Source organism: Nicotiana attenuata, unplaced genomic scaffold, assembly GCF_001879085.1.
Source record: "Nicotiana attenuata strain UT unplaced genomic scaffold, NIATTr2, whole genome shotgun sequence".
NCBI lineage: Eukaryota > Viridiplantae > Streptophyta > Magnoliopsida > Solanales > Solanaceae > Nicotiana > Nicotiana attenuata.
In genome coordinates, this window is record NW_017670363.1 from 222,333 (window position 1) to 294,421 (window position 72,089).

General features: G+C 40.3%; 1 protein-coding gene across 1 annotated transcript; it reads left to right on the forward strand.

Moving 5' to 3' along the window:
* The first annotated feature begins 50,126 nt into the window (after positions 1–50,126).
* LOC109238376 (ankyrin repeat domain-containing protein 24-like) lies at positions 50,127–50,717 on the forward strand. The gene is made up of 2 exons (XM_019404808.1): positions 50,127–50,183; positions 50,292–50,717. The coding sequence occupies exons 1-2, from the start codon at positions 50,127–50,129 to the stop codon at positions 50,715–50,717; spliced, it is 483 nt and encodes a 160-aa protein (XP_019260353.1).
* Positions 50,718–72,089: the final 21,372 nt, after the last annotated feature.

Here is a 72,089-nt window from a genome sequence, read left to right on the forward strand (position 1 = left end):
TAAATTGGCCCAGAAATCGAAAGGGAGCTTAGGGGACCTTATTGCTGGATTCGAATTAAATAACCCACATTAGGTTCAAATTTAGGCGGGCCCAGATGGCTTTATTTTCTAATTTGGGCCTATCTACCTTTAAAACTAACAAGAATTAAGCATCAGTTTTCTGCCTAATCAAAATAAAATCATAGATTTAGAAATCAAATTGCCATTCCATTTAAAAATTGAATACATGATTTGCAACACAAGAGAAGCACATACTTGAGTCATGATTTATAGATAAAAGGCAAACGTCTGAACTTGGGTTCAGGACCCAGGCCCAATGGCCCAGGTTCAGACTTGTTTCGCAGGCCAAGTCTGATTGGGCCTCGTATTCAAACCCCTTTTACCTTTGCGAATTGGGGCCCTCAAACCAGCCCATTTTACTACTACAATTACGAATACCATTGTTGGTTATTCATACAAAACTGAAGTTTTACTTACTACAGCACTTCATACAAGATCAAAATTTCAAAGAAAATCTATGAGTATTACATGATACCCTATTAAATACATATATTGCTATCTGATTACTAATCTGCCAGAGAACTTGTTTCATTGATGAACCAAGACAGGCTGCCTCCCTTGGACAATTGTTTATCCATCAAAGCTGGGCCTCTCACATAAAACAAACTAAATTTCAGTAAATTCAAACAATGGAAATTCTTAAAACAAAAACTTTTAACCTTAAAACCCACTGATTTGAGTCAACTAGTGACTCAAATCTTTAGGAGTTGGTTAGTAGTCTGCAAATAGAGCCTCAAATTACCTCTAGACACCATATCAATCAGAAGGAGGACAGTAACTGCAATGAGTTAAAACACAATACTACTGGAACTTTCAATTCTTAGCCCTTTAACCCGATGGTTTGGCTAACTAGTAACCAAACCCACAGATTACAGCTCATAGATAACCATTAAAATTTCAGGTGACATCAAGTAAACAAGTTGTAAATTTAACTGAAAGAAAAGGAAAGGGAAGGACATGACTTCAAGCATCCAAAATTAACATGATTCAAGCAGAATGCTTAGCTGGAAAACATCTTTGGACAAGGTCATTTTTTAGAGCAATGACTGCTACACACTCATATACCAACTCAACTTGCTTATATCACATTCATTCAAATTTCATACTCACAGAATAGCAAACCACAAGGATACCACCATTGTATTCAGAATACTAATCGTGAAAAAGGACAACTATACATCACAAATAACTTGCAATTTTGATTCTCATACCATTCTAACAAAGCTCATTACATGAAAGAGAGTTAAGTTCAAATACCTTGAAACAAACAGCAATAAGCATTAATGAATGCTAAAACAGGAAAGCACTGATTGAGAGCACTTAGAATGAGCAAGGAGAAACAGCAGAAAAAGCCAGCAGCCCAGTAGTTAAATGGAAAACCAGACTTTCAAACCCAAAACCCAGAACACTTAAACTCAGAAATCCTCCCGCAAATAAACCAGAATAAACCCCTATTTCAAACCATGTTTACAGCTTGTGAAGAATCAAAGAATGAGAGAATTTTTAAAACCTTTTTTTTTGTATCTCTGAAGTCTAAAATCTTCAAAAAGAGAATGAACTTTTTTGTCAAGAATCAGGCTGAAAATCTCCATCTTCTGTATAGAAAATGGTACCATATATAGGTACCAAAGATGCCATGTGCTGGAAGGAATATTCCTCAGCCACAAAAGCATATTCTAAACAGAAATGGACAGCTGGTTTTCCCCCATTGGTTTCAGTACTTTGTACTAACCAAATGAGGCTAGCTGCCCTAATTTCTAGAGTATTCTGATATTTTCAAAATAGAAAAATCCTAAATTACCCTTTTGAAACCTGCATATTACAGCCTCTATCTAAAATTTCTATGTTCACTTAGGTCCCTAGGGTTTCTAAGGGTTGGCAAATCAGAGTTAACACTACAAGGCCAATATTACTACACACAAGAAAATCAAAAGACATGTAAATTAGAACTCAAAACCACTGATATGAACATAATCCGAAAAATGAAACAATCATGGAAGAAACGATTTAAACCAAAAAGATGAAACAAACATGAAGGAAAAATTTGAAACTAATATTAACAAGAACTTCAAAGGAAAACTATTAAGCCTAACACAATTGATGAAACTTAACAAACAAAAATAAAAATCTAAATCAGGCGGCCAAGTTGATAGTAGAACCACTTAAAACAAACTTTTAATTTTAAAAATAAACATGACTTAACTAATCCTACATGCCTCGAATTTTATCAAAACAGATAACTTAAGAAAACTTGAAATTCAGATAAACCCAGTAACCAAAACAAAATTGACACACAAGTAAAAAGACCTAACTAAACAAGAAAAGAAAAACAACAGGAACAAAATGAGTTTGGCGGAACAGCTTGGACAAATAGAGTGAACTGACATGCTGACTGAACCATACGCAAAGAAATACACATAAAAGAAAAAGTGATGGAGATGACACTCAGAAAAGGCAAAGAAAGCAGAATGGCAAAGAAAATTACCTAAAAAAAAATTGAAAAGACCTTCAAAACGGCACTGGAGCGATTGCAGGGCCAAAACTCCGTAATGAACAAAATTAATGCTAATCAATTGTTCTTGCCAAGAACGAACTGACTAGCATGCATTTCGGACTACTTCGAGCTTGGGAACCAAATCAACTAGGGCTTCTGACTTTTCGTAGATTTGGAATTTGGGTTTTTTTTGCATGGATATTTGGGAAATCAGGGTTTTGACTGGAACTTTGATCTAAAATTCGAAGAGCTCAGCCATGATTCGAGGGGAACTGGTTGGGGATTCATAGAGAGGGGATGAAAGGGAATCAAGGGTGTTATTTTGGGAGGCTTTGGAGCGTGTTAGGTTTCGGCCGAATTTTTGATTCAAGATTCGAAAAGACTGGGAATGATTCAAAGGAAAATGAGAGGAGATTTGGAATGGGGAGGTGAAGAGGAGTTCGTGGTGTCATTTTTGGGGCGATTGGACCACCGGAACCGTCGTAAGGCGATTTCCGGTGGTGGTTCACGGTGGAGGCGGCGTGGGATTTATGGGCGGCTAGGGTTTCTTAGGGTGAAGGTGAGATACAGAAGAAATGAAGTGATTATTTTTGTTTTAGGGGTGGGTTGACTCGGTTCGGACAGTTACAAGGTGAAGGGCCGTTCAGTTCCGGACCGTTGGATTGATAAAATCGAACGGCTGTGATCAAGTCCACCTGTTAACGGGGTCGTTTGGGATTAAATGGGGCTGGACCGGGTTAGCTGGTGTTTGGGCCTGGGTTTGGGTAGGAATTTTTGGGCTGATTTGGGTCGAATTTTGGGGTCTTTGGTTAATTAACCCAATTCCGAAAATCCTTTTTAATTCCTTTTCTTTTCTTCTTATTTTTTCCTTTTTTTAATTAAAAATCCTAATAGTTAAAAATCCTAAATTATCTAAAACGTGAAATTAAGCTATTTAACTAATTGTAAAAATTACAAACACCACTTAGTTCTAAATTAAAAGAGTAAAATCAACAAACTAAAACTTTAAAAGATAAAAAAATGTAAAATGAGCTATTTTTGTGATCATATTTTTATAAAGCAAATAATTACTGATTAATTCTAAAAATATAAAAATAAATCCTAAATGCAATGCATGACATTTTTGATATTTTTCATGATTTAAATAAAAAGTAAACGTGCACTAAAAACGCAAATAATTAAGAAAATTCTAGAAATTTCCTAAAAATGGCAAATAATCAAAAGAAAAATCTATTTCCTTAGGATTCTGTAGGAGTAATTCATATAGGGAAAAAATCACATGCTCACAGGTGTCATTAATTCCTGCACTTTATTTCTGCATCTTAAATTATGCTCTTACTGTTATCACGTTATTACATCTAGTCGACTAATTAGAAAACTAGTCAACTTGTAGTGAATAAAATATAAAAAATAAACAATTCACCCCCCTTCTCCCCCCCCCCCTCTTGTACTTTCAATTGGTATCAGAGCAAGGCTCACATTTTTATTTTGCTTAACAGATTGTGAGTAAAGATCATGGCAAATCAAGTTATTATTGGAGCACTCTTCCAAGAAGGAACATCGCAAGTGAGGCCACCGTACTTCAATGGACAACATCTCTCTCACTGGAAAGTGCATATGGAAATATACGCAAAGGCCTACGATGGTAAAGTCTGGAGAGTTATCAAAAAGGGGAACTATCCTCTGTCGGTCGCCGCTCAACCACTTGCTGATCCTGAAGATATAGATTCATATATAGATAAGCAAATGGCAGTTGTGCAAGTTAACAATAAGGAAAGGAATCTGCTCTACAATGCTATAATTGGTGAGGAGTATGAGAAAATCTCTATTTGCGATACAGCCAAAGAAATGTGGGATAAACTTGAAGTTGCGTATGAAGGAACCAGCAAAGTAAAGGAAACACATATCAACATGTTGGTTCATGACTATGAACTCTTTCAGATGAAAGAAGGAGAATCTATTGAAGAGATGTTTGCCAGATTCAGCAAAATCATTAGCGATCTAAAAGCTTTTGGCAAACCATACTCAAGTGGTAATCAAGTTAGGAAGATTCTTTGAAGCCTACCTACTACTTGGCAGACAAAAGTGGTTACACTTGAATCACAGGATCTGAATAAGCTATTATATGATGAACTTTGAGGAGAACTCATAGCATTCGAGAAAACACATCTCAAGAAAACAAACCAGGAAGAAAAGAAGAAAACGGTTGCATTCAAGGCCACAACTGAAAAAGTAGAAAATGATATCGATGATGACCCTAAAGCTCTTCAAGAAGAGATTGCCATGGTGCCAAGGAACACGGATGGTTTAATGAGAAGATACAGGAATGCGAGAAGAGGACGGATGCCACCCAGGCGATCCAGGCAATATAATGAACAAGACAAAAATGATGGCAAATGCTATGAGTGTGGAAGATTTGGACATGTTCAAGCTGAATGTCCTGATCTAAAAAGAAAAATTTCCAGAAGCTTCAACAAGAACAAATCATTTGGAAGCTGGAGTGATGAGGACAGTTCAGAACACGAAGAGACAGCAAATCTTTGCTTCATGACAATTTTGGAAAACGACATGAACAAACTCTCAGGATGCTGGACAGATGAGGACACTTCAGACGATGAATGCAGAGATGACAATGAGAACTATTTCATGGCACGAGGTGAAACAAGCGAGGTAAGATCTTATAACTGTGAAAGGTGTAATGAATTGTAGGATATTCTTGACCTTACTTTGAAAGAGTCTCAAAAAATGATGAGTGAACTAAAGAGACTCAACAAAGAAGTAAAAGACTGGAAACTCAAACATGAAGTATGTGAAATTGAAAAAGAAGTACTTCGAGAAGAGTTTGAGGAATTGCAAATGCAACTCAATGGCATGCGCAAATCCACCAGTCATAGTTCTGTCAAGTCAAACCAGGCGACTTACAAGTCAACTGGAGAAGGACCAGCCAGAACAAAGTCCACTAGTACTAAAACAAATGAAAGATCCAAAAATGGATCAGGAGTTACGTGTCACTACTGTAACAAAAATGGACAAAAATATTCCTTTTGCTGATTTCGTAAATCAAATGTTTCAGGATGGATTTGGAAACCCAAAACAATCCTGAGTCGATTAATACTAACCAACCAGGACCCAAGCAAGCTTGGGTACCTAAAAGAAAGTAATCACTATGTTTTGGAGGAACACCACATGAGGAGTCGCAAAGGAAAATGGTACCTAGATAGTGCGTGTTCCGGTTACATGACAGGTGACAAAAACCTGTTTAAGGAAGTTACAAAAATAGATGGAAGAAGTGTTAAGTTCGGTGATGATTCAAAAGGAAAAATAGTTGGTACCGGAACAGTCCCTTTCAATAATAGTTGTGATATCGCTGAGGTCTATCTTGTTGACGGACTTAACTACAATCTTCTGAGTATAAGTCAGCTATGCGGCTTAGGGTATGAAGTAAAGTTCAAGAAAATAGGTTGTGCTATTGAAGACGAGACAAGTAAAATAATCCTCCCAGGTAAAAGGAATGCAAATGTTTATATTCTTGATAGATTTGAAAATATAGATGGTCATATATGTTTAACATCCATATCTGATGATCCATGGTTATGGCATAAGAACCTTGGTCATGCAAGCATGCATTTGATAAAAAACTTTCCAAGCATGATTTAGTTATTGATTTGCCTAAGCTAAATTTCTCAAGAAATCATATATGTGATGCTTGTCAAATTCGAAAACAAACTAGAAACTCTTCCAAAAACAAGGATATTGTATCTACTTCTAAGCCTTTGCTACTACTTCATATGGATTTATTTGGACCTACTAGAACTGCTAGCATAGGAGGGAAACGATATGCTTTTGTTATTGTTGATGATTACCCACGTTTTACTTGGGTGATTTTCTTAACTCATAAAGATGAAGCGTTGAAAATTTTTGAGATTTTCTGTAAGAAGGTTGAAAGAGAAAATGGGTATCTGATTACAACAATCCAAAGTGATCGTGGAGGAGAATTTGAAAGCAGAGAATTTGAAAATTTCTGTAATGATAGGATATACTCACAACTTCTCTGCAACGAGATCACCCCAACAGAATGGAGTCCTTAAGCGGAAAAAATAGGACCCTGCAAGATATGGCAAGAACTATGATACTAGAATATTCACTGCCAAATCACTTCTGGGCAGAAGGAGTAAGTACTGCATGTCATATTCTCAACCGATGTCTCATAAGGCCTATTTTGAAGAAAACACCTTATAAATTGTGGAAAGGTGAACGACCAAATATTAGTTACTTTCATCCGTTTGGAAGCAAGTGTTTCATTCACAATAAGGGTAAGACAATCTTAGAAAATTCGATCCAAGAACTGATGAAGAATCAATACATGTTATATTTAATGAAAATAACACTTCGGCCGAGAAAGGAATTATTGCAGGTGATGAAGATCAAACTCAAGAAATTCAGGAGAAAAGCAAATCTCAAGAGTCGACTAATAAACCTGATGGTGTGATATTGTCGATTAATGAAACCAGCAACAGTCAACCAGAATCTCTAAAGGAGTCAACTACTCATATAGTTCGTCCAAATGAATGGAGAAGTGAACCTGAATATCCTCAAGAATTCATCATAGGAGATCCAAGCGAAGGAATAAAAACTAGGGGAGCTCTCCAGAAGAAAGCAAACATAGCACTAATTTCTCAGATTGAGCCAAAGAAAATAGAGGAAGCTCTGAAAGACTCAAGCTGGTTGCAAGCAATGCAGGAAGAGCTAGACCAATTCGACAAAAATCAAGTATGGAAACTGATGCCCAAACCTGAAAATGCTCCTGTAATTGGAACAAAGTGGGTCTTCAGAAATTAGCTGAATGAGGATGGAAAAGTTGTGAGAAACAAAGCCAGATTAGTTGCTCAAGGATACTCACAACAAGAAGGAGTCGACTATGACGAAACCTTTGCCCCAGTAGCTCGACTGGAATCTATACGAATTCTTCTTGCATATACATCCTTTAAGAGATTCAGGCTATTCCAGATGGATGCTAAAAGTGCCTTTTTGAATGGTTTCATTGAAGAGGAAATATACGTGAAACAACCTCCTGGTTTGTAGATTCAAAATTCCCCTACCATGTGTATAATCTGACCAAAGCGTTGTACGAAGTGAAACACGCTCCACGGGCATGGTACGAAAGACTCAGCTCATTTCTTATTGATCACGGATTTACAAGAGGTAAAGTAGACACTACCCTATTTATTAAAAGATCATTAGAAGATAATATCATTATTCAAATTTACGTTGATGATATTATTGTTGGTAGTGCTAATCCTCTTCTGTGCAAGGAATTTTCAAATTTTATGAAAAGTGAGTTCGAAATGAGTATGATGGGAGAACTAACATTCTTTCTTGGACTTCAAATTCAACAATCTGAAGAAGGAACGTTCATATGTTAGGCAAAATATACAAAGGAGTTGATTCAAAAATTCGGTATGAGCAATGCTAAAGCTATTGGCACACCGATGAGTCCTTCAACAAGTCTCGATAAATACGAATAGGGAATTCGTGTTGATGAAACTAAGTATCGTGGAATGATTGGCTCACTTCTTTATCTAAATGCTAGTCGACCGGATATTATGTTTAGTGTCCGTAAATGTACCATGTTTCAATCAGCTCCTAAGGAATCACATCTGACTGCAGTAAAAAGAATTATTCGATATCTCGTTAGAACTGTCTCTCACGGATTATGGTATCCACGATCTAACAATTTTAAATTAGAAGATTTTTCAGATGCTGATCCTGCAGGTGATAAGGAAGATAGAAAAAGCACCAGTGGGACATGCCAATTACTTGGAACGGCACTAATATCTTGGAACAGTAAAAAGCAAGGATCAGTCGCATTATCCACGACTGAGGCTAAGTATATCGCCATTGGATAATGTTGTGCACAATTACTATGGATGTCTCATCAATTGGGTGACTATGAATTATTCTTTAAACTTAATCCAATTTTCTGTGATAACTCTAGTGCTATATGTCTATCTAAGAATCCTGTGCATCATTCTAGGGCTAAGCATATAGATAGCAAGCATCATTTTATTAGACATCATGTTCTTAAGGGAAATATAGAACTATCTTTTATTGGAACTACTGATCAATTAGCGGATATCTTTACTAAGCCATTACTAGAGGACAAATTTTGCTTTTTAAGAGAATTACTTGGTATTGTTTGCATTAATCATTAATGTTAGGACCTATGTGTTACTTTTTTATCCTAATGTTCAAACTTTGTTGTTTTCTGATCATTAATTGCGCCTCCGAATTCAATCTCTTTTCCTCTCTTTTCACATCAGTTACAGAGTTCAAAGAAGGAAACCCAATCATCACGTCTATTCAACTAACACTCCTTCCGTTTCTGTACTCAACCGTCAGAAACCCTCCTTTAGTACTTGAAAACCCTTTTCAGTCTCCATCATCCCCATTGCCTAGAAACCCTCTCCAAAACTTTCTCTCACCAAAAGCTCTTCCATGGCCAAACACTCAAAAAATCCTTCATGCTTCCACCAGGAAGAGTACTCGCTCCAAAACTAAACCCCCATCTCAACCTCCAGAACAAGTAGACCTAGGGTCCGACCATTCTGAAAGTTTTGTCTCCTCTCAGGTGGATCTTTCAGACCATTCTCACTCTTTAGGAGAAAAAGCCCTGGGAAAAAGGCCTATGGAAGAACCCCATGAATCCTTTACCCCAAAGAAGCCGAAAATAGATCTCTCCGGTTCTTTAGAGTCTGACCTAATTTTCTGGGACTCTCCAAATAGGTATTTTTTCATCGCTTTGAAAGACAAGCCAATTATTCATGGGAGGGTAGTCGACCTTGATGAAATGGAAGCCCTATATTGTAAGGTAAAAGATTTGTTTGTTCATCAGGGCTGGTCTAAATTCTTTTCTGTTCCCCCTCCTAAGGTCTATGAACCCCTAGTGAAAATGTTTATGGAAATCTTCATTCCAGTAAGTCTGATAAGTTGGAATCCTTAGTGTTAGGGAAGCGCATTGTTCTTGATTGTGCCATGTTTGATTCAATTTTCTAGTGTAAGTGTTCTGGTTTTCCCATGCTTTTCAAAAATTCCTGGCCTGATGACTTTGAAATCACTTTTGATCAAGCAAAACGGTGTATTGCTGAGTGTCCATCTGATTCTCTCCCAATCTAGTTAGGTCCTAGTGATGTTAGCTTTGAAACTCGTGTTCTAGCCCATATTGTTCCAACTACTCTGCTTCCTCGTACTGGCTCTTTCTCCACCTTCTCTCAAAGAGATACCTTTCTTGTCTATTGCCTTGTGACAAAGCTCAAGATCAAACTGTCCTCCTGGGTCATCAATTTTATGATTGAGAGTGCTGATGATACCACCAGTCTGCCCTATGGCATGGCCATCACTCACATTCTGGAGGCACATAATATCTCCATCTCTGAATATCCCTTCATATCTGTTTCAAAATCTTACAATTCCAGAGCGTTTGCAAGTATGGGGTATATGTGTGTGAATGGCTCATGGGTAAAGAAACAAGAAGGTGAAGTCAAAAATGCTCAACTTGATCCAAAACCCAAACCCTCTGTTTCCCATCATAGTCCTGGTGTCCCTGATCTTACTAAGAAACAAGTTTCCATTGATAATCAGTTGTCTGCCATCAAATCTCTCCTTACTGCTACCCAGTCTACTTTGGAAATATTCACGCTATCTCAAAAGAGACAGGGTTTGGTGTTTCAAAGATAAGAGTTCCAGTTCTCAGAGTTAGGGAAAATGCAGTCAAGGCATTCAAGGAGGTACACGACAGGCTTAATGGAGTGACTATCTCATCCAATGCCAGCTTTGATCAACTAAAGGAAGCATATGCAACACTCATACCTATTTATTGCGTCGTTTACATGAAAATTCAAGACAATTTTTTGTTGTGTTGTTTTGGACTGGATAACCAGTCGTTTGGATGATTTCTACTTTTCTTTATGTTGTTTAGACAATATGCTTTGTTTTGCCATAACTCTGCTAGCATATCATGTTTATAGTATATCGTGTTCTAGTATATAGTGTGTTGCTATCTTATCCCATCTTTGCTGATGCCAAAAAGGGGGAGAAAGGATATCCCATATTCGTGCAGACAGTGCAGGTACATCCATTGCAGGGGAAGTCGACTATAGATATGTTACGCCCCACAATATTACGATAATGTTACGCCTTGCAGTATTACTTTATGATGATGTCATGTTTTGCAGTATTAAATTACGACGATGTTGCACCATGTAGTATTGTACGTTGAACTTATCATAAGGTAATTGACATCAGTCCAAGGAAAATATTATTTGGAGATTATAAGGATTATGCTATTTTAAACAAGTGATGAGTAAGTTCATGAAGGTGAGAGGGGAAACAAGTCAAAGAAAATGAATTTCCGTCGAAGTTGGCAATTTGGGATAAAATACGGTCCAAGCTATAATACCCCGATATTTATAGACTGGTACCATACAAGGTACCATATGACCATGATAGTAGGATGTATAAAGTGTATTAAAAATAAGTAGAATTTTAAGTAATTTGAGGCAATTCTTAGTTATGTGGGTAATTGGTTAATTACCGGGTAGATGGATATTAACTAATTAAATTAATTATAAATTTTGGATAAGTATTAAGGTGAGAACGTGGCAGCAATTAAGTTCTTGAACAAAGCCAAAGTGTGACACCTAGATAACATACAATTTGAAAGATAACATTGATATTCTCCAAGCTTTTCTTGTTGCTTTGACGCTAGAATCAATCTTCCAAAGTTCCCGTGTTTTCTAGCTTTTGTTCTCTAGTTTATTTCCTTTCAGCAATGTGAATCTAAGTTCTCTAAACTTGGAAAATTGCTCAGAATTTGTGTTTTCTCATTCACTCCAAGTTAATAGATAAGGGTTGGACAGATACTGAGTGTCGTGCTAAAGCAAAGAAGTTGTTGGGCACTTTAGAGAATCGGCTTAGGTATGTTAAGGCTATCCCTTCTTTCTTTTGGCATGATCCATACGATACAAATGAAACGAGCAAAATACGCAACTTTCATAAATGACTCTATTCATAGAAATACTAGGGGTACCCATATTCTTGATTTCCCATGTGAATTATCATTATATCTTCTGTTCATGGGTCACAGAAAAATATGTATTTGATAAAGTTTATCCGAAAGGCATATTGATTTTTATGGAATTCGGAGAAAATCTTATTAACGTATTTCTTATGCATTTATACATGTACATGGGCCCATGACCAGATGGCGTTATATACGTGTATAAATATGTATATATAAGCATATATAGGATATGGGAAAGGTTATGGCGTTATATACGCACCACCACCTGATCAGCTGGTATACGTTGATGATTTGCCCACAGTGGCCGAGATGATATGATGGGATTCCCTCAGAGGCTTGATGATGTTATGAACACATGTACCTATGCACGACATGATATTCATACGCATATGCATGACACTATAAGTATTTCATGATTTACAGAGTTATCCAGACTTACAGGTTGAGTTATTTACTCTATACCTCTTCCATGTCTGTTATGTACTTATTATCTGCCTTACATACTCGGTACATCATTCGTACTGACATCCCTTTTTGCCTAGGGATGCTGTGTTTCATGCCCGTAGGTCTCGATAGACAGGTCGAGAGCCCTCCAAGTAGGCTATCAACTCAGTGGAAGATGTTGGTGCGCTCCATTTGTTTCGGAGTTGCTTGATTGGTTAGTATGATTTAGACGTGTATTGTTTGATATGGTGGGACTCTGTCCCGACCTTTATGAAAATTATGTATTCTTAGAGGCTTGTAGACAGATCTCATGTACATAAAAGATTGTATGGCCGTGTCGGCCCATGTTCAGTACACGAGTGGCTATTTTGGTCTTATAGGCCCGTACTTCACATGTATAAGTTTGTATTCCCTCATGCTTTACTCTGGTCCATTTACCTATGATAGAATGATATGAAAGATACGTCACGTTGGTACTCGATTGAGTAAGGTACCGGGTGCCCGTCGCGGCCCATCGGTTTGGGTTGTGACAAAAGTGGTATCAGAGCAGTTCTGTCCTAGGGAGTCTACAAGCCGTGTCTAGTAGAGTCTTGGTTATGGGTGTGCCGTACACCACACATATAAGCAGGAGGCTACAGGGCATTTAGGACTGTCACTCTTTCTTCTTACTCTAGATCGTGTGGTAGAGCTCACTTATAAGAATTTAAATTCCGAACTTCTATTTTATTCGTAATAAGACGATGCCTACGTTCAGAAAGATGATTGATAAGAGATATAGCTGTGGAAGTGTTGAATTGGAGGAATTCAATTTTGCATCTTGCTTATGATGAGTAAATGCGAGGTCTTCAGCAGATCATGCGTGTACTAAAAGGTGGACGGTTCTTGATAAGGAGCTTTTAGGAAAGAATAACTCTTGCGGTAAAAAGTAATAACGGAATCGAAAGTTAGAGACAAGTTGCAGCAAGTAAAAGAAGCAAGGTGAAGAAGGGTACAAGGTACCCAATTAATAAAGATTATCATTATTTACCATTCAAGAAGGGTGATATAAGCATTTTGAATTACCTTCAACAGTAATAGATGTACGTACAATCGGCCACACCTATATCAGTCATGCCCTATGGGAGCTAACGGATATGGTTTAAGAGAATGATAGGACAGTAGGATCAGGCTGGGGTTAGAGTAACCCAAAATGAGGAGTGGATGATTTGCGTTAGTTGACATTTCCGAAAGATATTACAAAGGTACTAATAGATCACTTTGTGAGACACCCAGGTGGTGCACTCTAGAATATTACAATTAGATGTGAATACTAGCGTGATCAAAAAAATTCTGAAGATAGGCACTGAAAGCCTGGAAGGGAAAAATATTACCTTAGTGTGACTCTCGTCCCTAGTAGAGCGAGGGGGTTGAGCAACCCGAAGAGCCGATGAATGAAGCAAGGAGAGCTAAAAGCGAAAGAATATCTTGTTGAAAGTTTCAGATTAAGTAATAGACAGAAATGTTAGCAGGAAATAAAAAGAGAGTTAATGAAGCATTAAGAGTAAGATGTGATACATGGATGACAATGGTAGGTCAAAAAGATGAAAGTATTACAGAATCTATAGTCAAATTAAGAAAGAGACGAGGGGTGATGGTCCTTAATACAACAAAAGAATATAGGCCATACAGTCACGTCCTCATTCCGAGAAATAAGTTCGCGACTCGAACGTGATTAACAGAAGGGAAAGTTAGACCCTAGAGTAACGAAAATCAATATGGACTGGTGAACAAGATAAACTAAACATGAATTAGGAACTGAGTGATTTGATAATAGTCAGCATCATGAGAATTTCAGATTGCGTTTCGGCAATAATAGAATGGATAACAGAAGAAGATCCATGACGAATTCAGAGGATGGTCATTCAGGAAAACACTTCCCTAAAGCAAACAATGTGAGCAAAGTTAAGCTTAAGAGACTATATGTGCCACTTACACTAAGTGCCACCATTGCGAGTGAGGAATTTTGTTATTCTTGGTACATAAGGATTACCGCAAAGCGAGTAAGGGTCATTGATGATGTGAAAGGATGCCAAAGATGGAGAGGAAAAACATCTATAGACAGGTCGTCGTAGCTCCAAGTCTTAGTACTCCCCTAAAGGGAGGAATATGGAATGATAAAGGAAGAATGCGATAAAAATGAGAAAGGGATGAGATTGCACTTATCTGAATCCTATAGATATGTTATGATTCCAGAACGTTACTTAAGCACGATGTCAGAAAAAGGAATCAAGGGTTCCTGCCCGGAAGGTTATTGATAAATAAGGAGCCAGTGCAAGAGGTAAGTTAGACAAAGGAAATAACCTAAGAGAGATTACGCGGAATATGGATATGAGAATGGGTCGACAAGTAGTTAGTAGTTGATTCAGGAAGAGCCTAGTCATGGCTAGACAAGAAGTTACAGACAAATCAGCAGATCATGCAAGATAAATGTAGTAAACTCAGCCTCGCAGTAATGTCATTATAATACTTGAGATATATTCAAATAGGAGTCGGGGTAGTTAGAGGTACCGTATGAGTGTTACGGGGATAAAAGAAAGTACCGCTGGGAAGGCAGTCAAAATATCTGTTCAGAAGCAACTCTACAAGCACAAGGGCACGGAGATAGGCAACTACGGATGATTATAGGCAAGGAAGGACATCAAAAGGGTCCATAATCAGCTCACAGCTTTACGAGAGTCAAGGGTTCTCCCTAAGCACTACAACGAAAGACTAGCTAAGGAAATAAAGAAGAAGGTTTCAACCTAAGCACAACGACCTAAAGAGGAAATGGTCGTGTAACAACAGTCTCACAACAACATTGTAAGCACTCCAAAGGAAAGTGGAACCTACCGTGGTTAATGAACGGGAAGTAAAATTAAAAGTTATATTCGAGATCATATGAGTTACACGAAAACTCTGGCATGCGTGGGAACTAAGATAAGCTAAGTATGTACGCAACTAGGGGGCACAAAGACTAGGAAAAGTAATAGCTTACGTTAATGAAAGCTAAGAAGTAACGAAAAGAATTATTCGATCAATGATCCCGAGTTGGTGACGTTATGAACGCACTTAAGAGTTTGGAGTTCTATACCTGCAGCATATACAGCCGTAGAAGATTCTGGTATACGTTAAAAGAAAGAATTGAGCCCAGGTCATAGACGAAGGATTGAATTGTTAAAGGATTTTGTCATGAATATTCCTCAGCGCCTATGAAAGGCTAAAGTAATAACTAATACCAGGAGCCGCAGATCGAAAGATAGCTTAAGCCTACATAAGGCTGATCAGAAAGAAGAGAAAACTAAAGTGTTACATCGACTAAGCAAAATAGGAGGGACCAAGAGAACTATAGACCTTAGGATCACTCTTAAGTAGCAGAGGTATAAGAGAGATAGTACAGTAGCCATATTTTATAACGGCTCTACGATGAAGCCAACTGAAGAGTACCAGCCTCATAAGAAGTCAGTATGAAGCTCCCACCGGATTGTGTATGCACCAAAGGTGCAAGTATTATAATAGAGCTTCAGGTTGTAGAGATAAATTATGCCTATGTGGAAGGGAGGTTATGAAAGAGATAGAAGAATGTGAGGCAATATTATAAGGTAAGTAAGGAAAAGGTGAACAACACACAAGATACTCAAATACAGGAGGTTATGAATAGTCCATACTGCGGAAAAGGGGCTAGAAGCGCGGGTATTCAGTATCCAGGAATGATAGCAGCGTCGTCAGTGGCATACCTTCCAGCCTATGGTTTCTAAGTACGGAAAAGTCTAATTAGATAGTGAAAGAAGAGTTAGAGGCGATGTGATATCTAGATGTTCTAGAAAAATATAAGGAAATCGGTCGCAAGCTAAAGTATGATGTAACGACAAGGTTTTAGAAAGACGGGAGCAAGGATAAGAGAAAGGCAAGTGAGGAAATGACGAAAATGGATAAGTCCTCGGATTAAGCCCGTGAAACTAAGGGAGCTGATTGTTTCTCTAAGTTATAGAAAGCTCGGTATAATCTGAATGAACTCAAAGGAGTCTAAGACTAGTAGCATTTAGAAGAGATAGAATGCTGCCCTGGTATTATGGTAGATAAAGGATGACGTTTGGGCCTTCGATTGAGTAATGATCTAACAAAGAAAAGAAAGGGATCTCATGAATTGGACATGATTAAAATACCCACACAAGGTGAATCACATTGGGATGCTATAAAGTACAGTTATGGAATTATAGTATCACCCCTAGGTGGATCAATCTAATTACTCCAGATGCCCCAATGAGACGCGAACCCTAGCGGCGGTGTTACATAAGAGATCAAGATATCAGTGGTAGATGATGGATAAACATTAAGGTGAATCAACAATAGATGGATAAAAGTTCAACAGTATGAGATGAGATTACTTTACGATGATGTTACACTTTGCAGTATCAAATTACGACGATGTTGCACCCTGTAGTATTGTACATTGAACTTATCATAAGGTAATTGACATCAGTCCAAGGAAAATATTATTTGGAGATTATAAGGATTATGCTATTTTAAACAAGTGATGAGTAAATTCGTGAAGGTGAGAGGGGAAACAAGTCAAAGAAAATGAATTCTCGTCGAAGTTGGCAATTTGGAATAAAATATGGTCCAAGCTATAATACCCCGATATTTATGGACTAGTACCATACAAGGTGCCATATGACCATGATAGTGGAATGTATAAAGTGTATTAAAAATAAGTAGAATTTAAGCAATTTGAGGCAATTCTTAATTATGTGGGTAATTGATTAATTACCGGGTAGCGGGATATTACCTAATTAAATTAATTGAAAATTTTGGATAAGTATTAAGCTGAGAACGTAGCAGCAATTAAGTTCTTGAACAAAGCCAAAGTGTGACACCTAGATAATATACAATTTGAAAGATAACATTGATATTCTCCAAAGCTTTTCTTGTTGCTTTGACGCTAGAATCAATCTTCCAAAGTTCCCGTATTTTCTAGCTTTTGTTCTCTAGCTTATTTCCTTTCAGCAATGTGAATCTAAGTTCTCTAAACTTGGAAAATTGCTCAAAATTTGTTGGGTACTATACAGAATCGGCTCAAGTATGTTAAGGATATCCCTTTTTTCTTTTGGCATGATCCATACGATACAAATGAAACGAGCAAAATACGCAACTTTCATAAATGACTCTATTCATAGAAATAATAGGGGTACCCATATTCTTGATTTCCCATGTGAATTATCATTATATTTTCTGTTCATGGGTCTCAGAAAAATATGTATTTGATAAAGTTTATCCGAAAGGCATATTGATTTTTATGGAATTCGGAGAAAATCTTATTAACGTATTTCTTATGCATTTCATGCATTCATACATGTACATTGGCCCAAGACCAGATGGCATTATACACGCGTATAAATATGTATATATAAGTATATAGGATATGGAAAAGGGTATGGCGTTATATACGTACCACCACCTGATCAGCTGGTATACGTTGATGATTTGCCTACAGTGGCCGAGATGATATGATGGGATGCCCTCAGAGACTTGATGATGTTATGAACACATGTACCTATGTACGACATGACATTCATACGCATATGCTTGGCACTATAAGTATTTCATGATTTACAGAGTTATCCAGACTTAAAGGTTGAGTTATTTACTCTATACTTCTTCCATGTTGTTATGTACTTATTATGTGCCTTACATACTCGATAATTATTCGTACTGACGTCCCTTTTTGCCTGGAGACATTGCGTTTCATGCCCGCAGGTCCCGATAGACAGGTCGAGAGCCCTCCAAGTAGGCTATCTTCTCAGCGGAAGATGTTGGTGCGCTCCATTTGTTTCGGAGTTGCTTGATTGGTTAGTATGATTTAGACGTGTATTGTTTGATATGGCGGGACTCTGTCTCGACCTTTATGAAAATTATGTATTCTTAGAGGCTTGTAGACAGATGTCTTGTACGTAAAAGATTGTATGGCCTTGTCGGCCTATGTTCAGTACACGAGTGGCTATTTTGGTCTTATAGGCCCGTACTTCACATGTATAAGTTTGTATTTCCTCATGCTTTACTCCGGTCCATTTACCTATGATAGAATGATATGAAAGATACGTTACTTTGGTACTTAGTTGAGTAAGGTACCGGGTGCCCGTCGCAGCCCATCGGTTTGGGTCGTGACAAGATACTACAGGAGAAGCTAACTAAAAGAAGTCCCAACATATTCGTGCAAATAGTGCAGTTACACCCGTTGCAGGGGAAATCGACTATAGATACTACAGGAGAAGCTAACTAAAAGAAGTCCCAACGGCACCTTTTGAGGGGGAGTCAGATATTTTGTAGAAGCAGTCAACTAAAGGAAGCACCTACTGAGGGGGGGCCAACTGCACTCATTGCGGGGGAGTAAAATACAGGGAAGTCAACTGATATTTACATGTTTACATGTATTATTTTATCATCACCAAAAATAGGAAGATTGTTAGGTTTTAGTTTTAATGATGAAAATAATATTACTGTTTTTGGTATAGGAACTCAAGGAAAGCATCCAAGATTAAAGAACTCAAAAGGAAGGAATCAATCAACCAGCTAGAGTTTCGGAAAGGGAATCAATCGGATATTGATTGAAACGGAAAAGAAGCATCGAAGATCTTGCAAGATGACCAATCAAGCTGCTATTTTTTGAAGGACCAATAATCAAGGAGTAAACTCTAGTTATCACGACCAGTAGAAGGAAAGCTATCAATGCCCTCTTATCAAGGAAGAGTAACGGCAAGCTGCTATTTTTGGAAGGACCAACAATCAAGGAGTAAACCCGCGTCATCAAGATCTATAGAAGGAAAGCTATCAATGCCCTCTCATCAAGGAAGAGCAACAGCAAATAACCTTATTCTTGGAAAGAATCAATCTCTTTTCAAGGATCAAATCTCTTGGGTTATCAAATCTCTTCAGCAAATGGCCTTCTACAAAGTATTTATACACATCCTTAAGACTTAGACAAATATACTTTGATCGAACCAAATACCCTCTCTGTGTTTTACTGCAAACAAACATTGTAGTTCTACTAGACCTGCTGTATAACAAGTTAGAGAAGAAAGAGAGAAAAATACTGGTGAGGCGTTGTATCAAAACGAAACGAGTGATATAGGAACGGAGCCATTGGTGTAAACCACACCATTCACTTTGTACTCGAGAAACTCATTCACTGAAAGAGAACTCCCTTGCAACCCAAGGGGACTGGACTAGGATTCACATTAAATCCGAACCAGTATAAAATTTTCGGTGTCTATAATTCCTGCAATTTATTTCTGCTCTTACTGTTATCACATTATTACATCTAGTCGACTAATTAGAAAACTTGTCAACTTTTAGCGATTAAAATATAAAAATAAACAATTCACCCTCCCCCTTGTACTTTCACCTCCTACACATTTACATTTGGGAGTCCGGGACGGTATCCCCCTGCACATTTACGTTTGGGACTACGGGACGGTATCCCGGGAGATCCCCTGTTGTTATTTCTGTGTACTGAGCTATTTTTTTTTTGTGATTTTCATTCTCGTTAAATTTTAATATTTATCTTTACTGCAATATTTCATTCTGGTTTATTTTATTATATATATATCAGTAGGTCCTTGACCTGATCTCATCACTACTCGACCGAAGTTAGGCTTAGCACTTACTAGATATCGTTGTGGTGTACTCATGCCCTTTCTTGCACATGTTTTTCGTGTGCAGATCCAGGTACCTCACGTCAGTTGCATTACCAGTGAGGCGAGATGACTGTAGAGACTTCGAGGTATATCTGCCGCACTCGCAGACCTAGGAGTCCCTATCTACTCTTCCTCAAGTTAAAGACTTCTTGTATTTTTCTTCGTTGATTGATTTTGTAGTTTACAAGCACTGTTTTCTTTCTATAGCTTATGACTTATGACATTCCGGGTTTTGGGAGAGTTTAAGTATTTTTCGAAAGTGACTATTGTATATGTCGAGCGGCATCTCATTTCCTTGTTTAAATTTACTTATTAATTGATAGCTTTTATGTTTTTGCTCCTTTTTTCGCAATGTTAGGCTTACCTAGTCGTAGAGACTAGGTGCCATCACGACGGTTCACGGAGGGAGAACTAGGGTCGTGACAGTTGGATTGCATGTTTTGCCACTGTTTTAGGGAGTTTTGGAGGATAAAGGGTGTGGAGATACACCACATAAATTCAGGGTGGTGGGTTGGTCGTTCGTCGTAACATTTTCGGATTTTTTAAAACTACTATGGTTATCGTTTTGTGTATGAAGTGATCGGGGTATGTTGGGCTGTTTTGTGGTATTTTGTGATGGATATAAGGTTGGAAAATGATGTATATATGCTTTTATTGTTGTGTTCTTTTGTTGTTGGTGTTGTCTCAAATTGGGAGGAAGTAAATATTATAGTGGAGATGCTGCCCGTTTCAATATAAAATAAGCTTGTCGTTCGTTATGCAATAGTTGTACCTTTCGTAACTTAATGATAGTATTATTATCATTGTTGTAGATTAAGGTGCAAAGAGACAAGTTCAACGTGGTTATTGGTAAGATTGTGATAAGGTATGTTAAGGCTAAACCTTTTCTTCATTTTTGCATGATCTCGTAACAACATGCGTTTGATAACAAGACATAAAAAGAAGTTCGTATTCTTGAACTTATGTACATTATCCTAGTCTCATAAGTTACAGTATTCTCTCTTATCGGGACTTTATATTCAGTTAAGTATTGTCTTCTTCTAGTCAAGAGAGCAAAGTGTGTGTGTGTGTGTGTATATATATATATATATAGTATTACAGTATTTTCACCATCATCGAACTATAATCGGTGGGCAGGCCCCTATTGGGCAACCTCTGATCAAATAGTAAGTTATATACCGAGTCTATTGTGGCCGAGCGCCTATGAGCGAGCCCACAATGGCCGAGATACAGAAACTAGTATGGCCGAGCGCCTATGAGCGAGCCTATTACGGAAGAGCAGTTACACATATCGAGTCTTATAAGGCCGAACAACTATTTTACTTACTATGTTGAGAGAGTTGAGTCAGTATCAGCAGGTAAGTATATCTTCAGATTTCTTTGACTCCAGTTATTTTCAGTTATTATATTATCAGTTCAGTTTCATCTTTCAGTTATTCTGTTGCTTACATACTCGGTACATTATTTCGTACTGAGGTCCCTTTTGCCAGGGACGCTGCATTTCATGCCTGCAGGTCCTGATTGACAATTGGACAGACCCTCCCAGCAGACAGAGTCAAACATTAGCTTGATTGGTAAGCTCCACTTCCTCGGAGTTACCAGGTCTAGACCTTGGAGTCCATTTTATATATACAGGTTTGATGTAGGTTGAGGCCCTGTCCCGACCATGGTACAGTTCAGTTATCTCTAGAGGCTGGTAGATGAGTCCTGTATATTTTGTATATCACTAGAGGTTCATGGCAGCTTCGTTGGCCTGCACAATTATATATATCAACTTTTGGGTATGTTTACCCCACATATGAGAGAGAGGTTATTTTCAGACGATTCAGAATATGGCCTCATCGACCTAAGTTGAGGGTTTCCCCTCCAGAGTTCACAGTTACAGAGTGGTACGCTCGGGCCGAGTATGGCATCGGGCGCCGGCCATGCCTCTTCAGGTTTGGGGCGTGACCAACTTGGTATCATAGCAGTTCTATCCTAGGAAGTCTACATGTCGTGTCTAGTAGAGTCTTGTTTATGGGTGTGTTGTGCACCACACTTATAAGCAGGAGGCTATAGGGCATTTAGGACTGTCACTCTTTCTTCTTACTCTAGATCGTGTGGTAGAGCTTAGTTGTAAGATTCAAACTTCTAACTTTTATTCTATTCATAATACAACGATACCTACATCTAGAAAGACAGTTGGTAAGAGATTGAATGTGGTTGTAGAAGATTTGAGTTAGAAGAACTGATTTTACATCATGCTTACGATGAGTAAATGTGAGATCTTCAACAGATCATGTGTGTACTAAGACGTGTAAGCTTCTTGGTAAGGATCCCTAAGGCATGAATATTTATCCACCCATATGGTAAAAAGAAACGAGAGAATCAGAAGGTAGATACAAGTTTCAATAAGTAAAAGAAGCAAGGTGGAGAAGGGTACGAGGTACCCAGTTAGTGAAGATTATCAGTATTTAAAATTCAGGCAAAGAAATATAAGTATTTGAGTTACCGTCAATACTAACAGAAGTATGTACAATTGGCCACACACATCTTAGTTATGCCTTATGCGAGATAACAGATATTATTTAAGAGAAGGATGGGATATAATGATCCAGTTGGGCTTAGAGTAACTCAAAATGGTGGATGGATTGTTAGCATTAGCTGATATTTCCGAAGGATATTGCAAACATGGTAATAGTTCTCCGTGTGGGACACCCTGATGGTGCACTCTGGAATAGTACATTTAGATATGAATACTATAATGTCCAGAAAAATTTCAGAAGACAGGCAGTGGAATCCTAGAAGGGATAAATATTTACTTTTGTATGGCTACTGTCCCTAGTAAAGAGAGAATGCTAGGTGACCCGAAGAGCCAATGGATAGATCAAGGGGAGCTAAGAAAGAATGTTTCGTTGAAGTTTTCAGAATAAGGTAATAGACGAAAATATTAACAAGAGAATAAGAAGAGAGTAAATAAAGTATTATGAGTAATATGTGATAAATGGGTGATAACGGTAAATCAAAATATGATATCATGACAGAGTCTATAGTCAAGTGAAGGAAAATACAGGAGGTGACAGGCCTTGAGACAATAAAAGAGTATAGGCCAAAAGTCATATCCTCATTTCTAGAAATGAGTTGGTGAGTCCAACATTACTAGAACAAAAATTTAGACCCCCGGAGTAAGAGAAATCAGCATGGGCTAGTGAACAAGATAAACTGAACATCAATTAGGGATCGAATGATGTGATAATAGTCGACATCAAGAGATTTTCAAAGATTACATTCCAGCAATAATAAAATGGACAATAGAAGAATAACCTTTAAAGGTCATTCAGGAAGACGCTCCGCCAAAGCAAATACTTTGAGCAAAATTAAGCTTAAGGGACTAAGTGTGCCAGTTACACTAGGTGTCACCCTCGTGCGTAAGGAATTCATTTATCCCTGGTAGAGAAGGGTTATCGCAAGGCGAGTAAGAGTCTGTGAAGACGTGAAAAGACGCCAAAGATGAAAAGGTAAACCAAATATAGGTAAATCTTCATAGCATTAAATGATAGTAATCCCCTAAAGGGGGGAAGACGGTGTGATATGGTAGTAAGTCGGAGTTATGTAGTTCAAGTAACTATGGAATAATAAAGAAAGAATGCGGTAAAAAGGCGAAAGGAATGAGACTGCATTTATTCAGATCTTATAGATATGTTACGTCTCCAGAACATTATTCAAGAACGATGTCAGGAGAGGCAATAAGGGTTCCCACACCAGATGTTATTGATAAGTAAGTGTGAATGAACATTTGATACATTAGGAGCCAGTGCAAAAGGTAAGTTAAGACAAAAGACATAACCGAAGAGAGGTTACGCAGAATATAAATATGAGCATGGACTGACGAGTAGTTAGTAGTTGATTCAGGAAGAGCTTAGTTATGGCAAGACAAGAGGTCTTACATAAATCAATAGATCATGCAAGATAAATGTAGTGAAACCCAGCATAGGAAATCCAGTCTTGCAGATACGACATTGTAATCCTTGAGAGATATTCAGATAGGAGTTGGGGTAGTAGAAGGTACAGTATAAATGTTACGGAAAAAAAAAGGAGTGCCACTAGGGAGACAATCGAAATTTCAATTCAGAAGCAACCCTACGAGCACAAGGGGCGTGGAGGTAAGTAACTAAGGATAATGATAGGCGAGTAAGAACATCAGAAATTCCGTGAGGTATACAATGTAATAAGCTCGCAACTTTACTAGAGTCAGACGGTCTTCCCTAAGCACTGCAACGAAAGACTGGCTGAGAAAATAAGGAAGAAAGCTTTAAGCTAAGCATAGTGACCTAAAGAGGAAATGATCTTATAACAACAGTCTCACTACAATATTGTATACACTCCATAAGAAAGTGGCACCTATCGTGGCTAATGAACGGAAAAAAAAGTAATATTCGAGATCATATGAGTTGCACGAAATTCCAATAGGTGTGGGCGCCAAGATAATCCAAGTACTCATGCAACAAGTGGCAGAACGACCGGGAAAGTAATTGCTTACTTTTTAAAGAAAGCTGAGAAGGCGTGAAAGGAATTATTCGATCAATGACCCAGAGTTAGTTATATTATGAATGCACTTAAGATTTCGGAGTATTATTCATGCAGCATATATGTTGACATTCCTACAGCTATAGGAGACTCAGGTATAAGTTAAAAGAAATAATGAGTCCACCTCACATACAAAGGTTTGAATTGTTAGAAGATTAAAACATGGATGTTCCATAGCGTCCACGAAAGGCTATGGTAATAACTAATAACCTGAGTCGCAAATTTGAAGATAGCTTAAGCCTACACAAAGGCTAAGAGAGAAGAGGAAGCTCGAGAGTTACAATAGATAAGTAAATCAGGAGTTTGATTATTAGAGCTAGATGATTATACAAATCGTGACTCAAAACATTGCAGAATCACCATTGATAGCAGATGTACAACAGAGATAGTACAACAGCCATATTCTATAACAGCTCTATGATAAAGCCAGTTAGAAGAGTACAACCTCATAAGAAGTCAATATGAAGCTCCCGCCAGATTATGTATGCACGAGAGGTGCATGTATTATTGTAGAGCTTTAAGGTGTGGACATGAATTCCACCTATGTGGAAGGGAGGTTATGAAAGCAACAGAAGATACAATGCAATACTTAAAGGTAAAGAAGGTATGAGATACCAAAGTGCAGAAGGTTGTGAATAGTCTAGACTTCAGATAGAGGGCTAGAAGCGCCGTGATTCAGTATCCACAAATTATAGTGGTGTCATCAGAGGCATATATTCTAGACTATGGTTTCCAGGTACCAAGAGGTCTAGTTAAGAGAGTAAAGAAGAGTTAGAGACGATGTGATGTCTCGCTTGAGGTTCCAGAATAACATAAGGAAATCTATGGTGCTAGCAAGTTAAAGGAAGGTTGCGAGTAGTATAAATAGATATATGTAGGTCGCAAGCTAAGGTATGGTAGAGCGACAAGGTTTTAGGTTAGACAGGAGTGAGGATAAGAAAAGGTGAGTGAGAAAGTGACGAGAATAGGTAAGTCCTCGGGATTAAACCCATCACAACAAGAGAGCTGATGGTTTCCATAAATTACAAAAAGATCAGTATAGCATGATTGAACTCGGAGGATATTAAGACTAGGAAAATTTAAAAGAGATGGAATGTTGTCTTAGTGGTAGAATAAGGGTGTAATTGTGATAGATAAGAGGACGATGTTAGGCCTTTGATTGGGTAATGATTCAAAGAAAAGGGATTTCATGAATTGTTTAGGATTAAAATACCCCCATAAGGTGAATCACGTTGGGATTCTATGAAATACGGTTATTGAAGTATAGTATTGTCCCTAAGTGGATTAGGCAAATAACTCTAGATGTTCCCCGATGAGACGTAAGCCCTGGTGACAATATATTATGAAAGAGGTTTCAAGTGATCAGTGGTAGATTATAGATCAACATTAAGGTGAATTAACAATAGATGGATGAATGTTCCAAAGTGTGAGATGGGATTAGGCTGTCATTCTTAAGATGAATAGTAATGAGGAAGCATTAAGGGACTTAAATTTATACATATAGGATAAGCAGCGAGAGAGTAACCTGGAGTTGGGTAGTAGACCTTGGTCATAATAAATCAAAGTAAGTGTTGTGGTATAGTATAAGCTACCTAGATATAGTAAAGACATAAGCATAGCTAACCGAGCCTGTGAAACAAGATATAGCAATAGTCGTAAGTTCGACAAAGTACCAAGCGAAAAACTTCAGTACATATATAGATTCCCAGAGGGACAGCTTATCATAGTTCTATATGTATTCACAAAGTGAGGCCTAGAGATTGGCTAAAATCTGAAGGAAAAAGGAGAGAAGAGTCATATAGGAACATATAAGGACAGAGTCGTACATGCTGCACATATGATAGCAACAATTACGAGATTGGAAGAATTCTGACCATAAGTCGTGGTGTGAGAAAGAGGCCTAAAGGGGGGAATGCCCTGTCCTTTGGATTTATTCACAGAACAGTTGCCTAGATGGAAAGGACAGCGGCAAAGTATTTGTAAGAGCTATAGGTTATGAGACTGATAAGCGCATCAGTCAACATTCGAGGACGAATATTCCAAAGGCGGGAATGATGTTACACCCCATGTTTTCGTACGTAAGAGTACGTCGTAAGTTAATTGATGTAAGCTCAAAATGAAATTATTGAAAATTTTACAAAGTTAGTTAATCATGTTAACGTGGAGGTTATAAATATTTAAGATCATGAATACCAAGTACCAAGAGGGTTTGAAAGCTTAGAAGCTAAACGAATTGAAGAAAATAAGTTCGATCGAAAGTCGACAAGTTGGAATGTTATAACATTTACTTTTGGGTGAGACTAGGGTGCTTAACATTATAAAGAGATTATGTTAGTAGTAATATTAGTCGTATGATAGTCGTGTGTTATGTTTCGAATTCGAGCGAGTTGTGGAACAAAAGTTGGAAAAAGTCATCACAAGTCCATTCATAAATGTGTGGAAACTTAGGTCAAATGTAGCTGAGATTTTCTCCAAATATACTTGGAATCAGGGGATGATCTACCTGCCAATTTAATGTATATATGAGTCTATTTTCTAACGCATTAAAATTCTTGTCAATACGACATCAGAGTAGAGAGATATGTGTGTTTCTGCGAGACTACGCAGACTGCTAGGTGACAAGTAAGTGTGTCGCCTACTTGCTTAAATGAGAGTCCAAAAAGGGGCTATTTCGGTCGGCCAAAGAGCCCATTTAAAAGCTTATCTCCTGCAATATAACACTCAATTATATAACACAATAACCAGACCTAAACCCCTGCAAACATCCTCCCAAAAATTGCCCTCAACCCCTAATTCATTTTCTCTCCTTTTCAAGTTCTAGTTGGAGGTAAAATCTAGAGTTTGAAGAACCTAGATAGGAGCTGAGTTATTCAAAAAAGAAGGTAAGTTTAATTCTCTCTTTCATCCATTTTTTCTGCTGGAGATGTATGGAAAGTCGTTCTATAATAGTAAGAACTAACGGGACGGTGATCGGAAGCCGTGAGTTCGAGTTATTCACTTGAAGCAGACTATTTTGTGGATTTTTTGTATTGTTGTTGGATTGCGTGTTTTACTACTATTTTCTGGAGTTTATTAGGAGGAAGGATGTGGAGAAATGCCACATAAATGCAGGGTGGAGAGTTGGTCGTTCATCGTAACATTTTCGCGTTGTTTGACACTACTACGATGGTCGTTTTGTGTATGAAGAGATTGGGGTATGTTGGGCTGTTTTGTAGTATTTTGTGGTGTATATAAGGTTGGAAAATAATGTATATATGTTGATATTGTTGTGTTCTTGTGTTGTTGGTGTTATCTTTAATTTGGAGGAAGTAAAGATTATAGGGGAGATGTTGCCCATTTTTATACAAAATAAGCTTGTCGTTCGTTGTGCGATAGGTGTACCTTTCGTAACTTAATGATAGTATTATTGTCATTGTTGTAGATTAAGGTGCAAAGAGTCGAGTTCAACTTGGTGATTGGAATTATTGTGATAAGGTATGCTAAGGCTAAACCTTTCCTTCATTTTGGCATGATCCCATAACTATATATTTTTGATAACGAGACATAAAGAGAAGTTCGTATTCTTGAACTTATGTACAATATCCTAGTCTCATAAGTTACAGTATTCTTCCTTATAGAGACTTTATATCAGTTAAGAATTGTCTTCTTCCAGTCAAAAGAGCAGATGGTCTCTCTCTCTCTATATATATATATATATATACACATATATATATATACATATATATATATATATATATATGTACAATATCCTAGTCTCATAAGTTACAATATTCTTCCTTATAGAGACTTGATATTCAGTTAAGTATTGTCTTCTTCCAGTCAAGAGAGCAGAGGGTGTGTATATATATATATATATACAGTATCACAGTATTTTCACCACCATCGAGCTATAATCGGTGGGCAGGCCCCTATTAGGAAACCTCAGATCAGATGGTAAGTTATATACCGAGCCTACTGTGGCTGAGCGCCTATGAGCGATCCTAGAATGGCCGAGATACAGATACTAGTATGGCTGAGCGCCTATGAGCGAGCCTACCACGGCAGAGCAGTTACACATACCGGCCTTATAAGGCCGGACAACTATTTTACTTACTATATTGAGAGAGTTGAGTCAGTATCAGTAGGTAAGCATTTATTCAGATTATCTTTGACTCTCAATTACTTTCGGTTATTATATTATCAGTGCTGTTGTAACTTTCAATTATTTTGTTGCCTTACATACTCGGTACATTATTTCGTACTGACGATCCCTTTTCCAGGGACGCTTCATTTTATGCGTGCAGGTCCTGATGGACAGTTGGACAGACCCTCCCAGCAGACAGAGTCAAACATCAGCTTGGTTGGTAAGCTCCACTTCCTCGGAGTTACTAGGTCTAGTCCTTGGAGTCCATTTTATATATACAGGTTTGATGGGTAGGTTAAGGCCCTGTCCCGACCATGGTACAGTTCAGTTATCTCTAGAGGCTTGTAGATGAGTCCTGTGTATTTTGTATATCAGTAGATGTTTATGGCGGCTTCGTCGGCCTGCACAGTTATATATATATATATATCAGCTTTTGGGGATGTTTACCCCACAAATGAGAGAGAGGTTATTTTCAGACGATTCAGAATATGGCCTCATCGGCCAAAGTTGAGGGTTTCCCCTCCAGAGTTCTCAGTTATAGAGTGGTACGCTCGGGCCAAATATGGCACCGGGAGCCGGCCATGCCTCTTCAGGTTTGGGGTGTGACACATGCGATCGATGTTAAGCAAAGGGAAAGAGTCCTTGGGGCAAATCTTTATAGTCTACACACATTCTTAATTTATTTCCTTTTTTGGGGACTACCACTACGTTTGCTAACCAATCCGAGTATTTAACCTCCCAAATCGACCCTATTTTAAGGAGTTTAGATACCTCGTCTTTGATGAATGCATGTTTGACTTCGGACTGAGGTCTCCTTTTCTGTTTGACAGAATGAAACTTCGGGTCCAGGCTCAACTTGTGAGTGGTTATTTCCTGGGGATTTCCTGTCATATCAAGGTAGGACCAAGCAAAACAATCCGCGTTAGCTATAAGGAATTAAATGAGTTTCTTCCTGAGCTCGAGACTTAACCCCGTGCCCAGGTATACCTTATGATCGAGCAAATGCTCGATCAGTACAACTTGCTCCAGTTCCTCGATTTTTGACTTGGCAGCATCGGACGGGGGATTATAAAGGACCTGGGGACCCCGTAGTCGTCGTCTTCATCGGTCCCCTGCTTCTCCTATTGGGTCGGGGCCAGTCTTGGTAATTGCTATTTGGCTTCTTTTTTAGCAACCAAACCCGGACTTTTGCCATTATAAGTGTGGATATCAGGATTACCTCTTCAACCGCGAATATTTCCTTCGCATCTGGTTGTACTCCGTAGATTGTTTTAATCCCTCATGGCGTAGGGAATTTTAACACTTGATGCAAGGTCGAGGGTATTGCCCTCATGTTGTGGATCCATGGCCTCCTGAACAGAGCGTTGTACCTCATATCCCCTTCGATTACATAGAACTTGGCTTCCTGGATGGTCCCGGCGGCGTTCACCAGTAATGTTGGCGGTTTCACATGTCATGTTGAATCTGTTTAAAACTCGTACTGCATGCATGATTTGATCTTGTAGATCGAGCTGTTCCATGACCCTCGATCTGATGATGTTGGCCGAGCTTCCTGGATCAATTAACACACGCTTAACTCGAGATTTATTTATGAGTACAAATATTACCAGTGCATCATTGTTGGATTGCACGATCCCTTTTGCGTCTTAATCGTTGAAAGACAAACTTTTGGCACATAATCCCGAGTACATTTTTCCCTTGTGATGGATACTTTGGTGTGCTTCAACATCGCCCTGGGTAATGTCGACCCTACCGGTGATCATGTTAATGACGTGCTGAGGTTCTTTCTGCTCGATCTGTTTATTAGCATATCTATTCCTGAAATGATTATTGGCTCGATCGCTCCGGGATTCTCGGAGATGCCCGTTGTTGAATAGCCGGGCTACTTCCTCTCTTAATTGTCAGCAATCTTTAGTTGTGTGTCCGTGAGTGCCATGATATTTGCACATTAGATTAGGATCCCTTTGGGCTGGATCGGACTGTAGAGGTCGAGGCCATTTGGTGTCTTTGATGCGTCCGATGGCAGATACGATGGTGGTGGCGGCGACGTTAAAGTTGTATTCCGATAATCTTGGCGCTTCCTTAGACTGGGTGGGCCTGTCAAAACTGTTTTTCCTCATGAGTCCCCGGTTGTTATGACCTCAATCACTCCTTCTATCACTTCTCACAGGGTTTCGCCCGGACCCTTTACCTCTTCGGTCCCCGTTGTACGGTTGGTAACAATCCCTGTTTGATCTTGGTTTACGATCAATGTCTCTCTTGACCCTGTCGACGGCTCTGACGGGATAAATGGACCCCGAAGGGGCCCAAGTTGATCATCTTCAACCCTGATTTTTGATTGATACCGGTTATGCACGTCGGCCCAAGTAACAGCCTGATACTCTACCAGATTTTGTTTCAACTGCTGTGAAGCCAACGAGCTTCGAACAGTGAGTCCCTGGGAGAAGGCCTAAACGGCCCAATCGTCCGCGACCGGAGGCAGTCCATCCGTTCCATTTGAAACTGAGACGCGAATTCTCTGAGCATCTCATTGTCCCTCTATTTCACTTTGAAAAGGTCTGGCTATCTGGTCTAGACCTTGATAGCCCCGACGTGTGCTTTCACGAAGGAATCTGCAAGCATAGCAAACGAGTCATTTGAATTAGGAGGTAAGTACTGATACCATATCATAGCTCCCTTTAATAGAATTTCCCCGAACCTTTTCAGCAGGAAAGACTCAATCTCATCATCCTCCAAGTCGTTCCCATTGATGGTGCATGTGTAGGAGGTCACGTGTTCATTTGTGTCAGTCGTTCCGTTGTACTTAGGAATCTCGGGCATGCGGAACTTTTTAGTGATCGGCTTCGAGCTGCGCTCGGAGGTAATGTTTTTTGAACAAACTTCTTGGAATCCAGGCCTTTCAATATCGGCGGCGCTCATGGTATTTGATCGACCCATAAATTGTAGGTTTCCATTGTTTTGTCATTGGCTTCGATTTTCTTCTCTACCGATTCCACCCGTTTTGTCAGCTCCCCGAGCATTTTTATGATCTCAAAGTTGGCTCCTAATTCATTTTCATTCGGCCTTTCTACGACCAGTTCATTTCTGCGGATGACTTCCCGAGATGGCTCGAGCTCAATTCTGCTCTGGGCGCGGCTTTGGTTCTGGAGCTAGGCTATTGCTGCCTATTGAGCCTATAACATTTCAAAGATCACCCGTAATTTGACCCCATCATCTTCATTGCCGTGCATATTGTGTGCAACCAATCGGACTTCCCTGCGGACACTGTTCTCAGGATCGGTAGGCAATTTTACATTGATGGCCACATGCGAGCTAGCGTCGATCCGGTCCGCAACTAGAACTCCGTTGAGGTCGACGAGGGGCACCTTGTTACCGGGAGCTACGTTGTTGTTCTTGCCATGGTGGGAGGACTCAACATCCACGTTTAGAGGGCAGACTGGGAGTTTGACATTTCCAATTTTAACCTGAAATCAAAGGCACTTCAAATAATAAATGTAAAATAGGGTGTGTTATAGAAGTTTGTTTCAAATAGCCACTATTATCCTTAGCCCCACGGTGGGCGCTGTCACACCTCCTTTTACTACCCCCTGGAAGGGAGTATAATAAAGGGAGTTTTTCTAATTAAAGGACAGTCGAAACGGGATTTATTTATATTAAGAAGTTCAGAGTCGCCACTTGGGAGATTTATGGTGTCCCAAGTCACCGGTTTGAAAATCCCGAATCGAGGAAACGAATGACTCTGTTTAACAGTCCGCGGATCAGAAATTCGGGTAAGGAATTCTGTTAATCCGGGAGAAGGTGTTAGGCGTTCCCGAGTTCCGTGGTTCTAGCACGGTCGCTCAACTGTCATAATTGGCCTATTATTTGATTTTAATACGTTTTGAACCTATGTGCAATTTTAACTTATTTACCGCTTTTATTTAATTTTAAGGAATATTGCAACATTATTAAAACACGTTTTGAACCACGTCACATAAATGCACCCGTGGTTTTTGACATATTTTAACATCGTTGAGATTTGGATTTGGGTCACATAAATGTGCACCCGAGTTTAGGAAAGTGGATTATTAAAATATGCGCCTAAAGCNCCCGTTCTAAATTTGCTCTTGCAAGGCAAGAATGCCATACCTTTATAGGCAAGCAATTAGGGTAGCCCTTGCTGATTTTAGTTTACCCCTTAGGTCCTTTTTTAATTTCTTGTTTTAGCTTAGGACTCCCTAAAATTCTGACTTGTTACTCAAGTTATACTACCAAAAACCAGAAATTCAAAAAGAACCCCCCCCCCTACTAGAAGCTTCCTAGGCAGTTACACTAAGATTCCCTAAGTGTGTTGCCTATACTACCCTTCAAACCTTTGTTTATTACCCTTTAACACCCCCTGGTTCAACAGGCCATGCCAATTAGGTCATAGACCCCAAATTGAGTGCCTATTTGGGCCTACTGCTTCTTGCAAACTAATTGCAGCATTTATGGGCCTAAATTAAAGCTAAAACAAATTTCCCAAACAAAGAAACTGGAACCATTTCTAACAGAAACAAACGAAACAAAGGCAAAAACAAAGAACTGACCAATCCAATCTATACAGCAACTAATTATGGACCTAAACTCATTAACTAGGCAATTAGACTGATAATGAAATATTCAAGCATACAGAAGCCTAAGGTGACTACAAATTAAAGCCAAATCAAGAACAAACAAGAAGAGGAGATGAAATAAAAACACAGAAGAAAAAATTCATCAACAAGAACGAGACGAACAAGAAGAAATACCTAAAAAACTGGCTAAAGACTAATTCAACGAACCATGGCAGACTTCTTCGAATCATTGACCAAAATAGCCCTTAATCATGTGTTTTCATGTGAAAACACACAAATAAGGCCTATTATAGTCAACAATCGTCAATAAACCCCTGACTTGTAATTTATGGATTTTAGGGTTTTCTTTCAAAACTAGATTCGAAGAACCTGGGGATGATTTGAGGGAAAGCCTTTATAGATTTGATATGAGGGAGGTGAGGGGGCTTTATGGTGTAAATTTGGGGCTGGTCAGAGGTGGCGCCGCCATCGGGGAAAATTGTGGCGGCGCTAGGGTTTTGGAGATTTGAGGGGTTCCAGTGAGATTCAAGAGGAGCTGATGGTGGATTCATGATGAGGAAGGGGAGAGGGAGCTCTGGTGAAATTTGGGGGTCATTGGAGACTCGCCGCCGCCGTAGACGATTTCAGGCGGCGGCGGACGGTGGGGACGGTGGTCTCTAGGGTTTGAATAGAGGAGGGAGGCGATGAGTGAAAGGGGGGAGGGTGACGTTTGGACAATTTTATACTTAAACACCCTAGCTTCCCAGCCGTTCGATCAACAAACCTCGACGGCTGGGATTTGAAATCAGCTAAACGGGGTCATTTTTGGGGTCAAGGGGGGGAAGCCTGGACCGGGTTATGTGATTTGGGCTTGGACGGGTGGTTGGGCTGGGTCAGGTGATGATTTTTCTCATTTGGACGGGTTTAAATGGAAAATAAGCTGAACTTGCTTTGGGCTCGAATTGGATTAAGGGGGTTGGCCCAAGTGCTGATCTCTCTTTGTTTTTCTTTTCTTTTATTTCCTTTTTTTGTTTTTAATCTTTCTCTTTTCTTTTTCTTTCTCAAAAATTAAAAAAAAAATCTGAATTAAACCCTAGGACCTAGTTAAACCTAAATGATGGTTAACACAATTAATTAAAACAAATTAAAGGAAAACTAACAAATTCAAAGCTAGAAAAACAAATCAATTTTTTTTGTATTTTTGTAAAACCCTAATTACTAATTAATCTAAAATATGTAAAATTAAATCCTAAATGTGCATGCAACGTATTTTTTTTTTGTATTTTCCATTAATTAAAATAAATTTAACATGCACAAACAAATGCAAACAATTAACAGAAAATGCCACGAAAATCCACAAAATTGCAAATAATAAAAAGAAATTATTTTGTTTTGAAACTATGGGAGTACTTCATATAGGGCAAAAATCACGTGCTCACAGGCGCCAAACTGTTTACCCTCAAAATCGGATAACAATTGAATTTGTAAGTGTTTTCTCACTTGTTTTGACCAAACAGACTCAGGAAGAGGAAGTAAACAAGACAAAAGGAACAGAGTAGAGGACAATGGAAAGAGATGATTCCTAACAAGAAAACTACAAAGTAGAAACCTATCGGATGTGGATACCAACTCTAATGACCATGACATGCCCTGCGGCCTATTATGTTAAGCAAATCTGATGTTCAGCTCTTGTTGTACCTTTTTGCCGTGAAACTGCGCTTCAATGCTCCGCTTATCCAATCTGATTCACAATCCTTATTCGACTTGTAGTGCCCGAAGGGTTTTCACCATCAAGTCTCTCTCATTTTGGTCTTTCTCTCAACTCACCATCGCCTTATGGTGCCCGTGAAGGTTTTCACCAAAAAGACTCTCATTTTTTATTTCTCTCAGCTTTCATCGCCTTGCGGTACCCGTGAGGGCTTTCATCAATAAGACTCTCTCATTTTTCATTTCCCTTGTTTGGACCGGAGTGTTGCCCCTGATATGATTCACCTCTACTTGCTCGCCTTGGCATCTCTCAAAGACTGATCGGAAGGTCTTTCATTGGACCGTAATGTGGGTTTTGGATAGGGTTAGAACGAAAGGATATCAAAAGGCTCAAAAACAATTCAGATGGGTTCAAAATTACAACATTCGGAATTAGATTTCTTATAACAACCACAACTTCTGCCCCAATTTCTTCGCTTGGGGACTTTGGATTTTTATTTTGATGGGACCGAACCGTGAGGCTGCCTACGTATCCTTAAAAGGAATCAGGTCGAACGTAATTCATGTCACAGGAATTACTTTGTTTGCTGTGATTTTTCTTTTCTTTTCTTTTTTTCTTCTTTCTTTCTTTTTGTTGTTTTTTTTCTTTTTGTTGTTTTTCTTCTCTTTTTTTTCTTTCTCTTTTCATTCTTTTCTGTCTCTTTTCATTCTTTTCTTTCTCTTTTCATTCTTTTCTTTCTCTTTTTCTCTTTTCTTTCTCTTCTTCTCTTCCTCCTTTACTTATATTTTGCACTTGCGTTTCTGAACTTTGCTACTGATTCCAAAAGAGGGGTATGAAAGAAAATAAATAAGGCTCAAAGGGGTAACAAAGGATAAAGTGTTTAGATAGCAGAACAAAATGCCTTCGTCATTCCAATCTTCAAAACATGCCAAGTACAAACAAAACAATTAAGCAAACCAAGGAAAATATTCGTAACATCTTTTGATTGTACCAGACTTGATAACCATATCCACACATTCGCCTTCTACATCTGTTAAATACAAAGCACCATTAGACAACACTCTCACTCTCATTACCACGAACGGCCCCTGCCAATTTGGGCAAACTTGCCTTTTGCTTCAATCTGATGCGGCATGATGCATTTCAATAGTATTTCTTTATGCTCTATCTGCCCCAATTTCACATGGTTCGGGCTTCAAATGATCTCAAAGTGTCCAAGTCTGTTCTTATTTCCCTCAAGTGCCCCTATCATCTTCAAAATTGTTTCAATGCTTCATGAGTAAACTAACTTTTAAGACCAGGTCTAGAATTTTGCATGCATGTCATGTCATTAGAACCAGCATTTAGACGAAAGACAAAACGAAAGGATAGAAGAGAACTAAACAAAGAAAATGACTAGAAATAACAAAAGACCGAAATTTGAATTAGACAGGCGGTGAAACGGTTCGNGATTTTCAGGACTTTTCAGCTCATAAAATCTCCAGGATCTCTTAGGTCTCTCAATTTTGCACGATTTTTAGCTCTTAAAGTTCTCTCTAAAATCTGATATTGGGTGTATGTATTTTTTTGCTCTTCCCGTTCTAAATTTGCTCTTGCAAGGCAAGAATGCAATACCTTTATAGGCAAGCAATTAGGGCAGCCCTTGCTGATTTTAGTTTACCCCTTAGGTCCTTTTTTAATTTCTTGTTTTAGCTTAGGACTCCCTAAAATTCTGACTTGTTACTCAAGTTATACTACCAAAAACCAGAAATTCAAAAAGAACCCCCCCCCCTACTAGAAGCTTCCTAGGCAGTTACACTAAGATTTCCTAAGTGTGTTGCCTATACTACCCTTCAAACCTTTGTTTATTACCCTTTAACACCCCCTGGTTCAACAGGCCATGCCAATTAGGTCATAGACCCCAAATTGAGTGCCTATTTGGGCCTACTGCTTCTTGCAAACTAATTGCAGCATTTATGGGCCTAAATTAAAGCTAAAACAAATTTCCCAAACAAAGAAACTGGAACCATTTCTAACAGAAACAAACGGAACAAAGGCAAAAACAAAGAACTGACCAATCCAATCTATACAGCAACTAATTATGGACCTAAACTCATTAACTAGGCAATTAGACTGATAATGAAATATTCAAGCATACAGAAGCCTAAGGTGACTACAAATTAAAACCAAATCAAGAACAAACAAAAAGAGGAGATGAAATAAAAACACAGAAGAAAAAATTCATCAACAAGAACGAGACGAACAAGAAGAAATACCTAAAAAACTGGCTAAAGACTAATTCAACGAACCATGGCAGACTTCTTCGAATCATTGACCAAAATAGCCCTTATCATGTGTTTTCATGTGAAAACACACAAATAAGGCCTATTATAGTCAACAATCGTCAATAAACCCCTGACTTGTACTTTATGGATTTTAGGGTTTTCTTTCAAAACTAGATTCGAAGAACCTGGGGATGATTTGAGGGAAAGCCTTTATAGATTTGATATGAGGGAGGTGAGGGGGCTTTATGGTGTAAATTTGGGGCTGGTCAGAGGTGGCGCCGCCATCGGGGAAAATTGTGGCGGCGCTAGAGTTTTGGAGATTCGAGGGGTTCCAGTGAGATTCAAGAGGAGCTGATGGTCGATTCATGATGAGGAAGGGGAGAGGGAGCTCTGGTGAAATTTTGGGGGTCATTGGAGACTCGCCGCCGCCGTAGGCGATTTCCGGCGGCGGCGGACGGTGGGGACGGTGGTCTCTAGGGTTTGAATAGAGGAGGGAGGCGATGAGTGAAAGGGGGGGAGGGTGACGTTTGGACAATTTTATACTTAAACACCCTAGCTTCCCAGCCGTTCGATCAAGAAACCTCGGCGGTTGGGATTTGAAATCAGCTAAACGGGGTCGTTTTTGGGGTCGAGGGGGGGAGCCTGGACCGGGTTATGTGATTTGGGCTTGGACGGGTAGTTGGGCTGGGTCAGGTGATGATTTTTCTCATTTGGACGGGTTTAAATGGAAATTATTTTGTTTTGAAACTATAGGAGTACTTCATATAGGGCAAAAATCACGTGCTCACAGGCGCCAAACTATTTACCCTCAAAACCGGATAACAATTGAATTTGTAAGTGTTTTCTCACTTGTTTTGACCAAACAGACTCAGGAAGAGGAAGTAAACAAGACAAAAGGAACAGAGTAGAGGACAATGGAAAGAGATGATTCCTAAGAAAACTACAAAGTAGAAACCTATCGGAAGTGGATACCAACTCTAATGACCATGACATGCCCTGCGGCCTATTCTGTTAAGCAAATCTGATGTTCAGCTCTTGTTGTACCTTTTTGCCGTGAAGATGGGCTTCAATGCTCCGCTTATCCAATTTGATTCACAATCCTTATTCGACTTGTAGTGCCCGAAGGGTTTTCACCATCAAGCCTCTCTCATTTTGGTCTTTCTCTCAACTCACCGTCGCCTTATGGTGCCCGTGAAGGTTTTCACCAAAAAGACTCTCTCATTTTTTATTTCTCTCAGCTTTCATCGCCTTGCGGTACCCGTGAGGGCTTTCATCAATAAGACTCTCTCATTTTTCATTTCCCTTGTTTGGACCGGAGTATTGCCCCTGATATGATTCACCTCTACTTGCTCGCCTTGGCATCTCTCGAAGACTGATCGGAAGGTCTTTCTTTGGACCGTAATGTGGGTTTTGGACAGGGTTAGAACGAAAGGATATCAAAAGGCTCAAAAACAATTCAGATGGGTTCAAAATTACAACTTTCGGAATTAGATTTCTTATAACAACCACAACTTCTGCCCCAGTTTCTTCGCTTGGGGACTTTGGATTTTTATTTTGGTGGGACCGAACCGTGAGGCTGCCTACGTATCCTTAAAAGGAATCAGGTCGAACGTAGTTCATGTCATAGGAATTACTTTGTTTGCTGTGATTTTTCTTTTCTTTTCTTTTTTTCTTCTTTCCTTCTTTTTGTTGTTTTTTTTCTTTTTGTTGTTTTTCTTCTCTTTTTTTTCTTTCTCTTTTCATTCTTTTCTTTCTCTTTTCATTCTTTTCTTTCTCTTTTTCTCTTTTCTTTCTCTTCTTCTCTTCCTCCTTTACTTATCTTTTGCACTTGCGTTTTTTAACTTTGCTACTGATTCCAAAAGAGGGGTATGAAAGAAAATAAACAAGGCTCAAAGGATAAAGTGTTTAGATAGCAGAACAAAATACCTTCGTCATTCCAATCTTCAAAACATGCCAAGTACAAACAACACAATTAAACAAACCAAGGAAAACTTGCCTTTTGCTTCAATCTGATGCGGCATGATGCATTTCAATAGTATTTCTTTATGCTCTATCTGCCCCAATTTCACATGGTTCGGGCTTCAAATGATCTCAAAGTGTCCAAATCTATTCTTATTTCCCTCAAGTGCCCCTATCATCTTCAAAATTGTTTCAATGCTTCATGAGTAAACTAACTTTTAAGACCAGGTCTAGAATTTTGCATGCATGTCATGTCATTAGAACCAGCATTTAGACGAAAGACAAAATGAAAGGATAGAAGAGAACTAAACAAAGAAAATGACTAGAAATAACAAAAGACCGGAATTTGCATTAGACAGGCGGTGAAACGGTTCGAATAACAAAACAAGCAAAACAAACTGGGGTACAACCCTAGAACAAAACTAGGTAACACTAAATGAGTTGCTACAACTAAAGGAACTAGGCAAAATAAAAGGATAGAAGGGTTTGAGTCACAAGACAATATTCGGATTACAACCCCGAAATAACCCGGACAACAGAAATGACAACAAAATAAACCACCAAAACTCCTCCCTGGCTAACCAAGAAAAGAGTGTCTTTTCAATTACCAAGCACGTCATCTTAGCCACTGAGTTTCGCATTAATATTGCCAAGACCATTACCAAATTCAACATTATCAACTTTAATCCACAAGTTCCCAAGAGGATTCGCATGCTCCCTGTCACTATCATTGACCACAACTTCCCCTTCTTGAATCATTCTTTCTATTTCCCTTTTCAAAGTGACAATCTTCAATGCTATGCCCCCTGGACATTAGAGTGGTACATGCATCGAACAGCGGGATCNAGTAGGTGTTCACTGTTGGGAATAGCGGATATGACAGGTGGGCAATTTTGGGGAGAGGTAATTGGAGGATGAGTGATGGAGCTACTAGGGTGGTTGGGAAAGTTGTGATAAGCAGGAAAATCTGGAGAGTATGGGGGGTCATCCGGCACTATGACCGGAGTTTGGATAAGGGTAGCATCTAAGAAGCTAGGTGGTGGCGGGGGTGGTGCCTTCCCAGTCATCCAAGCCTGATACATGTCCGCCATGTGTTGTCTTAACATCCTTACCTCTTCAACCAACCCATTGCCCTTTTCAAACAATTGCTTTTGGGCACCCGTATCCACCGACTCAGTTTTGTTGTCATCTGCCATTGCCTTTTATGTTATGGAGAGGAGTTACTACTTTGAGAACCACAAACCAACCACCTTTCTGCTATGAAGATATCAAAAGGAACAGAGTGGGGTCATCCTGTTAGTGTTAGGGCATTAACAGCTAAAATATCACATTGCGTGCAATGCACCTAGCCACAGTTATCGGTTCTAACATGACTTCGAGGGTATGAAGGTCATATGGCATCATCCCAATTTATTCATTTGAATCTTCTCTTTTCTTTTCTTTCCTCGCACCTCTTAGCTCGCTCATTTTCTTTCCCCTTTTTCTTTCTGATTATCGCTCTTTTTCTTCCCTCTCATTTCTCACATGCCATAATTTCACCATCCTTTTTTCTTTTCTCTTTCTGTTTTTTTTTCTTTTAATAAAAGTGATTCGATCGAACCCTATGTAGGTTGCCTACGTATCATGACGCCGCATGAATCAGATCTTTGCATAGTTTTGGAAGATCGGGAACAAAGTAAACAAACTAACTTTCTCATTTTTTTTCTTAATGACTACTCTGACAAGATAAGGGAAATAAAAAAAAAACAAATCTTTTTTTTTCTAGACTTAATGTTTTATAACCTATTCCAAACTCAAGCTTAACGGATTTTTTTTATTATACAAATTCTCTATTAAGGAAAAATCCTAGAAGAGAAAACTATTTTTTTACTTTTTTTTTAGGAAGGAAATCATGTTGTTTTCTTTTTCTTCTATGTACAGTGTCCTAAAGTTCTAATGAAAATGAAAGGATTTTTTTTTTTCATTTTTCATTAGTTTCCCAAAGAAGAACCTCAAAAGAAAATCGTTTTTTTTTTTTGGATTTTTGAGATTAATGCCTTAAAGAAAACTTTTAAAAAGGTACTAAAAGAAACTTCTCTCTTTTTTGAATTTTTAGTCTTAATATACTAAAGGAAATATAAAAGCAATTTTTATTTCTAGATATTGATTCAATAAAGGAAACCACCTCAAATGATTTTTTCTTTTTATTCCTAGATTTAGTATTCTAAACAAAACTTCTAACAGAAATATAAAATGCAACATCTCTTTTTTTTGGATTTTTGATTTATAACACACTTTTTCAAATGCAAAATAGAAAATACAAAATAAAAAAAACTCGACATTATTATATAAAATTAGAAGGTAAAAGACGACATAAAAAGAAAAAACAGACTCCAATCATAAAAAGAAAAGAAAATCTCCTTTTAATCCACTCCTAGATGAGCGATCCTGACTAGATGGTCCTGGGGCTCCGTCATGCTCAAACTTCGGTAAGTAAATCCACGCCTATATGAAAATAACTCAAACCAACACTAGGTGAGACAATAACACTCCCTACTAGACACATGCAAGACATGGTTGTGACTATTTTTCTAAAATTAACCTATGCGGCTAAAAATGCAAGATTTGGCTAAGACCCCGTGAAGCCAAGAACCTAAGATTTACTAGGAAGACCGGACCCTATGTGGGTTGCCTACGTATCACGCCCCAAAAGACGAGAATCAGGTATGCAAGGTCGGGCAGATTAGATACGGGCGAGAATTTAAAAAAAACTAATTTAGAGAAAAAAAATGTTTTGTCTTGTCTTTTTTTTTTTTTGAACAAATGATGAGACATGTAAACTCTTTTTGGATTTTCTTTTTCCTCTTTTTTTGATTTTTTTTGAAAGAAAAAATTATGGGAAAGTACAAAATCTTTTTTGGATTTTTTCATTTTTTTTGTCTTTTTCTTAAAAAAATGTGACATAAAACATAATTGGGCCCTCCTTGCTTTATTTTCACACTTCACGCTCTTTTGTTTTCTTTTTTCATTTTTCATTTGCCCTCAACTATCATTGGTCCGTCAAATTACCCTTTTACCCTTGAAAATTGCAACATGTAGCACATAGGATGCATCAGGATGGTCTGTTATTTTGGGTACACCTGTCCTAGACGGACCCAACCCCTGTGTTGAGTCCCCAAAGTCAAAATGCACATGATGCAAACAAGCGTTCCTACTAGGGATCCGGCATGAGGCTATGTTATTCTAGATTTAAAAACCTGGGTATATTTGTTCTAGACCTGGCTTACCCGAGTGGACAGCTCGAGCCGAGGGGGGGCAGCGTACCGGGAATACAGAAGCTTCACCGGCTTTACAACTTGTCCGAACCTCGTTCTAAAATTGGAATGACTCTAACAGAAAAGAAGTCTCACGAAGTGCACACTTCCCAGATGATTTAGAAGACTCAGAGAGAGGAGAGTTCGCAATAATTTATACATAATTCAACAATATCAAAGCGGTAAAAAGCAACATTTAGCACATTTCCCAAACATGTAAATAAAACCAGATAATAAATAAAGCCAAATATAACAGATATTCTAAGCTCGAATTCTGAACCCTGAACCAGAGATCCTGGGTTCTTATCCCTAGCAGAGTCGCCAGAGCTGTCAGACCTCCTTTTTACCACACCCCCGGAAGGGTATACGAGGGAGTTTTTTCCAACATAAAGTGACAATCGAAACAAGATTATTTTATTAAAAAAATTCAGAGTCGCCACTTGGGATAATTTATGGTATCCCAAGTCACCGGTTCAAATCCCGAGTCGAGGAAAAGATTGACTCTGTATTACAGTCTGCGAACCAGAAATCCGGGTAAGGAATTCTGTTAACCCGGGAAAAGGTGTTAGGCATTCCCGGATTCCGTGGTTCTAGCACGGTCGCTCAACTGTTATGAATGGACTATTATCTGATTTTAGTACATGTTTTGACCTATGGTACAATTTTAAACCTTTAACCGCTTTTATTTATTTTAAAGAAGATTTAACGTCGTCTAAAACATGTCTTTGGACCGCGTCACATGAAATGCACCTGCAATCCGAAACACATTTTATTCAACGTTATCAAGATTTGGATTTGGGTCAGATAAAATGCACACCCGAGTTTAGGAAGGTAATGTTATTAAAATAACGCGCCTAAAGCAACTATGCGTTTTTCACTTTGCGAGGGCCATGGAAATTTGCTAAATGGCACGCCTCGAATTCTAAGGATTTAAAAGAAATAATTAAATGAGGGCCACGCATTTTAGATATTATTTGGCGCGGCACACCTCAACTAACTAAATATCCCGATCAATCGATTAAAGAAAGCTAAGAATTCTGATTACTTCTAAATAAAGGTTCTACCCTATTAATTATTAAAACATCTTGTATTAGAGAATCCAATGTCCAGAGAGGGGGCACACTGATTACCGATCAAGCCCCTTTTGATGAATGCCTTTGAAGTCTGGGCTCAAAATGAGCCCAAGATTATGCTGAGAAAAGGCGCCCAAGAGCCTGATTACCAATATTCTTTAGTTGGGCCTGCGTTAGGCCCAGTTACCAGATTCCAAATTATTATGCCAATCGAGAAAACCAGTCGACTGATACCAACGCAAAATATGAAGTCGAATTAGCAAATCAAACTATGGTCTAAAACAATTGACACAGATTAATTAAAAATCAGACCCAATGTACCCAACACCATCCTCTCTTGTAGGTGGCCCAGAAGTCTAAGGTTCCATGAACCAAATACTTGCAAAGTCAAAATTGAAAATTAAGACTCGATATCGAGTCTTATCCAACACCAAAACCTCAACAGGTTGTTAGCTCACCAGACATTCCTACCATCAAGTGCACTGATAAAAGCAACAGAGGTTCAGGCCTATATTTTTATATCTAAACTAATCCCACAAATAAACACAGGGAATTGAAGCTCGCATAGACCATTTATATGGCAATTTCAACTGAGTAAAACACTGCAAAGCCCTCTAAATGCAGAATAGGACCCTAGGCAACACTTTAACATAACAATTTATGATTTCCAAATTATAAGAACATTGAACTGACACGTTTAAGTAATCTTCCCCTGTAGCGTGTCCAACAGTCTACTCATACAATAAATTTCATCATTATCATAATGTCAACATTCTCCATTTAAACACTTATTCTGAATAACCAACCAGCCTTAACCACTAAACATGAATAAGCAAATCGGAACATGCAAGAAGGCTAAGCTACTATAGAACAGGGGAAATTAAATGACATAAGGTAACAGAATCTAGCAAAAATTNGAATATTAAACTCGACACTTATGGATTAAAAAATGAAGACAAAAAAGATCAATAATAAAAGAATTAACAAAAATAGAATTAACCCTAAGTCCGTTTGACAAAATTAAACGAAATTACTAACAAGTTCATGCTATCTAATTTTCACTAACTGGTCGAAAAGAAAAATGAAACAAAAACAAGAAGAACGAGAAGGAGAATAAAGGAGACGAGGAAAAGAAGAAAATAAAGAAACGAGAGGAAATGAACAGAAATACCCAAAATAGATAGGCGGATGGTTGGCTTGAACATACCTCCGGCACCCTCCGATTTTGACCGAAATGGGTTTTAATCATGTGTTCTCAAACGAAAACACATGAATAAAACCCCTTCCGACTTCAAATCTTCAAAACAGGCCACTGATTCAAGTTTTGGAAACTTAGGGTTTGAGTCTTTGATCTAATATTTGAGAAACTCCAGGGGGATTTGAAGCAAACGGGGTGGGGATTCGAATGAGGGGAGTGAGTGTCACGGCCCAAACCGAAGGGCCGCGACGGGCACCAGGTGCCTTACTCAACCGAGTACCAACGTAACATATCTTTCTTATCATACTATCATGGGTAATTGAGCTAGAAAACCCTTCATGAGATAACAAGAATAAAACATAAGGGAATACTTAACGTATGATGACCCAACATGATATACAAACTTATACATGTGACATACGGGCCTATAAGGCCGACATGACCATTTGTAAACTCAAAACATAGGCCGACAAGGCCCTACAAGTATCCATACACCTGACATCTGTCTACAAGCCTCTAAGAGTAGATAAAATCATAAAGGTTGGGACAGGGCCCCTCCATACCAATCAATACATATCCAAAGCATACTGACCAAATAGGCAACTCCGGAGCAAGTAGAGTACACAACACCTTCGTTGAGCTGATAGCCTACTAGGAGGAATGTCAATCTGTCTATCGGGACCTGCAGGCATGAAACGCAGCGTCCCCAGGCAAAAGGGACGTCAGTACGAATTAAGTACCGGGTATGTAAGATGGGAAACCATAAACCAGAACAGTAATGTAAAGAGAGATAGAGGAGATACAACCTGTAACATCTGAGTGCCTCTGGGGGCTACTGACATGAAATGCATAATACATATATATACATAAACTTTTAAAAACATACGCCTCTGTGGGCAACATCATCATCATATCATACCCGGCCTCAAAGAGGACTCGGTAAAAACGTACCCGGCCATCATAAGGCTCGGTAGAATCGTACCCGGCGACGTGGAGCTCGGTAAATCCAACTGATCAGTGGTTGCACAATAGGTGCCATACCCGGCCGACTATAGCGCGGCTCGGTAGAGTAAAGTAGATACATATATAATGCATGTTGGACTCATGAAATCACGTTCTAAACCTTTTGGAGTGACATAAGGTCATTGCACCATCAGTTAACATTATGGACATCATACCATCAATATGAACTTCACTAGGACTCAAGGATCATATATGCTTTCTTGGAATAACTTTGTAAGGAAAGAATAACATGGACAACCTTAGTTGCTAGGAGTAGATTCATTATGAAATAGCGTATCGTTTATATTCGTTTCACTTTAGATCATGCCAAAAGAATGAAGGAAGAGCCTTAACATACCTTTAACATGTTGAGTCCTTAATACCTTCCAAGCAACTCTTCAAACAAGTCATCTCGATCTATCATAGCATAAGGAGATTCAAAATCAGTGTTGAACAAAGGCTAAGTCTATAACTTAAGCTAGTAGCTCGTCTACGTATATTCGGGCAGCATCTNCATTGCCTTTTATGTTGTGGAGAGGAGTTACTACTTTAAGAACCACAAACCAACCACCTTTCTGCTGTGAAGATATCAAAAGGAACAGAGTGGGGTCATCCTGTTAGCGTTAGGGCATTAACAGCTAAAATATCACATTGCGTGCAATGCACCTAGCCACAGTTATCGGTTCTAACATGACTTCGAGGGTATGAAGGTCATATGGCATCATCCCAATTTATTCATTTGAATCTTCTCTTTTCTTTTCTTTCCTCGCACCTCTTAGGTCGCTCATTTTCTTTCCCCTTTTTCTTTCTGATTATCGCTCTTTTTCTTCCCTCTCATTTTTCACATGCCATAATTTCACCATCCTTTTTTCTTTTCTCTTTCTGTTTTTTTTCTTTTAATAAAAATGATTCGATCGAACCCTATGTAGGTTGCCTCCGTATCATGACGCTGCATAGTTCTAGAAGATCGGGAACAAAGTAAACAAACTAACTTTCTCATTTTTTTTCTTAATGACTACTCTGACAAGATAAGGGAAATAAAAAAAACAAATCTTTTTTTTTCTAGACTTAATGTTTTATAACCTATTCCAAACTCAAGCTTAACGGATTTTTTTTATTACACAAATTCTCTATTAAGGAAAAATCCTAGAAGAGAAAACTATTTTTTTACTTTTTTTTTAGGAAGGAAATCATGTTGTTTTCTTTTTCTTCTATGTACAGTGTCCTAAAGTTCTAATGAAAATGAAAGGATTTTTTTTTTTCATTTTTCATTAGTTTCCCAAAGAAGAACCTCAAAAGNCCTAAGGCGGTGGGGAAAGTAGGTGGCGGCGGATTAGGGTTCGATGTTCTCTGCAGAGGGGGAGTAGGAAGAGAGACGAGAGATGGGGGGGGGGGGGATCTCACTCGGACACTTATATATCAAACCCACCCCAGCTTCCTAACAGTTAGATTAGAAAACCTCGACGGCTCAGATTTGATCTAACCTAAACGGGGTCGTTTATGTAGTGAGGAAGCTGGACCGGGTAGGGACGGATTTTTGGGGTAATTGGGGAGAAACATTTGGGCCTGGGGCTTGGAAATTAAATGCAGCCCAAATCAGAATTCCTTCTCTTGTTTTCTTTTCTTTTTCAATTCTTTTTTCTAATTTCTTTTAATTCTTTTTAAACTAAGTTAAAATAAAAACAAACTTAAATTAATGCCTAGTGAAATTAAATTAGCTAACTCTAAATAATAATTAACACAATTAATTAAGACCCAAGTTAAAGGAAACACTACCCAAGTTCAAAAATTAAAATTAAAAGTGCAAAATAACTATTTTTGTGACTTTTCCCACTTTTATAAAATAACTAATTTACCACCTAACTCAAAAAATATAAAATTAAATCCTACATGAAAATGCAACATATTTTTTGTATTTTTCATTAATTAAATAAAATAAACATGCACAGACAAATGCAAACACTTGACAGAAAATGCCACAAAAATCCACAAAATTTGCAAATAATGGAAAAATTATTTTGTTTTGAATTTATGGGAGTAATTCATATAGGGCAAAAATCACGTGCTCACACCCATTATATAGTAGGAGAGTCTCACTCTAGGTACAATTCTTATAAAAGGTAAAAAAAAATCTTTTAATGAACTGATTTTTGGTTCCCTGTCGATACATGCCGAGATCCCCGCCGTGATACTCGGTCGGTCACGGATATCACGGCCTTCCGTTGGTCGTGCTTGATTACCTGACAACATCCTTTGAAGTTATTCAAAGCTAGGACCGGTTCCGAACCATGACCCCGATATTCTCGAGGGTAGGTATTATGGTCCCGAACTTCGAATCAATGAGACCTTTACCTCGGTTTTGGCCCCTTGTTATCATATCTCGAGCTTGGCTTATCATGTCGGAGACCGAGGTATATCACAACATCAGTTTTACCTGTATACAGATATTCCCCTCGTTTCTCGGAGAGTAAACGACGAGAATCAACATGTGCTCCTAATTCCTACTTTGATCCGTCGTAATAGAAACGACAAAACATCCCGAACGTCTCGATCACGTCATAATGGCATTAAATGCATGTCAGCCGTTGGTCGGCTATCCTTGGATATGAAACGCCGCCGAGTTCTTATAAATACCACCTCCTTTGTTCATTTTCACTTTACATCAAACCTTCTACCCTCGTATCCTCAGGATTTCAATACTCTTTAGCACTTTTACCCTCATTATTTAAGTTCCTTTGCAAGAATTTTTACCCATCTTCTTCTCAAGCCAAGAAGTCCAATCCTTAAACTTTCTTTCCTTCTACATCTTTTCCAGACTTTCCTCCATTTTTACTTTCTAAATGAATGGCAAAAACGTCCAAAATAGTTCCCCAGAAAGAAGCTCCTTCTACTTCGCGACCGGCCACCGAGGTCGAAGAAACCGCTCCAGGCGTGGCCGTCGATGAACTAGTACCTGAAGCCCCTTGAAAATGTTCATCCTTGGGAGATGCTAGATCAATAATGATTTCAAGGTTGAAAAGCCTTCCTCCATGCAGGGTCGGTGTGAGGAGGTCTCGAGATATATCTGCTCGATCACCGAAGAGGTCCTCCCTACAGTCCGAAAGGACTGCAAGTGGGCCGATAAAAACATAGTGGTCCCCGACCCCGAGGAGGCCATTACCACTCATGTCGAGGGATATTTGAGTGTTTGCACTTATCCTTTTACATTGGGACTAGCGGACACGGTCATCATAGACTTCTGTAAGAGATACGAGGTATGCCTCGGTCAGATTCATCCTTTAATGTGGAGGATCATGATCCTCCTTCTGTTTTTTGTGAGCAAAATTGACTCCTGTCGGTGCATTGTGGATCACCTGCTTCGTTTGTACAATCCCCGAATATTCCAAGGGAGGCTGATAAAGTTGGTGCGCCGGGCCCGCAAGGCCCCATTCTCAAGTATTGATAAGGACCGGGATTGAGGCTAGCAAGTCAGTTTTGTCCGAGTGAGGACTTCGGACTTGATTTCGGCTGAATGCGGGCTATTATCCAAAAAGTGGAATACATCACGTAAGTAGAACTTCCCTTCAATCACGGATGTTATGTTTACTTCTCTTTTCTTTATCGGTACTCGTGGTGATGCAGCCATCGCTCGAGTTCCCAATGTTGTCCCTCGACTCAAGGAGTTGGTCGAAGGTATCATTTCACATATGCCCTACTCCGAGCGCACGTGGCGCAAACTTTTGAAGGGCTGTTAGGAGGCCCGTTCTCATGGTAAGATTCCCTTCCTGAATAGATTGTGTCAGGCTTTTTCTTTTAACAGGAAGTCCTTCTTTCCTTTGCTTTTTTTTCACAGGTTTGCCTAAGGACGTCAAGCTTAGGCCTCTAGTTGGTGGCGAGGACTTTCCTGTCGAGTCTCCTGCTTCCAGGCGGACCGGAGAAAAAAAAAGAAGGAGGACTCCGAGTTCCCCAAGCTCGAAGAAAAAGAAAACGCGAAGAAGCCTGTTGCATAAGCCAAAGGAAAGCACCATCTCCCGAGTGTGCGACTTGGACTCACTCCTCCGACTCAGGAACGAGCCCGAGGAGGACGATATTTTTCTGGCCCATGAGCCGTCAGTGCCCGAGAAACGGGTGGCAGCCGAGGGGGAAACAACGGAGGCCATTCCCTCTTAAGTTCAAGAGGCCGATGCAGCGAAGGTCTAGAACCCTCAAGACGTCGGTTTTGCCCCCCTTCCACCCCGGTGTCATTGACATAGCGGGATCACCTTTTTTCACGGAATCGATGTCCGGTGAAGCTCAAACGATGAAGGAGTGATCGAATGAGGGGGTCCATGGAGCGAACGATCCTCTCCAAAGCTTTTTGATGGCGTGGACTCCACCTCCACGGAGGACGCCACCGGATTACGTGACTTAGAAGTACCGAGGAAAAGTTCATCCTCGAGGGCAGGTGGGTCTAATTCAAGCACGAGACTGGTTAACCGGTTCCCTGCCTCGAGTAATGATCCTGGACGGAAGCGGTCAATTATCATCACCGTTCTAGAGGATGCCAGGGTTCGTTAGCTAGTTACCTCCGATGCCTGGTAACCGAAGAAGACCATGCAAAAATGAACGAGGTGGATTCCTCATACATGTTCAACGAAGCACAACAATCGCTGAACCAGGTAAGGTGTTACCAAACCTTTCCATTTTTCAGCTTTGGTTATTGGTGATCCTAACATTTCTTCTCATATTTGCAGGCCTTGGTGCTTCACCACAAGACCTTTCTCTAGTATCGAGATGAGCTGAGCCAACTCAAGGCCGAAGCCAAAGAGCTCGCTGAGAAGAGAGACATGTACAAACTTCTCAACAAGCAACATGAAGGAAAGGCTAAGAGCCTTAGAGCTGAGTTGGATGCGGCTAGGAAAGAACACACCGACCTGGTGGAACAGGTAAAAATCTTTGAAGTTAGTGACGATGAGCTAGACACGGTGACTAATAGTCAGAACCCGCAGGTCCAACAGAAGATCGATCGGATTGACCAGCTCCAGGCCGAGATGGATGTAATCAAGGTCGAGGCCGAAGAGTGGAAAGGAAAACTGGACTGCTTGGACTTGGAAAAGGAAACTGCACAGGCGCAATTGGCCTCGGCGGAGGATCAACTTCGAGCGATGAGGGAGAAAGCTCAGGCACGGTCCTGGAAAATAGAGGAGCTTTAGTCTCAACTGAGCTCGGTTGCTGCCGATCGGGAGACCCTCGCTAAGGAGCTTAAAGCAGCCAAGTCGGTGGCTGAAAAAACCAAGGCCAATGGCGACGAGATGGTGGCCCAGTATATAGTCGATGCTAAGGTATCCCAGGACCGCTTGAAAGACATTGTTGAGTATGAGAAGCGGCATTCCGATGCGAGGACCTCGAGGAGGTTCATGCTCGGGGTTTTGATTTATCGGCCGAGATCGAAATTGCTAAGGGGCTCAAGGTCGAGGCCAAGAAGTTCTCTTACCCCGAGGACAAAGAAGACTCCGAGGCTTCCAGCAGATCCGAGGGCACAGAAGGCCCCGATGGTCCCGGTGATGAGGCGGGCTCCAGTGAGGACCAGGCTGCTTAGATGCTTTGCAGATGCTTTTGCTTTTTTGCTTTTTGTATCATTTTTTTTGTCGAGGATGTTTGGCCTTTGTAAAAATCTTTTAATATATATATAAAAGGCTTTTTTCATTCGACAAATTTCAAGCTTTTTCTTTATGATTGCAAAGATATCGAATGCCTTAGCACGTAATAACTAGGTCTTGTTCGGAGGTCTGAACATGCCTCGTTCCTGGTACTATTTTGCTTAAGAATCGTGGGGGCTCAGTACAACCGGAAGCTTTTCCCAAAGTACTTAGAATATTTTAGATTATAATTTGCCGAAGGTAGCCTTTTGAACCGGTTAGAAATTTTGTAGGCCTTATGTTTTGGTTACAGGTCTCGGACGTCTCCGAGCTGTTCTAGGACGGCCGTAGCCTTTTTAGTTCGGGTGTTGCTCAATGTGCTTGCTACCCCGAGTCATCTGGGCTTACCCAAGACAACCGTTCTCGAATGGGGATGGCTGTAGCCTTTAAAGTTCGGGCATTGCCTAATAGGCTTTGTACCCCCGAGATTCGATATCTCGAGCCGTCCGAGCCTGCTTTGGAGGAAAGTCCCAGAGTGAAGTGGCCCTTGGGTTCAATGTGTTTAGGGGACCAAATGTACGAAAGAAAACAACAACAAAATTTTAAGGGACAAAATATTTATCTGCAAGGTAGAAACTTCTTTTCATTTCTATGCGTAATATACAAGGTTACACATGTGTACAAGCTTTGTATCAGAGCTCAGGTCGTCTATGTGGGCACGGTTCATTTGACCATTTGGCCCTTACAGTAAATCCTATCTACGAGCCTAGACTGTTCGAGCACAAAGTTTCTTTCCTTGCTAAAATCATTATCCAAGGGTGATGCCTCCCAGTATTCGAGGCTGATCATAGAGAAGCCTCGGATACTGTTGATGTGATCCTTGGCACCGGTTCATGGCTGGTATTCCACACTAAGTTCGCACGATCTACCATTGCCTCGTTAAAAACCTTGCTGGAAAACTCATTTGGCGCAAAACCGGTTCAAGGGAAAAAGAGTGCAATGCGTGGTTTCAGGCCTAAAAGTTGCACCGTTTCTTGAATATCACCCGCAAATGTTAGTCTAACATGTAAATAAAAGAAATAAATGGGATCGTACCTTAGCAGTAATGTCGTTTAAATGAACGAGGTTGGATCTTTGATTGTAATACCTTTCGATATGTTGCTTTTGGGCGGCCAACCGGACGAGGGTGGCCTGGCGCCTTTTGTCTAATAGTCCCAGGCTCATATTCATGGCCTCGTCGTTTGGCTCTTTGGTCGCAAATTGGAATATGAGACTCGGTTCTCCTGCTTCAATCGGTATTAAGGCCTCGGCGCCGTAAACCAACGAGAATGCGGTGGCCCCGGTACTCGACTTCGAGGTCGTCTGATATGACCATAGGACTTCGGGCAAGATTTCATTCCATTTTCCTTTGGCGTCGGTCAATCTTTTTTTGAGGTTTTGGAGTATGGTTTTGTTCGTGGACTCCGCTTGCCCGTTCCCACTAAGGTGGTAGGGTGTTGATAGGATTCTTTAGATCTTATGGTCTTCGAAAAACTTGCTTACTTTGCTGCTGATGAACTGCTTTCCATTGTCGCACACGATCTTGGCTGGCATTCCAAACTAGCATATTATGTGGTCCCAGATGAAATCAATGACTTCCTTCTCCCTTACTTTCTCAAATGCATGGCTTCCACCCATTTATAAAAATAATCAGTCATAAACAATATATATTGAGCCTTACCGGGTGCCCATGGAAGGGGGTCGACAATGTCCATCCCTCATTTCATGAACGGCCAGGGTGATAAGATTGAATGCAGCAGCTCCCCGGATTAATGAATCACCGGAGCATGCCTTTGACACCCGTCGCATTTTCCTACGAACTCCTTCGCATCTTTTTCCATGCCGATCCAGTAGTAGCCGGCTTTGATTATTTTTCAAATTAATAATTCGGCGCCAGAATGATTTCCGCAAGTGCCTTCGTTGACTTCCCTCACAACATACTCGGTATCTCCTGGTCCTAGACATATTGTTAGTGGACCATCGAACATTCTTCAGAACAGGGTACCATCTTCGGACAAGCTGAACGGGACCGCCTTCGTACGTAGAGTCCTCGATTCCTCGGGATCCGAGGGCAGTTTTCCAGTCTTCAGATCCTCTATATACTTGTTTCTCCAGTCCCAAGTTAGGCTTGTTGAGTTTATCTCGGTGTGAACTTCTTCCACTACTGATCTTATGAGTTGTACGACCGCCCCCGAGTTGAACTCATCATCGTCGACCGACGATCCCAAGTTAGCTAGAGCATCGGCCTCGCTGTTTTGATCCTGAGCCACATGTTGTAGGGTCCACTCCTTGAACTGATGTAACATTACCTGCAGTTTATCCAGGTATCTCTACATTCGTTCTTCCCTGACTTTGAACATCCCATTAACTTGGTTTACCACAAGGAGCGAGTCGCACTTAGCTTCGATCACCTCTGCCCCCAAGCGTTTGGCCAGTTCGAGACCTATAACCATGGCCTCAGACTCAGCCTCATTGTTAGTCAATTTTACAGTTCTAATAGATTGTCTAACTACACTGCCCATTGGTGGCTTCAATACTATGCCAAGTCCGGCCTTTGCGTTCGAGGCACCATCCGTAAAGAGGGTCCAAATTTTCGAGGAAGTCCCAAAGTTCAACAAAAATTCTCTTTCGACCTCGACTATTAGGGCCGGCATAATGTCGGCCACGAAGTCTGCCAAAATTGAGATTTGATGGCGGTCCGGGGTCGATATTCGATATCGTACCCGCTGATTTCCACAGCCTATTTGGCTAGTCGTCTAGAGAGTTCGGGTTTGTGCATTATATTCCTCAATGGGTAAGTGGTTACAACACATATGGGGTGGTATTAAAAGTATGGTTTTAGCTTCCTTGAGGCGCTTAACAAAGCGGGCGCCAATTTTCTAGGTGAGGATACCTAGATTCGGCCTCGCCCAGAGTTCTGCTAACATAATAGATAGGAAATTTCGTACCTTATTCTTCCCGGACCAGGACTCCACTTACCGCCACCCCCGATACTGCCAAGTACAGGTACACTTGTTCGTCTGCCTTCAGAGTGTGAAGCAAAGGTGGGCTCGAGAGGTAACATTTGAGTTCCTCCAGGGCTTGTTGGCACTCCGGAGTCCACGAGAAGTTATTCATTTTCTTCAACAATGAAAAGAACAGATGGATCTTGTCGGAGGACCTCAAGATGAATCGACCCAAAGCAGCTATGCGACCGGTTAACCTTTGAACGACTTTAACGTTGTCCACAACAGTGATGTCTTCAATGGACTTGATCTTATCGGGGTTGTAACGACCCGACCGGTCATTTTTTAGCTTTAGTGCGTTCTTCGGCAGTTTGAGGCCATGAGTTGCTTCACTTCAGGTATTATGACTTGTATGTTAGGTCGGAATCGAAATTCGGGAAGTTCAGATTTGGATTTGAAAAGGAAATTCTTATTTCAAAAGCTTTAAGTAAGAATTGATTAGGATTGGATTTTTGAGTAAACGACCTTGAAATCAGAATTTGAAGATTCCAGCAGGTTTGTATGATGATTTCGAACTTGGGCGTTTGCTCGGATCGGGTTTTGGGTGATCCGTGAGCGTTTTGGCGCCTATTATGGAAATTAGCATTTTTGGAAGAATTTCATGAATTTGGGTTGAAGTGCATTTCAATGCTATCGATGTCCGTTTGGGATTTCGAGTCTGGAGTAGCTCCATATGGTGATTCTAGTATTGGGAGCGTGATCGGATGTGGATTTGGAGGTCCGTAGGTCATTTTGGAGTCATTTGGCAAAAGATAGAAATTTGAAAGTTTTTGAGAAGGTTGACCGGAAGTGGACTTTTTGATATTGGGATCGAATTCCAATTCTGGAAGTTGGAGTAGGTCTGTAATGTCGAGTATGACTTGTGTGCAAAATTTGGGTCAGCTGGACGTGATTTGATAGGTTTAAGCATCGAAAGTAGAAGTTTGAAGTTCATAAGGCTCGAGTTGGGGTGCAATTCGTGATTTCGGCGTCGTTTGATGCAATTTGAGGCCTCGAGCAGGTCCACATTATGTTTTGGGACTGGTTGGTATGATTGTACGGGGTCCCGAGGGTCTCGGGTGGAATCCGGGTGGTCAACGGATCGAAAATGGAACATAAGGAAAGGTTGAAGTGCACCAGTTCTGGTGTAATTGCACCTGCGCAAGTTTGACCGCAGGTGCGTGATCGCAAACGCGAGGGAATGGTCGCGGGTGCGGTTTGGGTGAATAAGGGCAGTGACCGTAGGTGCGGAGATTAACCCGCAGTTGCGGGTGCGCATCTGCGCTGAGGAGACCGCAGAAGCGGATTTTAGACTTGAGCCTGGGACCGCAGAAGCGGCACATGCACCGCAGAAGCGGTCTGTGCACCACAGGCGCGAAAATGCTGGAGGCAGTAAGGTTTCTTTATAACGGGGGTTTGGCCCATTCTCTTCCATTTTACTCTTGTTTGGACGATTTTTGGAGAGCTTCAAGTGGGGGTTTTCATCATCAACGACAAGGTAAGCTATCCCCACCTATCTTGAGTTAAATACATTGATTATGTATAGATTTTAGCATGAAAATTGGTAGAAATTTGGGAGTTTGAGGAAAACCTAGAAAATTGGTATTCTTGGATTTTGACCATGATTTTGGACATGAAATTGAGAGTAAATTATATATTTGAGTTCGTGAGGTTATGGGTGAACTTTATCTTCAAAGAATTTCAGAATCCGGGCATGAGGGCAATTTTGTCAACTTTTCGATCGGAGTTAGGAATTGTTATAAATTGGATTATAATGAGTAATTGATCATATTAATGAGTTTACACAATTATTGGCTAGTTTTGGAGCAATGTGCATCAGCTTGAGTCTTCGGAAGAGTGGAATGCCTGTCATGGAACCTCGGAGCGAGGTGAGTCTCCTTTCTAACCTTGTAAGAGGAAATTGTCCCCATAGGTGAATTAATTGGACATGTGCTTCTATTTGTAGGGGCTACGTACGCACGAGGTGATGAGAGTCCGTGCGTAGATGCTATTTTGCTTATGTTCGGGTAGTCTAGGACCCAAAAGCATGCTTTACTTGTAATAATTGTAATCTTATTGATAGTTTAAATAGCTTTAATCGTATTGAAATGGTAAATGATTTTCTAAAAGAGTTAAACTTCTCTCTCTCGACGTGTAAAGGAGGAGTTGACACCTCCTTGAATAATTGTTTCCCTAATGAAGTCTTAATTGACTGTTCGAATGTGTATTTCTATGTGTACCTGTGCCGTATGTCTGATTCGCGAGCGGGGTGATTGTTTATTTATATTTGACCGCTTCGCATGTATGATTCGCGAGCGGGGTAATAGATGCATCTATGGTTCGCGCTATTCGACCCTCTGGCGGTGCATAGTTTAAATATTATTGGATCGGGCCATACGACCTCGGCATGATTTGCGCATGCTTGTATTGCTTGCCTTGATATTTATAAATGAGGATATTGCTTCCCCGGATTGTGAATAAATGTATAAATGATGAAAACGAATATGGAAATTCCTTATGAATAAAAGAGTTGTTTACTTGCTTCATTCTATTGAGTTACAGCCATGTTAATAAAAATCCTTGATTTACTATATTAATGGTATATTATTATTGGACCACTAGTAAGTGTCGAAGTCGACCTCTCGTCTCTACTTCTTCGAGATTAGACGGGATACTTACTGAGTACACGTTGTTTTCGTACTCATGCTACACGTGCTGTGCATTTTTGTTACACAGGCATATGTACGTCTAGTTACCTCGTTGGGCACAGCGGCATGGTTGATACGTAGACTTAGGTGAGCTGCACTTTTTGAGACGGCCCGCAGCCAGCAGAGTCTCGTTCAAAGTACTATATTGTATTTTCTCAACTGTCCAATTTGTATTCCGGACGATTATTGTACTATATTATTTCCTAGAAATTGCTCATGCACTTGTGACACCGGGTTCTGGATGTCTATGGGATTATTCAGTATTTAAAAATTGTTAAATGTATCATTATTTATTCAGTGAAATTTATTATTTATTTTTTAAATGTATAAAAGAAATGATTTCAGAAATATCTAAACGAGAAATTTCTAGTTATTTGGTGTTGGCTTGCCTGACAATGGTGTCCGACACCATCACGACCCTTGGTGGATTTTGGGTCGTGACAACATGGTATCAGAGCACTAGGTTCCCTTAGGTCTCACGAGTCATGACCAAGTCTAGTAGAGTCTCGCGGATCGGTACGGAGACGTCTGTAATTTTCTTCGAGAGGCTATAGGGTTGTTAGGAGCACTTCCCTTCTTGATTCCTCATCGTGCGATTTGATTCCCTTTGAGGCTTATGCCTTCGTTTCCTTTCCATTCAATCTTATGCAACGCGAAGCGCTGTAATCAGCGAGTGAGTAATTTTAATGGTACTACGAATATAGTGCGGGATGTTTCTCCCTGCATGTTTGGTCGGGCTATTGTTGCCGTCTTGAGGAAGGATATTCTATCGTTTCAACTTGGTAGCTGTACTTCTGAGAGCTTTGAGGCTATGTACAAGTTGATATGATGCTTATGAACAGTTATCGCACAGTATTGATGAGAGGGTGGAATGCTTGCCTATGTGTCGGGGCAGTGAATGACTTGGGATAAGGTTTACTAAGTGTATGATTCAGAGATCCAGTATCTTATATCCGACGGAGGAAAGGCAATCGAACTATAAATGATCAGGTTTGGGTTGATAGAGTAACGAGCCCTCGTGTTTTCAAGTGTGGTGGAATTTTCATCTGCGACGTGGTGTCGTCATCCTCGATTGAATGTGTTAAGTTTGCCGGTGTTATGATCTTCTTCAATTCGCCTTTAGGCAGGGTATTGTGAAATGGTGTCAGGGAACGGTTGCCAGAGATCGCGGTGTGTGGTGGTTTAGGATTAAATCGGTGTTTCTAATGTCGGCGGCTCGGGAAAGGTGATCTTCGGAAAGATTTAAAGTTAGTAGTGGTCTGTTGGTTCAAGTGCTACTGAGATAGGTTTTGATCTAAGGCATCAGCTGAGCAGCAAAGGATGAGGAAGGACATGTGGGAAGTGTCATGCGGTGGTTAAATTTCTAGAAGGTCAGGTGTAAGAAGCAGAAGTCGAATAATTTCTTAAAGAAGTGAGTTTGCCCAAAGTGGAGAGTGGCAGAGTAGCATATGGGATCAGTGGCAGTATAACTACAGACCCAGAGAAAAAGTCTAGAGTGAATTGGGAATCAGGGTGGACAGTGACTGGGTTTTGGGACTTGACTTGAAATATCTGCCATCATACGGCGGGAGATTTGCTACAACGAAAAGGAGTTGCTTGATGTGAAGAAGGATACAACATGATTTTGAATTGGAAGATATTGTCGTGTATTTAGTTGATGTCCATATGAAGAGAACGGACTAGTGCAGTTGGCAAATGAGCACGGGCTCAGGATGGGTCATAGATGTCATAGTGATTGTACCCCGTGCATCGTCGTTGGAAGATGTCGGCATGTAACTTCCATAGGTGGGTTATCTCCTGTGAGCAGGTCAGCGGTCGCGTGGTTGGCGAAGCTTCTACGAAGGATTTTACTGGTTATCAGGTAATAGGTCAAATGTATGGTTATGGTTGGTGATCCAGATAGTTCATAAAGGTCAAACAGAAGGATTTTGAGGAGTTTGGCGAGTGGTTGTGCAAGACAATGTCAACAATGAAGAAAGAATCTTGGTGGGTTCTAGAGTTGTGTAATGGTGGCTTCAAGCTAAGTGGGAGAGTCCCACCGCCTACGATTGGGTGCATGGTTATCTACTTGTGAGGTTTCTGGCTATTGGCATATGGGAGAGTTATTTTAGCTAAGGGAAAAGAATATAAGTGGTAATTTGAGCAAAAATGGTTCGAGAGATGTGTGCCATAAATGGCCTTATCAATTATGTTCAAGCTTGGGGAAGGTTCAGGATTTACGCTTCGTACAGTTACGGGTGCTTCATGTTCTAGAAGAGTCTTGGAGTTGGTTATATTCGGAACCAAGTCAGAGTGGGTGACTCTTAATAAAGGTCCTAGTGGACTTAAAGGTTAAGGCATGGTGCCTAAGGATTTCGATTCCACAAGTATGGTTAAGAATCGAGCTTTGTAGGGGATTATGAAAGAAGGCTTGGAACGTTCTATGATATCTTCGGCTTGTAGTATAGCTTTGGAGGAATGAAAGAGAATGACTTCAGATTCGTAGAGGGATTATCGGAATGGGTATATCAGATGAAGATGCGAATATGCGCACAAGGAGGGTATGAGACGGTTTGTGGGATTTGAGGCAGCGTGTGTCGCGCCCCCTTTTTCTCGCGAAATCGGGTTTATGACATTTGTGAGGACAACTCATTCCTTTTGGGAATTGGGTTTGAGTTGAAGAGTCGCCACCAAATGATTAGGGTGCATTAGGACACCAAGGAGATTTGATTTGAGTAACCAGAGATTGGGTAAGGGCTTGAAATTATTCTAAGGGGAAGGTGTTAGGCACCCCTCAGAATCCACTAATGTGGTTCCCGTCAGACTATTATTGTGAATTTGGGTACAATTAGCATACAAACAAATAGGGCTCAAATAAGAGGGGATTTCATCACATAAAGGTTTGAAAGTAAACAAGGTTTGAAAGAATAATTAGAAAAGCTGATTTTAAAAAATAAAGAGTTAAAAAATAAAGAATAAAGGGAGAGGGGTCCTAGGTTTATTAATAATATGGATCACCCCACACAATGCCCGGTAATCACTCCTCAATGAGGGGCTACACATGACATTATCGCGTGGTCATCATATCCATATCTACCCTTCCCACCATGTTAAGGTGTTAAAGCGCGGAATGGTCTCGTTTACCTATTGCATGCTATTACCCGTCCCAATCCTGTCAGTCCCGGAGGTATTAGGACTACTAATCCTAAAGGGAAGGGATGTTAGGCTTATTTGTGGTTTCAAATGGGAAAAATTCTAAGGCGACATACAAAACACGTATAACAAGTTGGATAAGCACATAACAAGCAAAGGCTCAAATATACCCCCTTTAAGCAAAGAAGCACGTAATTAGCATGACTTACACATACTGTTAGGGTCTGATTGAATACTAAATGTGAAATAACTTAAAGGTTGAGGCAGACTGATTTATTACATAATTCAGATAAGAAGCCCGAATCAGGCCTGCCTGCTGGTTGTAATTAATAGAACAGATTCAGTTTATAGTTATTACCCTATGGCTTGCCTAAGTGTTAAGACGGGGTCCTATAGGCATGATATCTACTGAATTCAGAAAATAGTAAGGCTTGAAATAAATTATTTGAATGCATACTTGTTAAACTTGCTAAGTGGAGGAATCATATTATTAAAAGAGGCAGGATTTAACGAATTGATTATAAAATCTGCAACCGTCAGTATCCATTATTACTGGTTTTATATCTAACACTGAGTGAGGCGAATCAGATTCGATTAGCAATTCCTATAGGCATGCTTTCTATGCGTTGCTGTTAAACTTTATAGACATGGTGTAAAAATGCAGAAACCTTATAGACATAGTATCTAAATGCATAAGGCTTGTTTTAAACCTATAAACATGACATCTAGATGCAGAATTTGTTTAAGACCTATGAACATGGTATCTAGATGTAATTGAATATGCAGAATTGACAATCCTATATGCATAATTTCTATATGAAGTTGGATATGCAGGATTAGACCCATAGGCATGATTTTTAATTGAATATGCAGAATTCAGAATACTTATAGTCATGGTTTCTATATGTATTTGAAATATGCAAAACTATGATAGACCTATAGACATGATTTCTACCCTTTGCATGCAGAGTTACCCTCCCTTTTTCACTAGCCGGCTCCAAGCATTTATTACAACTTATTACAAATCAGAATGAATAAAAATTACATCAAAAAAATAGTAAAATAAAAGTACAACCAAAGGAGAGCCTGATTCAGACTTCCTGTCTGTAATATGAGATAGACCAACTCAAAGACTATTGATGCAAAGCCTTTCTCTAATCTGAGTGTGTCAAAGTTCCCTAAGAGCCTCAATGGGACTCCGGGCAATGCTCACACCCAAATTATATCACCAGAATATGGATAAGTGCAGTGTGGAAGGGCCAGCCCTCGAGTGTCCAAGTTCAGAGGGAGCTCAAAGGGTCCCAAGGCAAGGCTCACAAGAGGGGGGCAGAACTTAAAATCTAAGAGAGAGTGCAAGTGAAGAACAGAATTTTAAGGAGTAAAGGAGAGGGAAACAGCCACAAACAGGTGCACAAAAGGGGTTCAGGGAGTAGGGAAGTTGCAAAGAGCCTATTGCTTAGGCTAGGGCAAGCTTTAGGCATACCCAGCAATGGAGGATGTTGGCATGCCTATAAGTCTGCCAGAACACATCATATTAGAGGCTAGGATCCCAGGAGATGAAGTTTGAGTCATGAACAATAATTTGCGGTACTGCCATGCCTCAAACCATAGCATAAACACATAGGGAGTGGGGGTTTTGGGTTTCACAATAGATTTAGAATAGGCAGAAGGAAATTACAGCATGCTAGAGTAAGTGTTGAACTATACAGAAGCAATAAGCAAACAGGGGTACAAAAGCAGTAAGAAAAACACATTGTTGTGGTGCTACAAAGCTTAAATCAGGACATACCAGTTTCAAAGAAGCAAATAGAGAAAACAGGCAGCAAAACTTGTAAACAGGCCACAGTAGAAACAATAAGAGAGAATACTTTTTGAGTGTGAGTATAAGTTCAGAAAGACTACGAATGATGGGGTCCCTTGTGTTAATGAAAGAGTCGTGTACTTATAGTGTGAAAAACAGGCAGAAATAAGATAAGAAAATAATTAAGGAATTGGGTATCAATTAAAATCAATCAGTGCAAGACTTCCTTTAATAAAGGAATTCAGACTTAAACGGTAATTAGCAAGGAAATTATTTAAGGAAAGAGATCAAACAAGCATCTTGTGCAAAGTAGGCAATTAAGGGTAAATACATAGGAGTTTATTTAAAGGCAGAAATTTGAAATACACGGTTACATAAATAAGGTAGAAAATCAATTAGTACACAGTAAATCAAGGAGTCAAAGGTTTGTAATTATTGGTCTATGAATAAACCAAGTCAGAAAAGCTAAGGAAAGTTTACGACTCAAACCAAGCAATAGGAAAATCAGCAAACAAGGAAAGAAGATCAATCAGATTTTCACAAAGGAAGTCTGAGACCAATCAAAATTGAAAGCCATTTTAGAGGGGGGGTTCAGCACATATAAAGAGCACACAAACATGCTAAGCTGAATTTAGGGCAAATAAACGTCATGCCATTGCAAAGATGGTAGGCACATAGGTCAGCGGCGTAGAAGAGAGATAGTATCAAATAGCATACAAAGGGTCCAGTATAAGGACCTTAGAAGAGTTTTAGTAGAGAATCAGAATTGCCTAAAGAAATAGAGATTGAAACAAAGATTTCAAAATTCAGTTGAGCAACAGAGGAAACAAATTTAGAAACTCGAAATAGTTAGGGTTTCTGAAATCAAATAATTTCCAAGATGAAGGACAAGCATACCACATAGCTAATGGTCTCAAAACTCGGATGAACCCCCAAATTCTAGGGTTTTTATCATCAATCGAGTGCAGAGATGAGAGGACAAGTAATCAAGGAAAAAGATACTAATCGAAACAGGTTCAGGGGTCTCAGAAAAGAACTGAACCTTTAACATGCTTTTTCAGTAGCAGGAACTCATGAGAAGCATAGTAAAAGAACAACATGTGAAACACAATAGAAGAACTCAAAGAAACATAGTAGACGGAACTAATAAGAACACAGTAGGAGAAACTAATAAGAACACAGTAGGAGAAACATATAAAGAAGCATAGTAGAAGAAACAAGAACACAGTTGAAGAAACTTAATAAGAAACATAGTAGAAGAAGCACACAAGAGAAATAGAAAATCAGAGAAAACACCTAAATAACTCAAAAACCCTAGATCGGAAACATAAAGGTGTTGAAAGCATAGTTTTGAAAGAAATATCAAGAAGTCGTTTAAAAGTTTTAGGGAAAACACGGATCTAGAACAGATCTAAAGAACTCAAAAGAACCTTGAAAACTAGGGTTTCAGAGGAACCCAAATGGTGAGAAAGGCTTGGATAGTCACTGATCTGAGTCGGAGAAGTCAAAATCAGGCTCGAATGACCAAGGATGGCCGGAGCAAGGCCGGAGATGGCCATAGAACTCGAATCAAACAAGGTCTGGGCCAAGCTTCTTCGTGGTCAGGCCTTGAAACTTCAGTAACCAGGCGTGTAGGAGTTATAGGAGGCCGGTATAGGACTTCCATGGCCTTGGAAGCCATGGATTCCCGTGGTTCTAGGGTGGAAGTGGAGGGAGACGGCTAGGGTTTCTGAGAGAGAATTTTAGAGAGGAGGAATCCAGGGGCGGCTACCGGTGAGAAATGAGTAGGGTTTGGGGGGTATTGTGAAATTAAAAAGGAAAGGAAGAGTGTGAGCCGTTGATCTGTTAGATCAACGACTGGAATTAAAAGGGGGACCGGGTGGGTTATTTTAAAGGGTCGTGGGTCGGGTAATTTTAGGAAATCTAAGTAGGGAATCTCTCANACATATAATTAACTATTTAAAAATACTGGAGTTAATTTTTATAAATATAAACGCAATTAAATCTTAAAAGGGGCTAATATTGCAATTATATGCAATTTAGCTTTAAAAATACTAAATAAATTCGTAAAAATGTGCAAAAAATGTATTAGCTATATTTTAGTATAAATATGAGAATCCAATAAATGAATCACCAAAATGATAATTTTGGGAATTATTATTGGGTTTTTTATGAATAAAAATAGGGGAATAAATTGGTTTAAAAATCTTTAAAAATTAAGAAAAAATAATAGAACATTTGGACATGCATATATATGTGTACATATGCTATTTTGAAAGTATTTTTCATATTAAAAATATACAGGGAAAAATTGGGTATCAACAGCTGCCCCTCTTTACCCGGGAAGGATGAAAGAGTTGTCGGGTAAAGATATGATGGCCAATTTTGACCTGGTGAAACGGTTTGAAGAGGTTTGGCCGTGCTCTGGCTTCTGAGCTGCCTACATATCCCTGGTCTTACAGGAATCAGGCCATATGTAGTTCAGGATCCATCGGTGAAGTATGCCGATGGAGACTTTCCAAGAGCGGACGCAATATTCAAGACGGGGCTGCAGGGGACTGGAGCGAAATCGCTCCTGCCGAGATGGCTGTTGCTCGCTGGTTTACCTGCAAATAAGCAAATACGGGCATATATTGTGCATAAATTTAAACGTGATGCAAATTCCCGTCGGACCATGAATGTTGTCTTTGGACGGTTAGAATGACGTCCTTAGACCATGATGTCCTGGGCCATGAAGCGTATAATAAGGGATTTGCAGGCCATAAAATGATGCTCTCGGGCTATGAGAATGATGCCTCCGAACCATGATGACTTTGAATAATGATATGCAAAGATTAAAGGAATCCTCAGGCCGTGGCATGGCGTTCTCGGGCTATGCAAATGGTGCCTCCGAACAATGACGCCCTCGAATAATTTGGTGATATTTCAGCCCATGAGATGCAATAGGTAGCGATCTTTCAACCATGCAAGTGTAAATAAGGTGGCGATCTTTCAGCCATGCAAGCGTAAATAAGGTGGCGATCTTTCAGCCATGCAAGTGTAAATAAGGTGGCGATCCTTCAGCCCATGAAATGCAATATTTGGCGATCTTTCAGCCATGCAAGTGTAAATAAGGTGGCGATCTTTCATCCATGTAAGTGCAATATTTGGCGATCTTTCAGCCATGCAAGTGTAAATAAGGTGGAGACAGTGTTTAGTCTCGGAAGGCAGAATGGTAGCCTTATGCAATGCAGAAAAAATGCAGATGGAGACAGTGTTTAGTCTCGGAAGGCAGAATGGTAGCCTTATGCAATGCAGAAAAATGCAGATGCAATGCAGAAAAATGCAGATGGAGACAGTGTTTAGTCTCGGAAGGCAGAATGGTAGCCTTATACAATGCAAAAAATAAAAATAAAATGGCAAATGGTGATAGAGTTCTTAGCTGATAGCAGGCTGCGATATTGTGACTGCTGGGGACATCGCGATATAGGGAATATCGCCGGCGTGCGTGGATAGCAAATGCTGGTAAACGCAACAATTCTGAGGGTTGCATTCCTGAACAACGTTTTGTCTTGTGAGTGTATAGTATGTCATGTACTTTCGCAATCTGAGTGTCTGCATCCAAAGAAAAATCATGAGTTTTGTAGAGGGGAGGTTAGTTCTTATCCCTGCTGGCCTTGCTTGCCCTGTTCGGCTTTGATCTAGTAATACGGTATGCATCATTGCGGTAGCGTTGCTGAACAAAGTGACTTCGATAATAAACAGCACGAATTTGTAAAAATATGACATAAGTATATATTTAAGAAATAACTTTTAGATGAACCGACGACTGTGACGTGGCTCAAGACATTGCAACCTCTCTTGTTACGGAATTTTGAGGGTCCTCCTCAAAATTCTGCCCCAATTTAATGGGTTGATGCTTCCGACGGCTGCTTGCGATGATTGACTGAAATTACTTCGGAATTTTGAGGGTCCTCCTCAAAATTCTGCCCCAGTTTTGGGGAAATGAAAATTTTATTGAATTGTGACCGAACCCGTAAGGCTGCCTACGTATCCCCTCTTAAACGGGAATCAGGTCAGACGTAGTTCAATTACATTATATAGGAAAGCACAAAGATTACACATAATAGCGCTTGACTGCATCTGAATTAATCAGTTTCGGCCAAACTTCTCCGTCCATTTCTGCAAGTATAAGGGCTCCTCCTGTCAAAACTCGGTGAACCATGTACGGACCTTGCCAGTTGGGAGAGAACTTCCTTTTGGCCTCGTCTTGATGTGGAAGAATTTTCTTTAGTACCAGCTGCCCTGGTGTGAACTGTCTGGGCTTGACTCTTTTGTTGAAGGCTCTGGACATTCTGTTCTGGTAGAGTTGACCATGACATACCGCGTTCATTCTTTTTCCATCTATAAGGGCTAGCTGTTCGTAACAACTCTTCACCCATTCTGCGTCGTCGGGCTCAGCTTCTTGTATGATCCTTAAGGAAGGAATTTCTACTTCAGCGGGAATGACTGCTTCTGTACCATAAACCAGTATATAGGGGGTTGCCCCGGTTGACGTGCGGACAGTGGTGCGATACCCCAACAGAGCAAACGATAACTTTTCGTGCCATTGCTTATGCTTCTCTATCATTTTTCTCAATATCTTCTTGATGTTCTTATTGGCGGCTTCTACGGCTCCGTTCATCTGAGGCCTGTAGGCTGTGAAATTCTTGTGTTTGATCCTGAAGGTTTCACACATAGCTTTCATCAAGTCCCTGTTGAGGTTGGAACCGTTATCAGTGATGACCGATTCTAGAATCTCGAATCGACAAACAATACGGTCGCGGACAAAGTCTGCCACGACTTTCTTAGTTACTACTCTATAAGATGCTGCCTCGACCCGTTTGGTGAAATAGTCAATTGCTACTAGGATGAACCTGTGCTCGTTGGAAGCGGCCGGCTCGATTACTCCAGTAACATCCATTCCCCAGGCGGCGAAAGGCCATGGTGAGCTTATTGCATTAAGATCATTTGGTGGCACCTTTATCATGTCTGCATGTATCTGGCAGCGGTGGCATTTCCGAACATACTGAATGCAGTCCGTTCCCATAGTCATCCAAAAGTAACCAGCTCAGAGGATCTTCTTTGCTAAGACAAAACCATTCATATGTGGACCACAGGTCCCTGCGTGGATTTCTTCCAGTAACTTAGATGCTTCCTTTGCGTCGACACACCTTAATAATCCCAAATCGGGAGTCCTCCTATATAGGATTCCTCCGCTGGGAAAGAAGTTGTTGGATAACCTCCGAAGTGTGCGCTTCTGAATAGGATTTGCAAGCCCTGGGTATTCTCCCTTTGCTAAATATTACTTGATATCATGAAACCAAGGCTTCCCGTCCGCCTCTTCTTCGACGTGGGCACAATAGGCTGGTTGATCATGGATCTTTACTGGAATGGGATCAATGAAGTTTTTGTCTGGATGTTGTATCATGGATGACAGGGTAGCAATGCATCGGCGAACTCATTCTGGATTCTGGGGACATGTTGGAATTCCGTCTTTGTGAACCTCTTCCTCAATTCCTGTACGTGATACAGATACGGGAGTATCTTAGAGTTCTTGGTTGCCCATTCTCCTCGTACCTGATGTATGAGTAAGTCTAAATCTCCAATTACTAGTAGCTCTTGAATGTTCATGTCAATAGCCATCTTGAGCCCTAAAAAGCAGGCTTCGTACTCGACCATATTGTTGGTGCACGGGAACCTGAGTTTGGCAGACACCGGATAATGCTGACCGGTTTCTGATACTAGAACTGCTCCTATGCCAACTCCTTTGAAATTTGCTGCTCCGTCGAAAAACATTCTCCAGCCATCATAGGGTTCTGCAATGTCTTCTCCTACGAATGATACCTCTTCGTCAAGGAAATACGTTTTTAGGGGTTCGTATTCTTCGTCTACGGGATTTTCCGCAAGGTGGTCTGCTAGTGCTTGTCCCTTGATTGCTTTCTGAGTCACGTAGACAATTTCAAATTCACTCAACAGGATTTGCCACTTGGCTAGCTTGCCAGTGGGCATGGGCTTCTGAAAGATGTATTTTAGCGAGCCCATTCTTGATATGAGATATGTAGTATAGGCACAGAAGTAGTACGCTCTAACAGAGAATACCGGGCCTCGTACGGAGTGAACTTCTTGCTGAGATAGTAAATGGCTTGTTCCTTTCTCCCCGTTTCATCATGCTGCCCCAAAACGCAGCCGAAAGCTCCATCTAATACTGCGATGTAGAGTAGCAAAGGTCTACCTGGCTCAGGCGGGACTAAGACTGGTGGTATTGATAGGTATTCCTTAATTCTGTCAAAAGCTTTTTGGCAGTCATCCGTCCATTTAGTAGTGGCGTCCTTCTTTAACATCTTAAAGATTGGCTCACAGATAACTGTAGATTGTGCTATGAACCGACTGATGTAGTTGAGTCTCCCCAAGAAACTCATCAGTCCTTCTTGTTCTTTGGCGGTGGCAGTTCTTGGATAGCTTTGACCTTTGATGGATCCAGTTCTATTCCCCGGCGACTCACAATGAACCCAAGTAATTTTCCAGCAGGAACCCCAAATGCACACTTTGCGGGATTCAGCTTTAGGTTGTATCTCCGCAATCTATTGAAGAACTTCCTCAAATCTTCCATGTGATCGGTGGCCTTCTTAGACTTGATGATAACGTCGTCTACATACACCTCGATCTCCTTGTGTATCCTATCATGAAAAATGGTAGTCATGGCCCTCATGTAGGTGGCCCCTGCATTCTTCAGGCCGAACGGCATCATCTTGTAGCAGTACATTCCCCACGGCGTCATGAAAGCCGTTTTCTCAGCATCTTCTTCATCCATCCAGATCTGATGATACCCAGCGAAGCAATCTACAAATGACTGCACCTCATGCTTGGCGCAATTGTCGATCAGGATGTGTATGTTTGGTAAAAGGAAATCATCTTTCGGACTGGCCTGGCTGAGATCCCGGTAGTCGACACAGACTCTAACCTTCCCATCCTTCTTTGGCACTGGCACAATGTTAGCTAACCATGTTGGGTATTCCACTACCCTGAGAACTTTGGCTTTGACCTGCTTGGTGACTTCTTCCTTGATTTTCAGACTCATATCAGGCTTGAACTTTCTAAGCTTTTGCTTTACCAGCGGACATGTTGGATCAGTTGGCAGTTTGTGAGCCACAATAGATATACTTAGACCAGTCATGTCATCATATGACCAGGCGAATATGTCCTCGTATTCCCTCAAAAATTCTGTGTATTCCTTCTTTTCTGATGGCGATAAGTGAATGCTGATTCGTGTTTCTTTGACATTCTCTTCATCCCCCAAGTTAACAATTTCAGTCTCGTCCAGGTTAGACTTCGGCCTGTTTTCAAAATTCTCAACTTCCTTAACAATCTCTTCCGGTATGTCATCTTCCTCCGGATCTATGTCTGTTTGTTGCGTTGTCTCATTGCATGTCACAGTCCTTGGTTCATCAAGACAAGTAATAGTAATGCTGTATAAGTAAAGTAATGAGAGAAAATAACAAGAGTGTTGATTTATAGGGAAAATCGAAATGCTTTGATAAATTCCATAACTGTTTTGAACATTGAAGATCTTATTGTGGAAACTTAAAATGCGAAAGAAAAACTAATAAAATTAAAGATAGTGCATGGTGCTTGTTCAGCCTTGCTACCCCGAGGCTCGCTGGGCTCTGGTGGTCCTGATGGTCCAGTTATTTAGGCATGCTCCTCTGCTCACAGCCTGTATGGAAGGGCCTTCCTCCCCCTCCTCCTTGAAAACGACACAACAATCCATATCATCGTCTTCCAGGAACAAATTCCTCACTGCTGCCAGTGCTTCCTCTTCTTCTGACCCATAGATAACTTCGGCCGGTTGGAAAGTCTGTTCCAAGCGTGGTATTGGCTGCTCCAATGGATAGTAAGGGTCGCGCCACGGTGGCAACCAGTGGTTGAATTCCTCCCAAGTATACTCATATCCCAATCCGAAGGTGGTGCCATGTTTCTTAAGTTTGATAGGCTTAGTAATTCCTTAGAGGTTCTTGCCAAGTCCCTTGCCAGGTTCGTATCCGCTCCAGTTCAATATGCTTTCAATTTTGTTGTCCCAACATTTGTCTTTATCAACGGTGTTGACCCGCTCAATGTGGTGATAAGTCTCCCCGCCTATCTTTCTTCTGCGTCCTATTGCCGGGATGGTTTGGCGATTGTATATGGGATTACTACCGTTGCCGTGAATGATCACCTCTTGGTGATTCCACTCAAACTTCACTGCCTAATGTAGTGTTGACGCTACAGCCCTAGCGGCATGAATCCATGGTCGTCCCAACAACAGATTGTAAGATGCCGACACGTCTATTACTTGAAAGTCAACATCAAACCAAGTAGGCCCCATTTGCAAACACAGGCTAACTTCCCCAATGGTGGACCTTTGGGAACCGTCGAAAGCTTTGACGTTGATGGCCCCGTCCTTGATCTCATGTAGTCCCTTTCCCAATGTCCTGAGTGTTACCAACGGACAAATGTTGAGGCTGGACCCTCCATCAATCAGGATTCTGGTGATAAAATAATCTTCGCATTGCACGATGATGTGCAAAGCCTTGTTGTGACTCAACCCCTCTGGTGGCAGCTCATCTTCATGAAAAGTGATCTTGTGACTTTCCAATACCTGGCCTACCATGTTAGCCATCTCCCCGCCGGTGATGTTGCTCGGTACATACGCCTCACTCAGCACCTTTAATAGGGCATTCTTGTGTGCATCGGAGCTCTGTAGCAATGCGAGGATAGAAATTTGCGCTGGTGTTTTGTTCAGCTGATCAATGATCGAGTATTCCTTAGCTTATATCTTTCTCCAGAAATCGTCGGCCCGGTTTCAGTGATGGTTGGCCGGCTAGAGGCCTGCTTGCTTGACTCAGCCAAAATGTTCTGGGGTATAAACCCTACCGGTTCTCGTCATACCCTGTGCTGCAACAGCTTCCCCGAACTCCACCTTCCCTTTTCTTCTTGCTTCGGCTGTGTAGTCCCATGGTATAGCCTTTGTATAGAACGGTGTTATGGCTGACATTGTCACTGGAATTGGAGTGGCTATCTTTACTCCGAATGGAGCCTGCACCTTGGGCGGTAAAACTGCAACCTCGAATGGTGTAGGTGCCTTTGCTGGAGACATGAATTCAAACTCAATTGGTGCTGGTGTCTTTGCAAATGGTGGTGCTTCAAACTCAAGTGGCATGGACATATTTACCTCGGCATCCCCAGAGGGCTGAATCTGGACCACGATCGGATTAAGGGTGACTATTGGTTTCTTTGGGTCGTCACCTTCTGTGATCAAACCGATCGATCCCTTGGGGTCCCAATCATCCTCTATTTCAATCATGTGAACGCCTCCACCCTTGTGATCTGGCAGAGGGTTATTGCGGACATTCAGAGCAGGCTCCTTTGCCACAATGATCTTGTTATCAATAAGAGTCTGGATCTTATCTTTCAGAGAACGGCATTCGTCAATGGTGTGTCCATTCATGCCGGAATGGTATGCACAGGATTTGTTTGGATTAACCCACTGAGAAGGGTTCTCAGGGGCAGCAGGGATAGGGGTGACGTAACTAGCAGTTTTGAGTCTTTCATACAACTGGTCGATAGGTTCGGCAATAGCCGTATATTGTTTTGGAGGTCTTCGGTCAAAGTTTGGTCGAGGTCTAGGGAAGTTTTGGCGTGCAGGTGGGGATTGATAGTCGGGTGGTTGAGTATTGTATGCTTGGTAAACATGTGAGGGTTGGGAATATTTGGGTGAAGTAGGCTGATATGTGGGTGGTGCAGGTGATTAATAAGTGGGTGGTGGAGTTTGGTAAGAGGGTGAGGGTGCTTGGTAGTTTGGAGTAGGCTGATACGTGAGTGGAGACATTGGTAGGTTTGGATTTGATGGGAGATTTGGTTCTTTGTGCAACCATCATAGCTCCTACGTCTCTCTTTTTTGACACACCGCCTGACTGTAAGGCTTTGTTTGTAGCTTGTAAAGTCTCGAAATTAGTAACCATACCGCTTTTGATGCCCTCTTCCATCCTTTCTCCCAGCTTGATAATGTCAGAAAATTTGTTGCCTTCGATCATCATCAGCCTTTCGTAATACTGTGGGTCTTGGGCCCGGACGAAGAATTTGTTCATTTGTTCTTCCTCTAAGGCGGGTCTAACCTTAGTAGCTTCGAACCTCCAGCGAGTAGCATACTCGCGGAATGTTTCTGTGGGCTTCTTCTTTAGATTTTTAATATAGAACACATCCGGCGCATTCTCCGTGTTGAACC

Bases quoted from the DNA above. Each gene is read 5' to 3' on its own strand.
- LOC109238376 (XM_019404808.1), top strand. From the start codon at position 50,127: ATGAACGAGGTGGATTCCTCATACATGTTCAACGAAGCACAACAATCG. The intron at 50,184-50,291 runs GTAAGGTGTTAC...ACCTTTCTCTAG, and splicing joins CACAACAATCGCTGAACCAG to TATCGAGATGAGCTGAGCCA.